Source organism: Adiantum capillus-veneris, chromosome 2, assembly GCF_014529385.1.
Source record: "Adiantum capillus-veneris isolate H3 chromosome 2, ASM1452938v2, whole genome shotgun sequence".
NCBI lineage: Eukaryota > Viridiplantae > Streptophyta > Polypodiopsida > Polypodiales > Pteridaceae > Adiantum > Adiantum capillus-veneris.
This window is the reverse complement of record NC_140932.1, coordinates 69862272-69934360: the sequence shown is the minus strand read 5'-3', so window position 1 is coordinate 69934360 and position 72089 is coordinate 69862272. Positions and strand designations below refer to the sequence as shown.

General features: G+C 41.4%; 1 protein-coding gene across 1 annotated transcript; it reads left to right on the top strand.

The window, feature by feature from the left end:
- The first annotated feature begins 34866 nt into the window (after positions 1 to 34866).
- Positions 34867 to 38331, top strand: LOC147462940 (zinc finger CCCH domain-containing protein 19-like). The gene is made up of 4 exons (XM_086486179.1): positions 34867 to 35024; positions 35760 to 35870; positions 36067 to 37704; positions 37859 to 38331. The coding sequence occupies exons 1-3, from the start codon at positions 34953 to 34955 to the stop codon at positions 37699 to 37701; spliced, it is 1818 nt and encodes a 605-aa protein (XP_086342305.1). The 5' UTR covers positions 34867 to 34952; the 3' UTR covers positions 37702 to 37704; positions 37859 to 38331.
- The last annotated feature ends 33758 nt before the right edge of the window (positions 38332 to 72089 follow it).

Here is a 72089-nt window from a genome sequence, read left to right as displayed (position 1 = left end):
ATTCATTTATGTGCTTAATTGTACTCAAATTCACTTATGTCGCCTCACAACCGAAAGTGACAAGCTGATTGGATTTCGATGATTAGGGCCATGACATATGAGCAATTAAATTTGCAATGATTAAAAATTGGGTTTGAATCGGCTAAGGACAATTAGGTCACTTGTTTGTGCCAATTGGGTTTGAGCGTTTGAGTGATAGCGTGCATGAAATTTGATCTATTATCAAAGATGTGTACCATTGAATTGCATGATTGATTGAGCATGATTTTGTGCTAGTAAAAAGGAGATGATAACTTTTGAAGGAGTACTTCACCTTGCATGTGCACTAGTGGAAGTTATACAATGCAAAGGAATTTAAAATCCAAGATGTGCTATGGCTAAAAAGTGTTAAAATTCAAGCTTTCTCAAATTGAATCATGGGAGGCCGTGGGGCATGCTTGAAAGAATTGAACATGCAATTGACAGCTCTTGATCAATGAAAATTGGAAATATTTGACACTTCAACGCTTTTCAATTCGTTCTAAGATTGATGTTTGACACAAATGCATCAATATTTGACAATTTACCGGTCTTAAAAACCATCCCATATGTTCCTCACTGCCTCTGGAAATGACCCCTTAGAGGATTTAAAATAAAAAACAAGCGCTCTATTTTTGGGGCCTATGATGCCTGCTTTGCTCGTATGGCCTACCCTCAAAATCGACTGCATGTCCAGGGCGTGACTCGTTCTCTGCATAGTCGCATCTGGCGTGCCATGCGCCAAGCTATAAATGTCTCCCCTGGCTCGTAGCTCCCAAACATACACACACACCCTTTTTCAACTAAAAGCCAAACCAAGGTCGGCTACCAAATGCAGTACAAGACAAACACACACACACACACACATACATTCTCTCACTTGCCTTGGGCGCATACTGTGATGCTCAGTGCTCAATCCCGGATTCCCGCCCACTTTTAGCCAGTGCTAACACACACACACATGTGCAACCTCAACATCCACGACCCCGCACCTGCCTGGCTTGGCTCTCACAACACACACACGCGCCTCATGCCGTTTCGCACCAACACACACACGCACTGACTATTTCGCCAAAGCAGGCATCACGATTGTAATTTGTAATGGAACTCACCAAAGCAAAAAACGGCTCGAGTCTCCCCCATGCACGTTCACAGCCCGAGTCTCCGCCATGCTACAATACCACTGTCCACAGCCCGAGTCTCCGCCATGCTACAGTGCCACTGTCCACAGCCCGAGTCTCCGCCATGCACGTTCGGCTGCAGCTCAACACACAGGCACGCAGACGATCCACAGCTCATTCTCTCCTAGCTCGGGATACCCAATTTTGGCTATGGCAGAGGTTTCATCCACCGGCATCATCTGCACCAACAAAAGCTCATCATCAAAACCTTCACACGCACCGCGTGCTTGGAATATTACCCAAGACGCAGGATCTGTATCAGCACATTTAGCAGGGATTGGATGCATGGTGCAACACAACCGAACCTCTCTGTCTTTTGTCTGCAAGTGGCCAAGCCAAGCATAAAACAATATCTCCTCATTATTTTATTAGGAGCGGTTCTCATTCATGCTTTCATCTCAGGCCTAATAAGAAAAAAGGGGGGTTTTGAATTTGTTCATGCTGGCGGCTGACTATCAAAAATAAAACTAAAAATATTCAGCTTATCATTGAGCCAAAAGAGACATTTGGGGATGCTCAATAGCACAATTCACCAACAAAGATAATATGTACATGATTCAGATTTCTTTTGAGTTTGAATGCTTTAAGACAATTAGTGATGATCAATTTTGAAGCGGCGAGGTTGAGTTTTTTGGAGCGAAGGAAAGACATAACGTTAGGCTATGCAAAGTCTGCCATTATCTTATCTAGTAACGGTTAGAGTTGGTCGTCCTAGAAATTATGCATGTTAGCATCGAATGACCATTCGTTAGATGATAAATTTGAGGATGACACAGTTATGGATGCTAGATAAGCTACATGAGAGATTGAGCTACCATTTTTACATTTACCATATTTCTTTGCATGGAATAAACTTGCTACTGTGGTGCATCTAATGTGCCATGAGTACGTTGCATTAGACTTCCTATGCTTGTGGTTGAACATGAAAGTTTTAGTGCTTGTATTAAATGACCAATGCTTAAAAGCACTAACAATTGTGCATTGTTTTGAAGGGAAATTGGCCAATGACTCGACATTGGGTTGTGCTTAACCAATTAAGAGACTTCGAAATTTGCTTCATCCTAAACTCTCTCTTTCTTTTGATATGTATGCCAAATATGCTAAAGTGAGCATGATTTTGGGAGAATGGTCATAGAATAGCAGTAAAATTTTGGGCTTGTGATTAAGCATGATTTTAGTGCTTGTATTGGATGTTCAAATGCTTAAGAGCACTAATGATTTGAATTTTTTTGAAGGGTTGTGAGAACATACGAACTTTCATTGATCCAAGGAGGGTCGGCATTGTATCATAGTACAATATTTGACTACCTAGAGCCATTCCAATTCTTTTGACTAAAAATTGCTGTCATCTCTAGCTCATAGATTGCTCTTAAATCGAAAATTACATGTGAGCTAGTTGTTAGCCAACTTTTTGGAAAGCTTTAAAATGTAAAATTCGGCTTTCGAGAGCCATTCATTTTCATTAAAGTTGCATTATTTTAGCTCTTGGCTTGTTTTAAATTCCCTACTTCAAGTGAGCTAGAAACTAATCAACTTTTGAATCAGGCATGAGAGGTTTTTTAACATTGCAAAATTTGCTTATGTAGAAGCATTTTATCTCTCATTGTTGTTATGTATGCATAAATTTGCTATCAAAGAGCATAAATGTGCATAACCAAAGGCATTTTTTTCCCTGCGGTTTTTCCCTTTGGAAAATTCAGGTATGCAAGACCCTAGCTTTAGGTTTTCATTAATGTTTTTTGTGTGCTTTTTGCTTTCAATAAAAGGCCTTTTGAGCTTGTGTTTACTCTTAGCTTCAAAAAGATTGGATTGTGATAAAAAGATCAAGAGACTTCTCTACACAAAGGGGATGCTTGCTCAACGATGCACAAAGAGCATGAATAGGTGTAATTCTTCCATGATTTTTGCTCTTTTTGTTCATCTCTCCATTATCTATTCTTGGCTTAAGTAATTTTTGCTTCTAAGCTATGGTTCTCATGTTCAAAAGCTAAGCACACTAAAGTTTCAACACCTTGCTTTGTGAAAATTAACTCATCAAAAAATTAGGTTTTATGTGTGCTAATCATAGGTAATTGGCCTTGACCTTAGATTAATGTAGGTTCATTTCTCATTAGTCCTAGACTCTTAGTGATAGTCTTAATACTCCATTCAGTTTTACCATGACCTAGGGCTATGATTAGGCTTTACTCCTTTAGTCCATTTGCCATAAGCATCTCATGTTGGAAGAAACAAAAAAGTGCTTAAAAAATGAATCAACAAAGCAAAAAAAAAGTGTCAAGAAAAATTAGCAAAAATGCTACTAGACACATGAAAAGCAAATTTATATGTTATGTTGTATCCATGTGAGGCCTAGCGCCTTATTGGCACTTGTCAGGCGAGGAAAATCACCTTGGTTTGCTTGGTCAAGGCCCTGAACCGATGCCCTGGGCTGATAGGGGTTAGCCGTCACCTTGGTAGGCTAGTAGGCTTTTGGAGCACCTTCTTGAGGGTTCAAGGAGCCGAAAGTCGCACCTAGACTTACCTTGCGGTAGTAGCCTTGTGATGTGTTTTATTTTTGAGCTTCAAAAAGCTTTGACATTGTACTAATAGATTAGGAGTTTTTTAATAGCCCATAGACATGATAGACTTGAATGATTTATTAATATTGGTCACATAGTTTTTAGGCTAGTAAGTTCATGAGCTTGCATTAGACTAGGGTCATAATTGATTGCTTGTGTTTCATGCATAAAACTCTGAAATTTCAAGTGGTTTAATGTTCATGATAGTATAGGTGTCTTTTTTGCTTTATGTTGTTTAGTTTTTGACTATGATTCACCCATCTTTTAGAAGCAAAAAATTAACTTTGCATGATTGTTCATTGTACTTCATGCTTTTATCATTGGTGGCTTTTGATGTTCATTACTTGTTTTTATGTTTTCCAACCAAACATTTTTTCATGGACTTGCTTTCTACCATGTCACTATGTCTTGCTTCACCGGCACACGAGGACGTGTACCAAATTAGGAAGGGGGGAATGTTAGCAACGGCTAACACATGCTACATCGAATATGCATCAAGCGGGAGATATGCTATGGTTGTGCATAATATTTCCCACTCACCTTGTATAATTCTTGAGCTCACTTGGAGTTCCAAAGTTGTATGTGCTAGTTAGAGGGCTCAAGCTTAAACCCATAGTAGAAGGGACTGTGGTGAAAGCCTTTAAAAGGAAGCCTTTATGCAAGGAGGCTTCATTCTTGAGTATCCACTCTTGAGGATCCACTTTTGAGAGCTCCCTCTCTCTTGAGTGTTCACTCTATGGCCTAGCCTTGAGCTTCATGTTTATGCTTAAGAGGCTAGTGCTAATTCGATTGTAATTAGAGTAAGCTCTTCTTACTTAATTTAATTCATATTTTCTCATTAGTCTACTTCTTCTCTACATTTCATCATGTCATGGAGTAGTATTACACTCTCATTATTCTAGATTTGAGAGAAGCATGTACTTCTTGCTATTAACCACTCATATTCTTCTCTAAGCATTCGATTTGTGATATTTAGCATTACTAATTAGGTTGATTAAGTTGGGTCTTAATCTTGTAATTTGTGTGTGTGTCCTACTGTTTCCTTGTGTGTAGATAGGTTTTATGAAACTCTAGCACCATTCACCTCGTGTGTGTAGCTATTGATGAAGTGCCGTGATTGACAGGTGGTAATTAGTGTGTGCTTATCATTAGTGTGCTTGGGGTTTCTAGTCTATGGTAAGTCGGACTTCGGTGGACTTGATGTGTGTAGGAGTTGATTGATTAGTTATTAGAGTAGGTTTAGAGTGGCTAATCTCTACTTGCATTGGAGAGGTGATCTCTTGAATCCTCTATTTCTATTCATCCGATGCTTGTGCTTCCATGCCCTAGCCGGGTTGCCAATGCACGGATTTGATAGTTTGTGTGGGTTGCGATTAAGTCGTGCTACAACGCCTCCCAACAAGGTTTTTATCGTATATTTGTTTAAAATTATGCACAAATTGGTGTTCCTATGATGGGTCGACCCATTGAAAGCTGAGGGCAAAGCATTATATTGGGGAGAAGCTCAACATCAAAGTTTTTGATGCACTTAAGGCCACTCTAGTTACTGCACCCAGCTTAGCTATTATGGATCCAGTGAAACCTTTTGTGCTTGAGATGAATGCTAGTAATTGAGCTATTAGAGCAGTTATTCTTCAAGAGGAAAGGCCAATTGCTTTTGAAATCAACAAACTTGATTCTACACAAATTATTCTGCTTATAAAAGAGAGCTATATACAATAGTGTATGTTGTGAAAAAGTCACAAAATTATTTATATGGTGCTCAGTTTGAAATAGTGTTTGACCATGAAAGTATCAAATGATTTGAAGGGTCAAAAGGCAAGGTGGGTTGAGATTCTTCAATAGTATGTCGCCAGTATCATAAGGAACAATGCAATGTGGTAGCTGATGGTCTTAGTCGAATACCTGCAACGATAAACTCTCTTTTGTTCATGGAACTTAAAAGCAAGTTTTTGGAGTATTTTAAGGGTAAATGTGAGCATGATGATGCGTAATCCAAGGTGTGGGGTCATATCAAAAAGAGGGATCCTTCTCACTCCAATGCTAGTAGTGTGTCTATTCTTCCACACCCGATTCTCCTCTTTCGAGCGATGAGCTGACTAGATGGAATGCTTTTTCCATTGATAATGGGTACCTACTCCATAAGGGGAGAGTTTCTGTATGACAGACACATACATTTGGTTCCAAATTCTTTATGAATGTCATGAAAATCCAAGTGCATGGCACCCATGCATAACTAATACTTATGCAATCGTACGACGGTAGTTTTACTGGCATGGCTTACATGGGTATGTTCAAAACTACGACTTGCATTGCCAAAAATGTCAAGTTAATAAGGCAAAGCACCTGAAGGCAATAGGTCTCGTACATACTTTGGAGATTTCCAGAGAGTATATCTATGGATTTTATTATGGGTCAACCAACCACAATACAAGGTAATGACTCGGTATGGGTGATCATAGATAGGTTGACTAAACTTTGTAAGTTTATTGTTAAAAACTCCAGAGTTAGCCAAGTTTTTTGTTGACAATGTTTATAGATTATATGGATTGCCTAGCATGATCCCAAGTTTAACAGTCACTTCTAGAGGACTGTTTTTAAATGGTAGGGAACACAATTCAATCTCAGTATTGTGGATCATCTAGAGATAGATAGGTAGATTGAATGAGTTAACCAAGTGCTATGAGTGCACAGTCGTAATAAGTAATTCGATTGGAAATATTATCTCCTTATTTTGGAGCTTGCTTATAATAGTGCAAAGCATTTTACTAGTCCCTTCATGCTTATGTACAATTTTCAACCTAGGTCGTGAGTTACGGTGGGTTTGGCTACTAAGAAAATTCAACAAGTCAAGGATTGTATCCAAGACCATATAGATATGCTAAAAATTGCTCGTCAAATGTTTGCCAAGCACACAAGAGATACAAGAAGTATGCTGATGAGAAACGTCAGCAAGTCAATTTCAAAGAACATGAAGAGGCATTATTACGTGCTTGAGAGCATTCAAAAAGTCTGCAAAATGGTCCTCCGCCTAAGTTATCTCCTACATATTCCGTCACTTTCAAAATACTCAAGCAAGTTGGAGATATTTCCTACAAACTTTCTTTACCTTCACACTTTTGCATTCATCTAATTTTTCATGTAAGTTGTTTACGTAAACACTTGCATAAGGATGTCAATGTAATTGATTACCAGGTTTTCGTCGATTTTATTGAACCTTCCACCCAACCGCATGAACTTGAGTGCATTCTTGACTATCATGATTTATGTACTCATCATCATGTGCATCGCCAAGCATCAGTTAAGTGAAAAGATAGGCCTTAAGAAGGTGCCACTTGAGAAAGAACAAATATCCCACTTTTGTTTGTGACAAAAACACTTCTTTAAGGGGGGAGTAATGTGAGGCCAATGGCCAGTGGGAAACCAACTAGGGCCGTGCTTATAAGTAAAGGCAGGGATGGCTGGGTGGAGCATGGGTTTCCCCTCCCTTGAGACTCTCACTAGTATGAGGCCAAGGGCCAGTGTAAAACCGACATTGAGGCCTATCGTTAAGTGGGTAGAGCATGGGGTTCCAATCCCTTGAGCCTCTCATGGAGTGTGGAGATATCAAGCTCAACACATGGTTGTTGGACGGATACGCCGCGACGGACGTCAGCATAGCGAGAACTCACCTAACATATAATGTAAACTGAGGACGAAGCTCGACCCACAGGCGCGTGGAAGCAAGCAAAGGGTGTCAATCTCTACTCGACCGACTAATGACTACTTCCTACAGAGATATCAACTCTACATGCCATCGGTTCTGTTAATGTGAGAGTCTCATATGATGCTACCATAAGCCAAAAGCCCATTAGACGTTCTCGAAACGTTACGAAACTTGAGGGATATCCTATCAACACCAATAGGCCACTCTCCCTAAGGTCCGTGACCAAAAAAACCTACTCAATATCCTCCGTGCAGAAAACGCGTAGGATGTCTGGCCGGTTTTTGCAGGTCGACGTTTCCGAAAACTAAAGTGCCTAATGTGTAGCTCTACTCGCTCTGATCGCGTGGATATGCTGAAATGCAAAAACGGACAATAGTTACTCACCGAAACTCCAAAAGTAGCTCGCGGGTGAATCTGCCAAAACACAGACGAACGCGCGTGATGTAAGCATCAACGCGTAGCTCTCCTTGTGGGCAACACACTGCTGCTCTCCGTTTGCAATTCCGACCACCGTGGCTCCTGTAGCGCGCACACACACTCTCTCACTCTCTCGCAGTCTCCCAACGACACAGAAGATCTGATTTATTAGAAGTCTCTTTACAAAGCTTTAGGTTTTGGTTTATATACTAAGCCTTAGAAAACCTAATGTCTGACCAAAATGACCTTATTTGTCCCTAGGCTTCTATAGAGCTTAATTACAACACCGTGAGCTGGCTTTGCTCATCCAACAAGCATCTGTGGCCTTAATACAATTGTTGACGCAAAATATGAAGTTCCCGTAAACCTTACAAAAGTGGCCGTAATGGCTCAAAATAATAATAACGGGATATTCGATGATGTCCATGAGCTTGTATCTTCACATTACAGCATCCATCTTCGTCTTCATCACTTCATCAGCATCTTTATTTGGAATCTTTAGAGAATCTTTGAGGAATATTTATGGAATCTTTGTGGAAGCGTTGTTGAAAGGTTGACCTTTCAACACTCTCCCCCTCCTAAGTCTGGTCGTCCCCGACAAGACCCTATGTCTGCAGTGGCCTTGACGAGTGCTTCATGTTTTGGTGTTGGTTGAAGCTTTTGTTGTTGCAGTTGCTTCTACCAGATGCTTTGTATGTTGTAGAGGTACCTTTTTCTTGTACATGTAGTATAGTTGAAGCCATAGCTCTCCCCCTCCGATTGGTTGTTGTAGCATGAATAGGTTGAGTGAGGTTTGTTGTTGCAGCAAGTCTTTATCTTGGCAGCTCTGTATTGTTTGTTCTTTGGGTGTCATCCTGCATGTGTATCTGTAATCTTGAAGCCTTTTTGAATTGTTTCTGGGCCGCTCCCCTTGGATCCTATAGTTGATGAGCATGTAGTGGTTTGGGGATGTCGTTGGTCTGCTTTTCTGTGTTTTTATAAGAAAAATAAAATGTGGCGTATATTACAAAATGAAGGTCTTGGATACCTGTATAGGACTAAAGGAAAAAACCCAGTGGGAAAAAAATGCCTTTAGTCACCATTAAATGTGAGGCTATATATGTACTTATGTTTGATGTAACCGAGTTTTGTTGAGTTAAAGTACTTATGGCCGTATGGCTACTATTACTGGATATACAGTGGATAAGTCTTAGTAGCTTGAAGTCAGAGTCATTGCTATTGAGCAAATGCTTATGAAACCTGTTACCACTTCGTCATCGTCATTTTGTTGTGTAAGTGCATGGGTGGAACACAATCGTGTCAAATGCAAATGTCCAATGATGGGACATTATATATGCTTGCACAGATAGATGCATGGGAAACAATATGCGGTGCGAGAGGAGTTTGAATGGGTGCTTCCTGGAGTGAACGTGGCTAGAGAAGCAAAAAGATATTTGACTTCAAGAGCTGCCGTCACTCGCAAGAAGGGTTTTTGTCGACGAGGTTTTTTTCACTCTCCTCACTGTGTTCATGTGCGTGAGTGTTTTCTAGACTACTCCGCCACTCCACCATTTAAAATAGTAGACTTTGACTCTTATGCTCACCTCTTCCAGCATGAGTGACATGACTTTATGTATGCTCAACTCTCCAGCTTGAGCTTTAATCTAAATATCTAGACTCATAGACCACAAAAAATATTAAGACATGAAGCTTGGGTCTAATGCTTGCTCATTTAGTGGCTCAGCTGCCCGACTCTAGACTCTTATGCCATTATTTTTATGGCGACTTGTCTTACTCTCGAGAGCTTTTGACCAAGAATAGGTTTTGAAATTCAAAACTCCCATCCTCGAAGAGAGGATTTGTAAAGGACCATACTGACAATATTGGTTTCTTTTGCCATACCTGGGTGACCTTGGTTGTCAAAATTTCTTTTTGTTGTTGTTGGTCCCTTGGTTGAGAAGATTGGCTCGCTCCATTCCCCGTAACACTTTGTCTATCATGTCTTGACATTTCTTGAGAGCTAGAGATGACTTCAATCTTCTTCAGTATGTGTTTTTCTTTTGGCACCCATTTGTATCTGCATCGTGTGATTAGCGTGTCTTTGCAGATATCCTTTGCCTTGAGTGTGACATTGTCCTTGATTTTGCCTTCCGTGAAATTGCGATTATTTTCAAGCTGAAGTCGTTTGCTTGAAGAATGTTTACCTGGAATCTTTGGTAGCCAGATTCTTCGATTTCCTTGATAGTAACCTTGTGCTTGAAGAATTGTAGATGGCACTTCCCATGATGTTTTTGATGTCGTATTGAGATGTACAAGAGTGCCATTTTTGGTATTATTTATCGATGAAGTCCTATGTTGGTATGAAGGCCAGTTGGATTTGAAATTTCCTGCATCCCTTTGGCGAGCCTTGTTGGCTGGTCTCCTTTGGCGATATAAATATGATCTTTGTTGCTTTTGGGGATGCTTTTTGAAACCTTGATCCACCACATAAGCCGAGATCTGTGGTTTTGGTAACCAAAGTTTCTTTTGACCCTCATAATAGCCTTGCTCTGCTAAGCTGTAGTGGGAGGCTATCCATCCCATGTGTTTACCTTTCGTCAATCGGCTAGGCTCATTTACCCATATTGGGTCCTTGACCTTGATTTCTTCAACTTTGATGTAGACCTTTGAAGATTTTTGTCAACGATGATCTCGAAGTGTAGGGTATTTTGGTTGAAAGATTTTCTTTGGAGTCTGTATTTCATGTGGAAGCATGTGGTCAGTTGATGTCAAAGCTCTGTCTTGAACTTTTCGGGGCTGGATTGAAGCTCTGATTTAAGGGGTTGCTTCTGTTGGTAGGACATTTGTGGGTTCACTTTGGCTTTGCCTTTGTCGGTAGCCAATAATCTTGGAGCAGTAGTAGGCTGGATTTCTTGAGAGCTAGTCGTGATGACCATTGTTGAAAATCCAGGTTCTTCTACCAATGTTTTTGCCCAGTGCTTGGACAAAATCAAATGTGTATTCATTTTCGATGAATCCACCACTAGGAATTTGTCTTTGATTACCTTTGACCGTAGTTTAAGGGAAGCTTCTGCAATCCCTAAACTTGTGATGGCTATTCCATGTGATATAGGAACTTGTACCTGAATTTCATACAGTTCTGGCTTACCTAGAAGTAACCATAGCCCATAAGACATGAAATTAATCGTGGCAGTGCAATCTATCTCTGCTATAAAGTTGAATTTCAGTTTCTCATACACATCCAATGAGAATTTAATCTTCTTGTTGGCTGCCAAGTAACTGATGTCCTCTTTGCTTTTGGTACTTGTCTTGGACTTTTGTGCCTTGGAAGCTTTGTCATCCTCTTGTATGTTGAACTTCTTTGTCATTTGACTGGTTGTAGCATGTCCCAAGTGCTTACTATCTTCTGTTGTAGCTGCTTGTTGGTGTTCATTGCTAGTTTCTGACTGTGACACCTTGATTCTTTATTTTAGAAGCTCTCTATCACTATTTACTTCTTCTAGCACTTGAAGGTCATTAAAATGGTGACTTTTCTTCTTGGAAATGTTTTGAAGCTTGTGTAGAAGGATGTTGAGGTTTACTCTCTTCTTCTGATGCAATGGTCGCCGTGGCCATTGGTTTCCATTGTTCCATGGGTTTTTGTAGAGTCTCTTCTCGAAAATATTCATTCATATCCTGTATTGCTTGTCCTTGGTAGTCAATCTTGGACTCAGTCATTTTCTGTTCTTCTGTGCATTGTATGTCTTCAGTTACATCTTCTTTTAGCTTCTCATACTCTTTGATTTGTTCAATCACCAATGAAGAGTCCACAATAGAAAATTTATTTGGTAGACTTTCAGCTTCATCCATTGACTCTATTTGCATGTCTTCCACTTGTGATGTGGCACTAAGATTTTTTGTTACCTCTGCCACCTCTTCTTGCGTTGGCTCACTATCGTCAGAATCTTGGCTTCTTTTGCTCTCGAACCTTGAACTACGAGCTTCATCTTCATCACCTTGTGGATGCTCTGACTTGTCCCCACTGAGGTTCCTTAAACGATGTTGAATCAGCTGATTCAATTGATCTTTTTTGAAAGCCTGATTCTCTATGATAATGTCGTTGGCACCCTTGACTTCAAGCAACTGTGTCTTGAGCCTATCTTTTGTGCTCTGCGACAAGATCTGCTTCTTTTTCGGAGATCTTGTTGGGGATTCCTTCTTCTGTTCCCTTGTTGTCACTATCTGAACTTTGCTTTTGGCTTGTTGCTTCTTCTTTTCCATGTAGAGCTTTGCTAGGCAGTCCTTCACTAAATGACCAATGGCACATTGGTCGCAATATGTTGTTATCTCAACATGTGCACCCTTTGGACGAGGCAACTTTCCATAATACTGCTGATAATGGTTTCACGTGGTATCTAGATACAGATATGACCTCTTCTTTGCATGCATGAACCTATAGATTACGACTGACTTAGGTGTATCCACTGGCTTTGTCTCTTTATCCTTCATCGTCTTGTCCTTAAGAAGCTAAAAATAGCTTCCATTATTGCTTGCATACAAGATCAAATCACTATCCATGCTTTCTAGCAGTTGTGATGCTAATTCTTCCATCAGTATATGGTCTTTGACGTGGGGTTTCTGCATAGCCTTAGGGCTATGTTTCCGAGTTGATTTTGGCGAGTTCTGCACCGAGGGTGAAGATTGAACCGAATCTTTGTTTTTCGTTTCCCTTGATGGTGCTTTTGGACGGGGTCCAAGTATGTGACGTACAGGTTGCCCACAATTGCTAAACTCGTCCATATTTTTCACATCGGCTATTTCATAGTGCCTATCGTATTTGTCGACCACGATGACATCTTGACCTGACCTTTTACATTGGGCATTGTGAATTTCCATTGGTCTCTCCTCCGGCTCGGCATCTTCCAATGCTTCTTGAAATTCCACTTGGACTCCTGAAAAGGACACTGCTTCTTGTAAAGATGGACTTCTTAATCCCACTCTTGAAGATATAGGGTCTCTTTGTTGAGTTTGAACTCCCCCCATCCAAGAGTGTTCCATATCTGATGTTGGCATCTGTTGAATGCCTGGTGACATGACTTCTTGTGCTTTGTTAAGTAGCTCTTGAGACCAAGCTAGTTCTTTTTGAAGTTGGGCTATCTTCATATTTGGTACCTCTTGTGCTGGTGTGCACGAGACTTGTGTTGTGTCTTTCCATGTTGTGCCTTGTGTTGTGCCACCCATTTGTGTAGTGACAGATGTAGTTGTTAACTCTTCCAAGTGCGTAGTTAGAGGTAAACCCATGACAAGATGGTATACATTACCACCTTTAGACATGTAGTCTTCTCCTCTTGAGCCAAACGCTTCTGCTGTAAAGTAATGATTGTTTTCTACAGGAACTTCATGACTTGTGATAGCCCTGTAGTATCGACCGTCTTTGTCTCCATAGAGGGTACCAAACTTTTGTTTTCCATCTTGTGCTTTGTATAGAAAAATACTTGGAGGATATGCATAGAGTTCTGTAAGTTGATCCTTGTACAACATTTCTATCTCATTGTCGATGTATTTTCCGTGCCTCATGTAAATTGATCCCAGACAGTCTTCCATGAAATTTGGATGTGGGTGTAGTACATTCTTCGCTGTTTCAACTTCCACATATTGAGATGTCCGAGTTTCCTCTGTATCTTTCTTTGTCTTGATGTACAAATTCCGATTGACATCCTCATAGCATGGCAGTCCTTTGTAGTATCCAATCAGATAGATCCGAATTTGCTCTCTTGTAATATCTGTGGATTTACTTGAAGCTTCTTCCTAACTGGTCTGATTCCTTTGAGACGCCATTGCTTTCGTCTTGACTCCCTTGTTGTACCTGTTCAGTGATAGCTCTAATTGCTTGCCTCGATGCTAATAAAAACTATTAGCACCCTTGTGTCGGTCTTTTTCGCTTGAGGTTCTTCAGCTTTTGTGGATGCCTTAATCTCTGAGTTTTCTGAATTGGGCTTTGCTTGAACTTCTCAGCTCCCTTGCTTGCAAGACTGATATTGTCTTGTCTGGCTGCTTGCTTTTCCTAGAGCTTTTTAGCAGGCCTCGATCTAGTGGAAGCACTGTGATAAGTTATGCAACTTACCATTATACTGCAACGACTGCTCCCTTTGTAGCGATTCTTGAGTCGAGCTAACCTGTGTTCACTTTAGCACACAATCTACAAAATTCTATTTAGCTGGCTAACTTTTTCACAATGAATGCAAAAATCCTTGATGTACCTTTGACGGCCACACTTTTTCCTTGAGCACCTTCCAGCAGGTGACCAATGGTTTTCCCAAAAGATAATTTCAATCTGCTAACTTAGCAGTCTTCAAAAACCGTGACCGTTTTCTCACAATTCTTTCGAACTGTCGGTTTTAGACACTCCTGACTTCCGAATGCATTTCGAGGCTTTAAACGACATTTTTTTCAAAGTCGAACAAAACGGTTGCCGTTGGCTTACATTTAGTTCAAGTTCTACTCTAAGATCTGTAGAGCCGCTCTCAGGCTACGTTTTGATATAAAAACTTTTCCAATCCGATACCGTTTGTGAAAGTTATGGCCAAAACAGTGAATTGCAGATTTGAATGGTCAAAATGAGTCCAAATTCAATTTTGAAAAAAGATTTGGGATCTCTGTGACACTGTGAACACTCTTGTATGGTCAAAGTTACAGTTGGACCCTTAAACTAGCCTAGAGGCATCCTACGCGTAGGATGTCTATATGCTCAGAATTGAACAAAATTTGGTCCAGAGACTCCCCTTGAGTCCAGCAACACAATGGTATGCTCAGAATTTCATTTGGACCTAAGAATGGCCTTAAGACATCCTACGTGTAGGATGTCTTTTTGCTCAGAATGACTTGAAATTTTCACCCCAGATTCTCCTTGATGTGTTGATCACAATGGTGTGCTCATAGGTTGGTTTGGAGTCCTAAATCAAGCTAGAGACATCCTACGCGTAGGATGTCTAACTGCTCAGAACTTGCACTGTAGCTTCCCCTTGATGTGCTTAACTCACAGCTATTTTTACTTTTTGATTCTGACACCTATAGGTTGGTCAAATGATCAAGAATCTGCTTTAGAAGCCTGATGTCTGTTCTGATGAATTCACTAGTCAAATCAACTCCAAATTGGACCAAATTTGCCTAGGAGGCTTGCTTAAGGCTATACAACACCCTACTATGTCCAAAGTTTGAATTTGGCCTCTAAATCATGCCTTAGACATCCTACGCGTAGAATGTCTAACTGCTCAGAATTGCCCCAAATTTGAACCACAGACTCTCCTTAAGGTGCTGATCACTGTGGTATGCTCAGAATTTATTTTAGAGTCCAAAATCACATAGAAGATATCCTACGCGTAGGATGTCTTTTATGCCTGTTTGACCCCAGACTTGTCCCACAGCTTCCCCTTGATGTCAGCAACCCAGTGCTATGCTCAGATTTTGGTTTGGAGTTAAAAAGATCCCAATTTTAGCTGTTCTAGTCTTTTTCAGTCAAAAGTGCTAAAGTCTGCTTAGGACCCCCTTTTCTCCCCCAAATGAGATGAAATTGATCACATGCACTCAATACAACATGTAGATCATGCTCCTGCAGCCATCCTATGGTTTTGGTCTTGGAATAATGCCTTGGCACAATTTGGGTAGGATGTCTAGCAATTTCAGTCTATCTGGCCTTATCCTGTCAAGATATGGTCAAGTTCCCCCTTCCAAGTGAAAATAGGGTAAAACCTACGTTTTGAACACACTGGTCAACTCAGAATTTCAAAATTTCCACCAGATCACCCTGTAGACATACTACGCGTAGGATTTCTTTTTTTCTCAGAATGGACTTTTGTTTCTACCCAAGGTGCTTCTTGATGCATATAACAAGATTATGTGATCACAACAAATTTTGGATGTCAAAATTGCTTAGAATCACCACTTTTGGGAAAATATTTCTCTGAAAGAGTAACATCCCCTTAACTCTTAGTCTATATGTCCAAATGACATGATCTTTGGTGTGTGTGTCCAACACAACATGCAGAATATGGGTATGATGCCAAAACTTGATTTTTGCTTCCAGAATCACTCTCTAGACATCCTACGCGTAGGATGTCTACTGATGAAATTTGTGGTTGGCAGAATTCATCCACAGGCATCCCCAAGTCTTGAGCACTACTTTTCAAGCATTCCTACCAGTTTTTATGCAAAATTGTGCTCAGAATCTTAAGTTTCTTGTTTTTACGTTTTTGACACTCCGTCTTTGGTCTTTTGGGTGTCAAGAGTTGGTCAAAACTTTAGTTTCAATGTAAACTTAGGGTAAACCCCCCCTTCTGAACACACTGGTAACCTTAGTTTTCCCAAATTCCCTACCAAAAGTGCCCTGGAGACATCCTACGCATAGGATGTCTACTGTCTTAAAATGCAATTTTTTTCTGGCAGTAGTATTCTCTATGCTCTCTAGAGCTCTCAGCAATAATCACAGAAACTTTTGCACTTCAAATCAGCTTCCAAACACAACCTGCGCTCTTTCCTACTTAGTGTTTTCCACTTCTCTGATGAGCCTAACAACAAATAAGACATACATAAAGTACTCTAGATCAACAATCAAGATATCCTACTTACCCTACTCCTACTCATCAATGTGAGATGGTGATTTTGATGTCTTGGTTGCTTCCTGGCCTCACACAGACTCTCAAGTCAACCTACCACCACATCTACCACTCCAACTCCTACTCTCTACACCACAACCTACTACTACCTAATACCACCTAAGACGAAGGATCTAGGCCAGACACATGCTCCCTAAACTCCCTCTAAGACCAAAAGAGTCCACCACTCTCCGATCCTATCTAAAAGAATGAATATACTCTGGCAAGCCAGAGGGACCTCTATCCTGCAGGACTAGTCTCGGTCACCTACTTAGGGCCCTCGTCCCCGGCAGCGGCGCCAATGTTGGACGGATACGCCGCGACGGACGTCAGCATATCGAGAACTCACCTAACATATAATGTCAACTGATGACGAAGCTCGACCCGAAGGCGCGTGGAAGCAAGCAAAGGGTGTCAATCTCTACTCGACCGACTAATGACTACTTCCTACAGAGATATCAACTCTACATGCCATCGGTTCTGTGAATGTGAGAGTCTCATATGATGCTACCGCAAGCCAAAAGCCCATTAGACGTTCTCGAAACGTTACGAAACTTGAGGGATATCCTATCAACACCAATAGGCCACTCTCCCTAAGGTCCGTGACCAAAAAAACCTACTCAATATCCTCCGTGCAGAAAACGCGTAGGATGTCTGGCCGGTTTTTGCAGGTCGACGTTTCCGAAAACTAAAGTGCCTAATGTGTAGCTCTACTCGCTCTGATCGCGTGGATATGCTGAAATGCAAAAATGGACAACAGTTACTCACCGAAACTCCAAAAGTAGCTCGCGAATGAATCTACCAAAACACAGACGAACGCGCGTGATGTAAGCATCAACGCGTAGCTCTCCTCGTGGGCAACACACTGCTGCTCTCCGTTTGCAATTCCGACCACCGTAGCTCCTGTAGCACGCACACACACTCTCTCACTCTCTCGCAGTCTCCCGACAACACAGAAGATCCGATTTATTAGAAGTCTCTTTACAAAGCTTTAGGTTTTGGCTTATATACTAAGCCTTAGAAAACCTAATGTCCGACCAAAATGACCTTATTTGTCCCTAGGCTTCTATAGAGCTTAATTACAACACCGTGAGCTGGCTTTGCTCATCCAACAAGCATCTGTGGCCTTAATACAATTGTTGACTTAAAATATGAAGTTCCCGTAAACCTTACAAAAGTGGCCGTAATGGCTCAAAATAATAATAACGGGATATTCGATGATGTCCATGAGCTTGTACCTTCACATTACAACATCCATCTTCGTCTTCATCACTTCATCAGCATCTTTATTTGGAATCTTTAGAGAATCTTTGAGGAATATTTATGGAATCTTTGTGGAAGCGTTGTTAAAAGGTTGACCTTTCAACAATGGTTCACCCAGATGACTTATCCCCTGCATTATCAATAGCATGAGGTAGTGGACACAAAGTTTATTGGTACTACAACTAGACTTCATCGACATGGTCTACCTATTGAGAGTGTTGGGCCTTATCTTGCCATGCCAATTACTAGTAATTTCACATTGACCACTGCACATGCTATGTTTCTATGCCACTCTTAAGGTCAATCCTACTGAAGTAGGTAGAGCCTTGTCGCTTATCAAACAGATCTTCTACCCGAGGTACGGGAAATCTGTTTTTGATAGTGATATGGTTTAGTGCTCGATATTCCACACACATACGATATGTACCATCTTTCTTTTGCACTAAAAGGACTGGAGAACAAAAGGGAGAGGAACTAGGCCTCACCATCCCTTTGTCTACCAGCTCTTGTACTTGCCTCATGATCTCCTCTTGTTGAGCTTGTGAGACTCGATAAGGAGGCTTGTTAGGTGGTGAGCTTCCAGGAAGGAGCTCAATGCGATGGTCACCATCCCCTCGTTTTGGAGGTAAGTCCATAGGGATATCATCGATGAACACATCTTGGAATCCTTTTAGAAAATTAGACAAGTCAAACTCTTCTTGATTCCTACCATTTACATTTGATGAAACATTAGTATCTTTTAGAGACTCTTTGACAAAAATCATGTACGCAGAAACTGAGCTCTTCATTGACTTATCAAAAGCAAGAGGATTTACAAGTGGAATAGTGCGACCACGCTCACTAGCATCTATATACATGTTCTTTCCCCTGTAGGTGAAGTAGATTCTCCTTTCAGGGAACTTCATGTTGGCAGCCATGCGATCAAACAATGGTGCCCCTAGGATAACATCCTCATGTTGGACAGGAGAGATGAAGAAGTCTTCTTTGTCGACATAGCTTTGGACATGAAGCCTCAACTTCCCAATCAAGGGAGTAATGGAGGCTTGTTGTCCCTTGAAAGCTTCATCAGCCACTACTATATCTCCCATCTCAAAAGCTTGAATGCCCAACTTGGTGGCCAACTCCGTTGATATGAAGTTGAGAGTAGAGCCAGGGTCAAACAAGATGAAGGCATCATGCTCTCTTACCTTTCCCCAAGCATAGGAAAGTGATGATCCTTTGCAATGAGCATCCTCTTTTGGAGCTTTGATGGTGGAAGCCCTAGGAGTCTCATTGCGAGTATTCTTCTTGGGGCAAGAACGATAGCCATGTCCTTGCTCCCCACACTTGAAACACTTATGGTCCTTGCGAAAAGCTTCAAGCTCTTCAGGAGAGAGTTTGTTTTTACCTTTGTAAACTCCCTTCTCCTTGGACCGATTGTTGTTGCTGTTGGAATTGGCTTGGGAAGTATTTTGAACATTGGTTTTCCCCTTTGCATCATTTTTGTCTTTGTTTTCCATGGGCTTGACATTACGTCTAGCCCCTTGATGGAAATTGATGCATGAAGCAACCATGGTGTAATGGATTACTTCGCTAATAGTACCAGGCCGTTGAGAGTTGATGTATTCGACCATCTCTTCAGGTAATCCCGCACAGAATTGCTGACTTTGCTCGGCAAAGTCTATCTTTTGAAAGACAATAGCCTTGAGATGTAAATCCCAAAACTTGTCTACATATTTGTGGATAGACTCATGGGAGAGGAGCTTCAAGCTGCGCCACTCGGTAAGCACTTTGTCCTTTGCATCGCTTGCAAGGAATTGCTTCATGATGGAAACTCATAGAGTTTTCCATGTCTTTGGGGCTTCACCATTTCCACGAAGGCTAGCCCACCATTGACGAGCTGATTTTTGGAAGTGCATAGCTACATGGTGTAGCTTGGAGGACTCTGTGAAGCCGTCATCTCCAAAGGCCGCATCAAATTGCTGGATGAAGGCCAACACTTTGTTGGTAGCACCGAAGGTGCCATCATAGGTGAGAAAAGAGATACTCTTTCCTCCCTCCTTGAACTTCTTTAGCTTTTGTGACCTTCACCATGCAGGAAATGATTTGCGATGTCCTCCCCTCTTGTATTCTCTAGGAGAATAGCCATAACTTTCGTCGGAAGAGGAGGAAGGTGAAGAAGAAGGAGAAGAGGGTGACCTCTTTCTAGCCCTTTTCTTCCTTTGTTTCCTCTCTTGCCTTTCAGAGTGATGAGGAGAAGGACTATGTGTTGATCTTTTCCTCTTGGGAGGAGTGGGCGATCGTCTAGACCGCCGTCTTCGCGGAGCCACATCTTCAGAGGAACTTAAACTTTCATTGCTTTCTTGCTCTTTGGATTCCTCCTCTCGAATGGGAGAGAGTCTTCTTTTGGGGATCTCTTCAAGAGGCCTCCTAAGCTCTCTCTCCTCTTAGAGAGGAAGGGAAATTCCATAAGCACGAAGTTGTTGAGTAACTTCGGCTTGCAAAGCAGGGTTGCCCATAGCTTGCTGCAACCTAGTAACGAGATAATTCACAAACATGGGAGCATCATCATTAGCACCTTCATGTGCAAAATCAAAGCTATCAATGTTCATTCTACTCTCTTGATTATTGTCAGCCATGTTAACAAAATTTATGTATGTACTTAGTGTATGCTTTGGCAATTCAAAACCTTAGTTGCCACTCCTCTTAGCCTTTGAAAATCGGCTCTTAAGTATCTACACCCACGGCTCAAAGTGGTTAATTATAGAGAGTAGAGGAGTAGGTCTAACATAGCAGAGTTGCCGAGGGCTAGCTCCTTTCAGACTTCTTATGGCTCAATAATGGTAAAGTTGTAGTCAAGTCTAAAAAGACTCCATTATTAATTCCAAAGCTCCTAAGGTGTGCACCATCCCCCACACAGTGGGCTCAACAAAACCGATAATAGATCCCAGTTCCACTTACCCTAATATAATTAACCTCATCAACCATTTATAGGCTACTTAAGGACGTCTCTTCTTAAGCAAGAAAAGAGAAACCAAATGCTCTGATACCAATGTAATGGAATTGGCCTATGTAATTTGAGAGTAGCAGAAATTAATGAGAGTACTTTTGAGAAATGACTTTGTGAGCATAGCGGGTGAACATAATTGAAGATAGCAACATAATCATAGCAATTAGTTAACTTGGCATGAACAATACTTTTACAAGAGAGAGAATTTAGAGAACATGACAACAGTTGAGGACCGGATTTATGTGGAGCCAGTCCCCCCTCCAATAGGCATTTGTATTATGATTTCTCCCATTAAGAGAGACTTGTTACAATACAATCTTTGTGTTCCTTGTGACCTAGGTGATGCAATGAAGATGGAAAGCTTCATGCATCACCATCATAGCATAACCTAAACTTGAAGAAAGCTTTAACTATCCCAAGCCTCAGTCCCAAGACCTCAAACACCTTCGAAGGTGGAGAGAGCTAGCAGGGAATGAGGGTAGGGAAGAGGAAGAAGAAACATTTCGTAGGAGAAAGAATTAGTTCCTCACTTATCATAACTCTTGTTGCTAGCATACATAATAGCATAGTAATGAAGAAGAAAGAGATGGCAAGCTTAACCATTGAAGCATGGCTCTTGGTTGGATTTGCACTCCATATCCAAGAGTGTTGGTGTAGGCTCTCAACCTCTACTTGCTTGGAGAAGGAGAGGGAGCTCTTGCACTTTGCATAGCACACAATGAGAGTGGTTGTGAGTGTGTGTGGGTGAGTATACCCCCTAAGCAACCCCCTAGCTTTCTTGGGTCGACCCCCCCTTGTAGCTCATGCTTGAAGCTCATTGGACCCCTCCAGGCCTAGCCAATGACAAGCAGGAGGCATTACAAGCAGCAAGGGTAGCCTTGAGACAAGTGTCCCCCTTTCCCCTTTGAGACAGAGGGCTAGATAAATGCAAAATCATTTAATTAAATCTCCTAAATTATTATTGGACCCCTTGGGTGGCCAACCAATAGGCTTCAGGCACACCATGAGGGCAACATGAGAAGGAACTTGACAAGTGTCCCTTTTGCTTTATTTGTACCATGCATGCCTTGTGTGAGTGTGTGGGTGTTCTCTCTCATCCCCCCTCATGTAGGGCTCGCCCCCTCCTTGTAGGGATTGAATCTTTGACTTTTTGACACCTCAAGCCCCTCATGCATAGGCCCCTCAAACCTCCCACCACAAGCTTGGCTCATAAGCGCTTTAAGCTTGGGCTAGGTTCTCACCTCAAGTGCAACCTTAGCATCTCAAGCATGTCAATCACCTCAAGCATCTCAATAATTAACCACCTCAAGCATCTCAAGCACCTCAATCATCAAGCACCTCAAGCACCTTAGTCATCAAGCATGACAAGCAGGACAAGCACCTCGAGCTAGGTCGGGTTCCCGCGCCTCAAGCTCAGCCCTAGCTTACCTAAGGTCAAAGGACTTTTACACACATTATTGGAGGTCTTCAATGAAGCTAACCCTAAGGTCTTATGCTCCATTGGTTAGCCTTGCTCTTTGATAGACCATCTCTCATTTGGGCGCCTTTACCATTTGCCCCATGTTGAGATAGATCTATAAGCACATGTCTATATCTTAACCCTTGTTCCCGTTTATTCTCCCACATTAAGTGATCAGTTTAATATGAGAGAATCATTTGGGTTGGTTAGATATTAGATATTATATTTTATGACAATCCACTTGTTATTGATGTCAATAGCTTGGACTATAGTCTGGGTAGCTCGTGCTGGAGAAGTAAGAGCCAAATAGTATATCTTCCAACAGTAAACTCGGTGGATTCCATACAGACGCTTTTAAATAACATAAGATAGGTGGGGCCATTTCTTGCAAGCTTCAGTTGTGGTGGTAGTTTTTTTGCTTAAGGAGTGGGGTGATGGGGGTGAGAATGAAGACCCCAGCATGCAAGTAGTGGGGGAAACTCACTCATGTGGTTTTGTCGGCTCGTACCACTGAACTTTGATCCTATAATAACCCCAAGAATAAACCATCTTTATTCATGATGAGATGCCTTTTGGTTTTAAACCAAGGCTTACACGTGTTTTCCTTTAAAAAAATTTAAGGTGTTTCATCCCAAAATTCTCACACTACTATATGTGAAAATTTTCCTCCATCCTTCCCACATTAGGTATAAGATAGGAGGTACCTAAGGGGCCACCCTTAGGGACCTAGTGCCCACCATTGAGCATGGATAATATAGCTAGAATATCATGAAACTCTGAGTGATAATTATGTAGATACCCTTTTATCAATATCCATAGCCTGATCCTTTCAAATCCATTGTTACAAACATCTTGTACCAACCTTTTTATGTCTTGGGTCGCATGTCAATATGAGGAATTGGAAAAAAGGATAGGCTTTATCTATGATAGTATGACCTTATGTGCCCATCATGAGGGGCGATTGCTACCTCTGTGAATGTACTTGAAGATCTAATTTGAGACTGTTTTCTCTTTGTCTAGCTTCTTTCTAATGATGTTTCCATCCTCTATCTCAAGTTGCATACTAAATAATGTTGTCTTTTTTCCTACCCCATTCTAGAAGGTTGTGACATTGTGGTCAATTGTTAGACAAGGGGGATAGATTGGAAATTGTTGAAGATAGAAATGGTCATTATTGTTGACCCATAGCCTATCATGTAATGGAATTGATATTTTGATGATATTTGTGAAATATTTGATATTTTGATGAAGTATTGCAATGTTGATTTGAATTGTGGAATATGATCACTTGTTGGGTGTTGTGTGAGCAGATCAGTGATATTGGCACATGCTGGACAATAAGGCGATAGCAGTTATTCGGAATAAAACTGCCACCATTGGATTTTCTGTGGCAAGCCTTAGTATTTATGGTTTAGTTATAAGTTGAGATGTAGACAGCTATTAATTGTTACATTGAGCTCTTTATGAGCCAGGACCATTTTATGCCCAAGTGTGAACTGGATGTAACTCATTTTTGAGCATGAACTTTTATATAAATTAAATACGTGCAAGAGGGACATGCTCACTCTTGCACGGGGGGAGATTGCACCCAGTGTTTGTGTATTCTTCTCTCCTCTCTTCTCTCTCGTCATGCTCGCGTAGCACTCCGCTCTAGGAGGTGCGCGTGCACGTGCTCTCCCTCACCCTCTTCCGCTCTCCGTCTCTTGCTGTTCGCGTATAGCTTCGATTACGAGTTCGTGGATGTGCCAGGGCTACCGCGCCTCCGTTTGTAGCAGTGGTATCAAAGCCAAGGAAGATATCCTCGAAAGTCACAAAATCCTACGAGATCCGCATAGGTTTATGGACAAAAGGGGATTAGCATGACTTAAGCTAAGTTATTTTTTTTAATCAATTCAGTTATTTTTGCCAAATAGTGTCGACTTGTGTAAATGCATGGTGACTTGAACCGATTATGAGTAAGGCGAGCTTCCCTTCTCTTTTGGCATCACGAGCCTACCGCCTACGGGGAAACACCCCTAATAAGAGCATTGTTTTAAGTTTTGAAAGGTAAACGCCTGATAAGAGAATCAAAGCATTGTTTAAGTTTGAAAAGCAAAGCCTTAACTTTTATATATCTATATGTTCTCCTTTAGAGTGTATTTCTTTGGTGGAGCAACAGAAAACGCTCAGGCTTATCAAGATACTAATCGACCTTCATCCTTCATCGCTTACGGATTTGAGCCAATGGGCTATGACCCCCACACATGGGGAGACAGTCGAGTTTCATCTACTTGAGAATCTGCGTCCGCCTCAGCCGCTACCCACCCTTCGACTGTGGCTGCACCTACTTCCGGCTACCCTCCAAATTGGCACTACTGTCGAGCACAAACCCATCGCCAATAATATCCCTCATGTCAAGACTCGCACCAACCGAGACCCCTGCATGGACCAAGCCTTACGATGCTTTTCACCACCACTTTTCTTATCGGCTCCGAGTAACCAACAACTAATAAGCGTTCTTTTTTTCCTCCAACAACAACAGCCTCAACTTTTTTTTAACCACCAAGTAGTCTCCGAACTTTACCACCACTAAATAGTTTCCCTTTTATTGATCGGCACAGTTCAACCTCTTTTTTTCTTTTTTTTCCCTTAAGGCTATTACCTTGCTACTGTCACTTTTCTTTTACTTTTACTCTCCTTCACATCACCTTCCCTATTATTCGGTACGCCCCATCACATCATCTCTCACACCCCCCCCCGCCCCCAATGTTTTCTTTTTTCGGATACCTACAAGAAGAAAACACACACACACATTCAAAAAAAAAAAATGGGAAAGAGAAGCTTAGAATACCATAACACAGAGATATTTTTTATCTCTCTCTTCACCATCTCTAAGGAAGAGCATGCACACACTCACACACACTCCACGAAGACGACAGTAATTTCATTCACATAACCCTCAACGCTGAATCGCGATTTTGAGCTGATCACTCTACGTCTTAATTCTCTCCCTCGTGATGGAGACAAACGGCGCCAGTAACCCTTCTGATTGGACCACCGATTCACCTCTCCCGGCATCGACCTTGGAGCAACAAGTATTCTTGTTGGAATTAGACATTGTGAATCAACGCCTTGCAGCAAATGATCAGAAACGAGCACACGAAGACGACAACGAAGATGAACGTATGATTTTGAAGGCTGCATTCGAAGCTCAACAATCCAGCAAAGAGGCAAAGATAAGTCAAAAATCTTTCACGTTTTTCAAGTTTGATGGTCGCAAAATTGGTAAAACAGTGCTATCTTGGTTAACTCAATTCGACGATTATTTTGTTGGCGAATCTTTCACTGAAAAAGATAAAATTAAATGTGCTACTAATCACCTTTCTGGTCAAGCTTCACTCTGGTGGAGCGTGCTTCGCAAAACAGCAGAACGATCATCAACTTGGGACAGTTTTCAACAGCGGGTTAAAGATTCCTTCCTACCTCCTCAGTTTGGTCTTGACGCTCGTTGTGCTTGGGCCAAATTCTCTTGGATGCAAGAAGACACCATCTCTCGTTACACTGACCGCTTCTGGGAACGTCTTCTACTCCTCCGTATGGTAGAAGAAGTGCCTGCAGAGTCTCTCTAATGCAAATATGAAGACGGTCTTCCCAATGGTATTCAGTCAAAACTCAATTCTCTTAAACCGGCGTCTCTTTATGAAGCTATATCCTTCGCCTATGATGCTGAGAAAGAAATCAACTCTATCGTCCATGAAGTGCGCAACACGCGTAACCCCAACCGTCCCAATTTTCAACCTCGCAATCAGTGGAGTAACAACAACCGCAACCGCAACCGCAATCGCAACGGTAATAATTTCAACAGGTATACTTCAAACCCTCGCACAAATAATTACACACAAAACCGTCCACCCCCCTTTCCCCGTAGTCACCAAAATAATCATCGCCCACAACACAATTTTGCCACTCCACCCACACACACTGCACCTCAAATTTCAAACACACATCCCAACCCCCTTGCACGTCGTAATGGTGTTCGGTGCTTCAAATGCCGCCAATACGGCCATGTTGACGCCAACTGCACCAACAATCGTCCACCCGGACCTCACCAACCCACAGCTCGCATACACAACATCGAAGATGAATCAAAACGCCTAGACGACGCCATGGCTGATTGGACAGCCGCAACACCACCTCACGTCCCAGGTACGCCAATTTCAATTCATGCTCTGCTCCGTCAGAAAGGCAAAATTCAAAATTCAAGTGCGTCTATTTTACATGATGATGGTAGTTCACACGATTTTATTTCTGAAAAATTGGTACGAAATTGAATTTAATCACCACACCATCTGCATACAAAGTTAAATGTGTTTTTCAAGGTACTAGGTACAATGGCACACGTGAAATTAAATCTCTCACACTTACTATTAGTGATTACACAGAACAGCGTGATTTTTTAATTGCACCATTGCAATCCACCGATATCATTTTGGGCATGCCTTTTCGACACCAACATAATCCACACATTGACTATCGCACACACACAATGAATTTCACTTTCCATGGCAAATCTATTTCACTTTCTGCTGATGCATCACTTGCTATGTTTCCCTTGATATCACACACACAAGCAAAACGTGCACTACGAAAGGATGACAAAGCATACATGATATTTGTTACTGAAGTGGAGCACACACAATCATCTCTCTATCACACACATAATGATTTCCTCTCACAATATAATGATTGCTTTGTGGATGATTACCCCCCTCACCTCCCACCCTCTCGTGGTGACTTAGATCATAAAATTGAAATTTTTCCAGGCTCACAACCTCCACACAGAGCACCATATAGACATAGTCCCTTGCACCAACAAGAAATCCAAAAACAAATCACCGAACTCCTAGATAAGGGCCTCATCCATCCTAGTGCATCCCCTTTTGGTGTCCCAGTTCTCCTAGTCCAAAAGAAAAACAAAACTTTTCGCATGTGCATCGACTACCGTGCATTAAACAAGGTTACTGTCAAAAACCGCTATCCCATCCCACGTATAGACGACCTCCTAGATCACTTACGCGGAGCGAAACTGTTCAGCAAAATTGACTTGAAATCAGGATACCATCAAATTCGTATGCACCCTAACGATATTTTTAAAACTACATTTCGTACCCAGTCTGGTCATTATGAGTTTATTGTCTTATCGTTTGGTCTCACAAATGCACCTGCCACATTTGCTAGGATGATGAACAAAATTTTTCTTGATTATCAAGACTTTGTTATTGTGTTCTTTGATGACATTTTGATTTTTAGTCGTGATGAGCACGAACAAAAAAATCACCTGCATATTGTCTTTGAGTTATTGCGTGACCACCAGTTGTTTGCAAACCCAGACAAAAGTACATTTTTTCAAACACACATTGACCATTTAGGCCACATAGTCTTAGAAAAAGGTATATCTGTTGACCCTCAAAAGATTGACACTATCAAAACATGGCCTACCCCCAAATCCATGCATGACATAAAATCCTTTTTAGGTTTAAGAGGCTTTTATCGAAAATTTGTCAAAAACTTCTCACACATTGCATCACCAATGACCACTCTACTTCGTCAAAAAGTACCATTCAATTGGGGCCCCACACGACAAAAATCATTTGACACTCTCAAGTATCTCCTTACAAATACCCCCATCCTACAATTACCCGACTTCACACAACCTTCTTTGTAGTTGTCACAGACGCGAGTGGCTCAGGCATAGGCGCAGTCTTAATCCAAAATGATCACCCACTTGCCTACGAAAGTCGAAAACTCAAACCATATGAAACCAAATACAGCACATACGATAAAGAATTGCTAGCCGTGGTCCACGCTCTGGACACGTGGAAACACTATCTTATGGGCTCCGAAGTTCTAATCAAGACTGACCAACAGGCCATTAAACATCTTCTGACTCAATCCACCATTTCTGACCGTCATATCCAATGGGCCGGTTTCATTCAAAATTTCCATCCTATGATACAATACCAACCAGGAAAAGCGAATGTAGTAGTAGACGCATTAAGTAGAAAACCTGAAGTAAATGTACTCTTTGTTACTCGTTCATGTGTCTTCTATAAAATCAAGCATGTTTATTTGAATCACATTTCTGTGAGTGATGTGCAATCTTTTCATTCTATGCCTAACACATATGCTCACGATCCACATTTTTCACGTGCTTGGTTTGAAATAACTCACAATAATGGTTTTCGCTATGAACACTACACATTGGCAAATGGTTATCTTTATTTTCAGCAAAAGCTATTCATCACAACACCCTTCAAGGAACTAGCAATGACTGAAATGCATGCACCACCATATATGGATCACCGAGGAGTTCAATCCACAGTCGCTGCATGTCAAGATCATTTTTTTTGGCCTTGAATGAAGCACGATATCACAAAATTTGTTTCAGAATGTTTGATATGTCAAAGAGTTAAACGTCATCATGGTAAGTCTTATGGTCTTTTAATGCCTCTCCCTATCCCTGCTGGCCCTTGGGAACAAATCTCCATGGATTTTATCACAGGACTTCCCACCACATCCTCACACAATGATATGATATGGACCATAGTTGACCGTTTTAGCAAACAAGCATACTTTGTACCCTGCAAAAAGACATTGTCTGCACCACAGGCTGCAAACCTTTTCCTCAAAACCATCTTTCCCTACCATGGCTTCCCCAAAGTCATTCTCTCTGACCGTGATGGACGCTTTTGCAATCATTTTTGGGTCGCCCTAGCCAAGAACTTAGGCTCTAAAATGGATTTCACATCTGCATTTCACCCTGAAAGTAATGGTCAAACAGAAGCCACAAACAGTACTATTATGGACCTTCTTCAATATTATACCACTGAAAATACTGCAAACTGGGACCAACACCTCCCTATGCTTCAATTTTCTTACAATAACACCCCTCACTCCTCCACAAACCATGCACCCTTTGAAATTGTCTATGGCAAGAAACTCCCTGTCCCTGTATCCACTATTAACACTGATGTCCCTGCGGGCTGACACTTTAGCAAGAGATCACACACACATTTTACAAGAAGCCACAGCTTGCATTAAACAAGCACAAGAACGATACACTGCACAAGCCAATAAGAAACGAAGACTTGCACCTTTTAAAGAAAACGACCTTGTCTGGCTTAGAATAGAAAAACGACGCTTAAAAAGTAGAAAAACATCCTAAAGTGAAATTGGCCCCTAGATTTTATGGCCCATTCAAAATTCTTCATAAAATAAATGAAAATGCGTTCCGCTTGGGCATTCCCTCACATTGGAAAATACACAACTCCTTCCATGTCAGTTTGTTGAGACCACACAAGGGACCTATTCCCGACACCCCTACCACAGCTGACCCCCCCTTCATTGAGGACGATGAAGAAATTCTGACTCCCGAAATAATTTTAGATCATGACATGACCACTACCCGAAGAGGAAACCAGTACAGAAGATATTTGGTAAAATACAAAAACCATTCTTTGGAAGAGTGTCAATGGATTTCTGAACAATCGCTAAGTCCGCACTACCATCACTTGATACTTGCATACCACACACCTAGAGACACAGATTCGCTGATTTAGGCAGTGCCTCTCTTCTAGTGTAGATTCGCCGATTTAGGCAACACGAATTTTAAAAGTGCAGATCCGCCGATTTAAGCAGCACTAGTGTAGACTCGCTGATTTAGGCAACATGAATTCAAAATGCAGATCCGCTGATTTAGGCAGCATTAGTGCAGATCCGTCGATTTAGGCAGCACGACCATCGGTGTAGATCCGTCGATCTAGGCAACACCAAATTACTAGACCACTCTACCAGTGGTGGCTGGCCACCACTGTCGCTAGTTTGGTTTTGGTAGCAATTGAGGACAATTGCTTTTCAACCCCGGGGTATGTAATGGAATTGATATTTTGATGATATTTGTGAAATATTTGATATTTTGATGAAGTATTGCAATGTTAATTTGAATTGTGGAATATGATCACTTGTTGGGTGTTGTGTGAGAAGATCAGTGATTAGCACATGCTGGACAATAAGGCGATAACAGTTATTCGGAATAAAATTGCCACCACTGGATTTTCTGTGGCAAGCCTTAGTATTTATGGTTTAGTTATAAGTTGAGATGTAGACAGCTATTAATTGTTACATTGAGCTCTTTATGAGCCAGGACCATTTTATGCCCAAGTGTGAACTGGATGTAACTCATTTTTGAGCATGAACTTTTCTATAAATTAAATACGTTCAAGAGGGACATGCTCACTCTTGCACGGGGGGAGATTGCACCCAGTGTTTGTGTATTCTTCTCTCCTCTCTTCTCTCTCGTCATGCTCGCATAGCACTCCGCTCTAGAAGGTGCGCCTGCACGTGCTCTCCCTCACCCTCTTCCGCTCTCCGTCTCTTGCTGTTCGCGTATAGCTTCGATTACGAGTTCGTGGATGTGCCAGGGCTACCGCGCCTCCGTTTGTAGCATATCATCAAAAACCTAAATGTTGTTTGGAGTAGTGCTACCTTATGCCTAGTTGTGGGATCTTGCAGCCTTGAGGAGATGTAGTCAGATTCTAAAGAGTGAAGATATAGATTGCACAATATAGGTGATCATGCTAACCCCATTGGTATCCCATTAACCTATCTATATGTGTCTCCATTACATTGGGCAATCATGTTCTCTACAAGCCATGTGTTAATAAAAATAGCTTGCTCTTGAGAGATAGACAAGCCATTCTTATATCTCATATCAGACCAAGTTCCATTTACACAAGTAGCGGTGAAGGAGATATAATTCCCATGTGAATTATAACATGCATATGTGATGAGTTGGGATATTTTAAATTTCAATCCGAGTTCACCTTCATGGGGGATTCTTTCAGAGCATTTTTTCACATCTGTTGAGAAAATTGATGAAGCCTTGTGAGGAAGGTTGATAACTTGCCATTCTATGCAAGCATTGTCCATGTTACTTGCATCCAGCATAAACCAAAAACTTAATTAGTATTTAATTTATGGAATGTAGGTTTCTTTGAATGCACTTGTTATAGATGTCAACATAGCTTGGACTATAGGCTTTACGAAGACCTGATTAGCCATATCTAGGTAGCTCTTGCTAGAGAAGTAAGGGCCAAACAGTATATCTTCCAACCGTAAGCTCTATGCATTCCATACACACGCTTTTAAATAGCATAAGATAGATGGCTCCATTTCTTGCAAGCTTTAGTTGTGGTGGTAGTTGCTCTACTTAAGGAGTGGGGTGATGGGGGTAAGAATGAAGGAAGACCCCGCCATGCAATTAGCGGTGGGAAATCACTCATGTGGTTTTTTTAGCGCATACTACTTAACTTTGATCCTATAATAACCCTAAGAAAAAACCATCTTTATTCATGATGAGATGCCTTTTGGTTTTAAACCAAGTCCTACATGTTTTTCCTTTAAAAAATTCAAGGTGTTAGATCCCACAATGAGAATTTCTCATACTATTATGTGTGTGTGTGTGTGTGTGTGTGTGTGTGTGTGTTGTGTGCTTGCAAGATCTCACACTCGTTCCTTCTCTACCTCATTACAAAGGCTTGTTGCACATGACTATGTATAAGTTGAATCTTTAGCTAGTAAATGACATTAATTTGAGACTGAAGCTTTGTGCCTTTTTTGAAATTGAGATCTATAGACATGGCCTTTGAATTGATTGTATGTTGCATTGTGTACTTTTTGGGATGGCTATAATAATATTCAGTGTTTTTGGGTATTAAAAGATCCATATATTTTGTCCAAAACACAAGCTTGCCTAGAATGAAAAAAGCTCACTAGAAAATGATTTCTAAATAAAACCCCCCTCAAGATTGGGTTTTGTTGCAAATTATGTCTCAAGGAAGTGAAGTATAACTCACTGTGGTGTACACGTTATCTAGGAATGGTCAAGAAAGTTTCACAAATGTTGTCACATGTGTTATATGTAACAATTAATGCATTATGCTATGGCAGTTCAAAATCAAGAAATCCATCTGTTTATCCTTGCTCATGCAAGATTCTATGAACCAAACTGATCAGACATGTAGATTTTGTTCAATGAATATTACATGGAGTACCATGGATTGAGAGCAATCATGGTTGCACAATTTAGTTTTGCCACCAATAATTAATGCAAATGTGGTGATATTGTACATTGTAATTGTATAGATTAGTTAGTTGCACTAGGGAATTTGTCAAGGTCTTCTTTTGTTTTCGCACTTTTGGAAGTATAGGACACCAAATTTTTTGCAAAATGGTAGGATTTTTTTCTTTTTTTTCAATATTTTGCAATGCAACATACAATCACCTTTTCAAGTATTTTCCAAAAAATGCACGGTATGCTAAATGGATAATGCATGATTTGTGGAAAGTTTGTTAGCGTGCTCTTCTCTCCTTACACGCTACTTTCCAAAAGTCATTTTTGTAGATGATCTTTGAAGAATATTAGAGCCCATCGAACAATAATATGGATGGTTATATTTGAATTACAAGCATGGCTTATAATTTTCTCTCCACGTGGACTTTTACAAGACTATTGACCATTTGCAAAGTTTTTTGGCTCAAATGTAGTTTATTACAAAATTTTCATATGAGGTTATGATGCAGTAAGTGGATCTAAGCTAAGATCGAATCTTATGTTTATGCATTCCACAATGGCATGTTAACTGTAGTACAATGGTTCTATATACAAAAAGAATTGTCTTGACTTCCTCAATCAAACAAGTTGTGTAGCATGATAAAGAGTATTGAGCATAAGCAAGGCTTGACAATAGCAAGGGCAATGAGTCTTTTGATATCTAGGGCATGACATTGCAATATTCTATAAGATAATATAATTTAGTAACTTTTGGCTATAGATATACAAAATTGTGTTACGAGTTAGATTAATGCAAGCATCCAGACTTATTTTTTGACATACTCTACATGTGGGGAGTGTGAGAGTTCCTTGAGATTTGACACGTGCCGCCACAATTTTTGTGTCAAATGGCACAAAGTGGTGGTCATTCTCTTTGAGAGAACTCTACATGCAATATGATGGCAATTCTAAAGTTTGGATTAAAGTGACAAATGTGTATGGTACTTCACATGGACTTTATCGACTGTAGGTAGCAAGCAAGATGTCACCCTACACACTTAGTTCTTTAACATGAGCAATGAGCTAAGCTATGGCTCACTACTTGTTGTTGATCATGATCCTAAGGTAGTCATTATGATTTTGGGAGCAATATTCTAGGAAGAATACTAGGATCAACCACTATTATGGTATAGCTAGGTGAGTGTACTAGACTCGTGGGGTCTATTACTCAGCTCAACTACATACACCTGAGTCCATCTATGTTAAAACATATTTGGTTGTTTTTTATAGATGTTTCGTTTAATTTCTTCTTTGAATACAACATGTACAAGGAGTATCCTTAGTTCAAGAGCCTTTAGAGATTGAATCTTGGATTGAATGTATGCCATAATGCCTGCAACTAAGACGTTGTTGGCAAATAGTGCTTTCAATGAACCCAAAACCTTGTAAAGTGTGGAAAGCTAGGTGAGATCTTTCACTCTTGTTTTTTAAAATAAAAAATCTTCTTTAAAGGGGGAGTAATGTTAGGACAAGGGTCCTACTATAATGGAGCTAGCAATCAAGGGGTTGTATATAGGGAAGGCTATCTATAGGATGGTTGGGTGGAGATTTGCTAGATTCTAGCCTATGGATTTAGGAATGAAGGCTCGAAGAAGTTTTTTAGAGGTCCTGGCTCAAGGACTAGGAGGAGCCCAAACACATTTATGCTTGAAATAAAGCTTTGGGAGATATCTTTGGAGATGCAATGCCTTGTCACTTGAGAAGTAACGTTCCAACTACTCTCCTGATGTGCTGTTGGTTTTGAATCAATGGCTTCAAATGCTATTGTATTGAAAATTTTCCATAAGATTAAAAAAAGGTTGTGAGAGTAGCAAGTTGTTTTTTGTGGCTCAAAGTTTTTGTTGTAGGCCCACACCTCATAGGAGACACATTTTATTTAAAGATGTCAACTCTCAGTTTTGGCTCTAATGTGAACATTGTGGATCAAACAAATGCATCAAGAGATGGTGACCTCAACCACTCCTAGGTTCACTTGGATCACGTCCATCATATAGAGGGAAGGGTGGCACACGACCGATGCACATGTCAATGACCACTAGTAATTGCTTCCTTGGTTTATCACTTGTCTTGAATGTCCCCAAAGGATGGTCTTCTTTGTATGGCTTGTAACCTCCCTGGTGAAACGGTCTCCAACATAAGCAAACTCTTGACAATCGCAACATACAAATTTAGATAAGAGGATGAGGTTGCACAAACCATGTTCTAAAAGAACCTTAAGGATAAAATCAATTCATGTTCAAATAATATAATTGGAGGACTTAGCTCTTCTTGGAGCAGTGAACTTGCCTGGCCTTCTTGGATCAATTGGGACACTCTCCTTGGGATCCGATCCATTGTTTGTTAGCTCTTCTTGGATCAATTGAGACACTCTCCTCTAGGCACTTGCCTGGTCCAAGAGCTCATAGCCCCCAAACGCCCTTAACACTCTTTCATCTAGAGCGAGCTCACAGCCCATCATGAAAGTCGTAAATGCAACTTCATGTTGGTAGTAATAAATAGAGTACATAAAACCAGATTGAAGGTTTTGAAGTGCAGCCGATCTAAGCCTTACTCATAAAAGACGTCCTCCATGGTATAAGGAGGAGAGGGCAAAGCTGCGACCATGGGCGACGAGGCCCAGAAACGTAACACAGACTGCGTTTACTTCTTGGCTTCTCCGTTAACCTGCAAGAAGGTAAGGCCGCACCATTTTCTTCTTCTTTCTCTTTCATGTCTGCGGCGTTTGAAGAGATCACACAGAAGTTATTTCACCCAGATTGCCTTCTTGAGGGCTAGAGGGCTTTCGCTCTCTCGTGGTTGTGGCTTGCTGGTTTTGGGTACACGCAGAATTTTCAGCTCTGGACATATCAGAAAGAAGTACCTTTGTTTTTAGGGCTGAAGACAAAGCTCCATGACTGTAAAAATCAATTCTACTGACATCTGCTATCTATAGGTGTATTGTCAATTTCTTTATCTCAAGAGGAAAAGCTCAGGACATGCATACCTTATTTCCATTTAGTCTGTTTCAATCATTTGAAGAGTGTTTAGTTGGTGCTTTTGTTTTGAATGCAATACTATGAACCATTGTTTGGACTTGCTTGAATTTCTTAGTACTCGGTGCCCAGGGTCTCTGATTAAAGCTGAGACCTCGCTCACAATCAGACAGAGTTTTTCTAGCCTATCTTTTAGTTTGGGGTTTTCATTCTGTTGACCAGCTGCTCTTGTTTTATGTGTCTAGGCATAGATTGGACCATGAAATGCCTTAAGTACTCTTTTTGTTGTGTCTTGTGCTGAAAAGGAATGTTCTAAGAAAGAAAAGCTATAGCCGAGACATGTTGAAGTGAATCATGCGCTTTTAACTCAGTATAGATTTAAATTGTATTTTTAATCATTTTAAGGTATGCATATAACCCTCTGCTCCTTGTGTCAGGGTGCTGACTGTGAGTACAGGCATAGTGAAGCTGCACGAGTGAATCCACGGGATTGTTGGTATTGGCTTTCGGGAAATTGTTTGAATGCCAGTTGTTCATTTAGACATCCGGTATGTTTGCTGACTCTACATGGGCATTTACTTCTCAAATCTGTAAGGTGCCTTTGTGTGATATTACATAGCGTTAGTGGGTAAGCCATTGCTACATTCAGGATAGGGGTTACTTTGCGAGGCTTATCGTGGAAACTGCTGGCTGGGTAGCAACCTTTGAGACTGTTGTCACTAATGTTAAGGTTATCTGATGCAGCCACTTGATGGAAGGCCGGGTGTTTCAGCATCAAACACTTCACAAGTGGCAGGGGGACCCTCCTCTGCTGCAACATCTACAACAGCAACAATAGCTGCGGTTCCTAGTATACCGTCAACGCAGACTACTGTCTCTGCACCATCTACGGCAAGCAAGTCCACTGTACCATGTTTTTTTTTCTCACAAGGCTATTGTGCAAAGGGTGCAAAGTGTACTTTTTCACATGGTCCACCTAATCAATATAGAAAAGAAGCTTTAACTTATCAAAGGCCTCAGGTAAGTGAGCAACCAGCAAATGGGGAAGGCAATGGAGTTTCACATGCAAAGCAACAAAGTCAAGACCGCAAACCTGCCACTCAAATAAAGGCTCCTGTCAAAGCTGCTTTTCCTTCACAAGAAGCAGGATATGTCCCGAGCAATGTTTACAAGCTTTCTGCCTCAGGAGTTCCTCCACCTTCAAGCAAACGTTTCGCAGGCAATGCAGGAGAGAAAGTAGAGCAAATCTCTCAGGTAGGCAGGTTAAAGCCAGCACACAATGCAGATGACACGACAAGACATGCCCAAATAGTGGAAAGTAGGATATCTCAAGCTCATTTTTCCAATGAGTGCATAGACCAGTTTGCTGTGGGTGAAAAGGGCTCCATGAAAGGTCAGCTTTTGCACCTTGGGACAACCAAGCAAGGTCGACAATCTAGTGCGACTTACGCTGCTAGAGCCAGTGATACAATCCTTAGTTCGGAGATGCAAGATCCATTTTATGAGCCAGAAGGGCTGCATAGTGCCCGTGAGCTTCATGCTGATGACCTTCGCAACCACTTGAAGCGCAAAAAGAACGATACTGTTTGCCCTAGCCAGCTAAGGGATTTTCATGCAAAGGAGTTCCCAAAGGATCGATTAGTAGGCGGCCGCTTGGCTTCTAGAGCAGTTCCAGTAGCAGAGTCGAAGGATTTTGTACCAGTAAACAGCAAGAGGGCCAAGCAAGAAAAGGAAAGTTCAACATTTTCTGGACCAAAATCTTTAGCTCAAATTAAGGCTGAAAAGTCGAAAGGTGCTACAGAAGGTAGTTCAAAAGCTGCAGATTCTATTGATGATTGCAAAAGTGTTGAAACAGATCCTGGGGAAGTGAAAGAGGTGGTGGAATCAGCATCGGAGCTTCGTGTCAGCCTGCTGCCTGAGACCGGCACAGGATTTGTAGCTGATCACTATGGGAACTTAGACGAGGAGACTAAGTGTGAACTCAAGAAAGCTATTTGTAGTGTCGACTCAATGCATGAAGGAACAAGTCAGAATTCAAGACATGGTGTTGGCATCAACGATAGCAATGGTCTATCGTCAGACTTAGCGCCTCCCAGGGTTTCCAAGCAAGTAGAGACAGCTGTTAAGAATTCTTCTGAAATGGATGTCGCGTCCATCTCAAAAGGGAGGCACAGCTTGAGGAAAGAGGCAACCATAGGAGGCAATAAGCATGCTCATCATGCTATAGAGGGAAATCGCTCAGAGACAGATTGTGTTTCAGCAGATGAATTGATGGAAGATGGTTCAGAAGCTCTTGAGAATGCTGCGGATGCAGACTATTCTTTTGATTATGATGAAGAGGATGATTTTCACAGAAAGCTTGGCAGTTTTCTTTCTTGACTGGTAAGAATGTTACTAGGACGTTTGATCTCTGCTTTCTTGCCCTTGTTAATAAAAGAAAAGAAGTCCGTGTGTGTAAATAATGTTATACGGGCATGTATGCAACATAGTTGTCGCACTGTCGATTGATTTTAGTTCTTTTTCTCTCTTTTGACAGATGTTGATGACCGGTTCTCGTGTATGTGAGCAAAGCAGCTTATATTGTAATAAATTTTGTTCCGTGGGCAAGGCTGTTTGGACTTTTGAGTTCAAAAGGATCAGATTGCTGATTACTTCGTTCAAGCGACTTTGCCTGTGATGTAATTTCATCAATTTGAAGCTCTTTTTTTTTCACGAGCTACAAGGAGGTGCGTGTTTCCTCATTAGATGGCATGCTCCTTATGGTCACATACTAAGCAGGTCGGTCTTGATTTTGTGAGGCTTCCCATATAAGACACAGTTCACTTGGCTTCTCTTAATATTCATGGTTTCAAGCAGTGAAAAGACTTGAACAAGCTTTGAAAGGCTTTGTGTTCCAAGCCATGAACGGCGGGATTGTTGGATACTCAATGAGATAGTCTCATTCCTGTATTTGAGACTGTTAGTGAATGATATCATCCTGGAGTCGTAGCAGATGCTTCAATTTTGCAATGGTTGTGTTGTTGTGGCTGGCACTGGATTGTGCTTAGCAAATAGTTTTTCTTGAATCTGTGTGTGAGTTGTGAGACATGCAAACAAGGATGCATTTGAAAGAACATTTTTCTTTTGCCTGTCAATTGTTTGTTTTAGAACAGAGCTTCAAAACCATGCATACAGCTTGCTATGCAGCACGCATACTTTTGGGTACTTGTCTTTAGTTTCATTTGCTAGTGGTCTACTAAATGGAGTTTTGGTCGAAGGGAGACGGGGAGCTGTAAATTGGTAGTTTCTGCTTTATATATTGCTCTGCGAAGATTGTGCTCTCCTTGTGTCTGTGCTCAGCTCCTTGCAATGATTGGATGTGCTATTTGTCTTGGCACTAAAACTTAGCTTATAGTGCATTTGATTCATCAAGTACGTACATGTTGCTTGCTCGATAATTGCTGTAGTAGTTCCTTTGACATTTGCATGCATAGATCTCGAGAGCCTGTGCTTATGTTTCTACCCAATACAAAGGCTTCAGGATGTTTCTACCCAATACAAAGACTTCAGGATGGAAGGACATTCAAAGACTTCAGGATGATGGCTTCTTGAATCACCTTGAATTCCGCTTGTTTATTTTTGTGACTTGCTCCCCCAGCTCTTTCTCAGTTTGGATCACGAAGTTAGGAGGGAATGATTGTGATCTTAGCTGTTCTGCTTCGGGTATTTACGCCTACAGTTCTAGTTTAGCGTTTCTTATGCCCTTGCATATGGACTTTCTGTTTGGATGAGATGGAGATCCCATGTTGAGAGACTCTGGGGTGTGAGAGGTGTACAGAGGTTTTCTCATGTTGATGTTTGGGCGCTCTTGAGCTACCTGGGCTGAAATTCCACAGGTCCAACCCATGTTTGCCTTCCCACCAAAAAATCAGCTATTTTTATTTGAAAGATGAGTCCTTTGAATGGGGCTTTGCTGCGAAAAGTGGCGAGGGAGGTGAGTGGAAAAGGCATGCCCAAGATCCTAAGGAGAGAGGGCTATTGTTGTCTGAAGGATTTGTGAGGGCATGAGAATGGTTGTTGATGGCTCAACATCATGTCAAAAGCCTATAGAAATCCACTTGGCTTAACTTTTGTTCTGTGGAAATGGCAGTGGGACAGAGGCCTGAATGTATCCACGGATATAGGTGTAGAAACAGAAACTCTCGTGCGGACCTGAGCACCATAGATCTGCTGCAGCTTTTTGCTGTCTGTTGCTGCCATAGCTATGCTGTTGCTGGGCTGTCAACGGAGGGTGGGAAAGGAAGCGGAGACTGCCGTTGCGCAGTCTGAACCCACCCTTAGTAGAATTTCAAAATTAGGGAGATGCATGTGTTGTTGGATGCACTTTTTTTTGTCTTTTTGGTAGGTGGAAGTAGCAGCTGATTTGAAGGCAGATCTATTGTCGAGCTATAACTTCTGCCTACACTTAAAAATAGAAATCAAGTCTTTAAAGGGAACTATAACTTCTGCCTACACTGGGGTCTGGACTAACCCTTAAGACTCAAATTTTGGTCAAGTATGAACTCATGACCTCTCTTCGGTGGTCTGTTTAGGGCATTTGACGTCAGCACCAGTGCACATGTGAAGGAATATTTGTATGTGCAAGGTTATAAAGATTGATAGCTCATAGAAGAAGACTGATTGTGCATGGTGTCCTTAAATTAAAAGTTCTTATATAAGCGTCAACCAGCTCTTTGAGCAATCATGTACAGGTCAACCTCTCTCTCTCTCTTCCACACACACATTGTATGTTACTTATTTTATTTCCCAAATAAACTTGTATTTTGACATGTTGTAGAGATGGTATATTATGAAGGGAGTAATAGATATATGGCAAAAGGTGACCAATAGGTCAAGTTGTTTCAAATGTAAACATGGAGAAGTTACTTGTTGATTAAATTTGGCCAAACTTGGAAGTTTAATTTGCTTCTTTTTGAGATAAATGTTGTAGTAAACTATGTAAAGAAACCAATGTGATTATTTCAATATATGTTGGGATTTTAGATTTATATCAACATTTGAATGACATTGAAGTATAATCAAATGACATTGATTGTTACATTATATTAACATTTCTAAAGGAACGATAGGCTTAAGTATTTTTGTGTGAAACTTTATGTTAATAATAATAATATTTTATGAAGATTTTATGATCCAAAACAACTTGACATAAATGGGATTCATATCCTAGTTGTCAAATTGGTAAAAGAGGTCCTTGCATTCCTGCTACAAACCTCATTAAGCCAAGATTGTAGCAACGATCTATGCTAGAGTACTCCACAAGTAGCAACAATAGTCGATCATTACACATATGATCACAAAGGATCTTATTGTCATAATAGGTCAAGACCCAACATGTCCCTACCAAATTTGGGCAAAGGTCAAAATCTATTAGACTTACATCACTTTGCTGCTTCACTCGGGTCTAGGGCATACACGTACCGCTAGTGTGCCTCCGAGCTAGCCACCCTTTGTATATGCATTTAGATTGCAATGTCTAGCCACCCACTTCTGGGCCGATCGCCTCTCTTTTGTCCATGTGCCCTATATTTCTTTTTTATGCTGGGTCATGGGGCTTTCATTGGCGTTGCCCGAACTGCCCTTTGGCATCTATATATGTGAGGCCAGAGGGTACTCACATATTATCTCAGTTGTATGCGACTTCTTGTTATAGTAGTCATGGGGGGTGATTGCCCCCTCCTCCCTACTCCAGCGTTTTGGTGTTGTGTTCTCTCTCTCTCTCTCTCTCTCTCTCTCTCTCTCATGCTTCAGCACACACGTACTCTCACATGGTATCAGAGCACAGACTCTTTGTCCAAGGTGCACCTTCAACAACATCTTCTCCTCCCAAGATCAGATAAGCCAGCGTTTCTGTAACCACCTAGCGATCTTTGCAAGAGGGGGTGGCGCCATCTTCTGGACAACATTTCTCATGACGGAATGCTCATGCCACCTGCGTTTTTGCAAGAACCCTGAAAATCTGTATCCTTCAGTGGACATTGCAGCAACCATCTTCATCATTTGCCTCACATCTTCGGCTTCACGTGGTTTGTTCAACATCGATGCTGAGACTTACACCACTCTGCTGCTTCACTCATGTCTATGGCTTACATGTATGGTTAGTGTGCCTTCGGGTTGGCCACCCTTTGCATATGCATTTAGACTGCATTGTCCAACCGCCCACTTTTGGGCCGGCCGCCTCTCTTTTGTCCAAACGCCCTATATTTATTTTTTATGATGGGTCCTAGGGCTTTCATTGGCATTGCTCGACTCCCCTTTGGCATCTATATATGTGAGGCCACGGGGGTACTCACATATTATCTCAGTTGTACGGGTCTTCTTATTCTGGTAGTCATGGGGGGACTAATCGCCCCCTCTTCCCTACTCCAACATTTTGGTGTTGTGTTCTCTGTCTCTCTCTCTCTCTCTCTCCTCTCCTCTCCTCTCTCACGCTTCTGCACACGTGCACTCTCACAAAACTGCATAAAAGTAGCCATTTTTAAAGGTGTAAATCATATACAATCCTATAGGTTGTTAGTGTATCACATAAAAGGTTAGCAAAGGAGTCCCAAGCAAGTACACAGATATGAAGGAAGAATTCTAATGAATTACTATTTTTTAAAAGACCCTTATCTTAAGAAAAGCAAGAATTCATGGCAAGTTGGACAAGAAAAAACTTATTTTCAAAAGTAGTTATCCAAAACTCATTGCAAAAGTCCAATAGTCAACCCAAACAGCTGATAGAAACAGAGACTGCATGTATCCATTACGTGCAATAACAAAGTCTTATGGTAACAAGCAGTTCCTTCATAGATGAAATGTAATTTATCAATATTGAGAATGTCTAAACCTAATCCCTAATGATGATACATGTTACACTAAAGTAACAAGGTAACATTTGCATATTAAAATCAAAAGTTGAAAAAAAATCATTAGTTGTGAATAATTTTTTTCATTTAAAGACAATTTACAATTTTTTGTTAAAAAATTAATAGTTTTTTTATATAATTTACTGTTCTTTCATTCCTAGTTGTAATTTATTTTATTTAAGGACAATTTACAATTTTTTAGTTGTAAATTGTCTTCAAATGAAAGAAAATTTTACAATTAAAGAAGTATGTTTTAAATAAAAAATTTGAAAAGAAACTCATTAGGTCTTAACTTAAATGGAGGGACCCATTTACAAAGTAAACAAAGATTATTAAAAAAAAGGAAGTCACGTGAGCATTAAGTGAAGGGCCAAGTTCCAATGATGGAAAGACCCATTTACATTACAAACAAAAGATATAATCTTGGGAAAATTACCAAAATACCTCTCTAATTAGTGGAAATTCCCAAAATACCCCCAATATTTTGTCATAAATTCCCAAAATACTCTTCAATTTTCCCAAAATTCCCATGGTTGTGAAATTAAATTTCTCCAAAGATTAAAAAATTTTGTCGCTTTTTATAAGATGAATAATTTATTATGAATACAAGGTGCTAAATCTAGAATTTGAGTTGATAATGTAGGCATTGGAGATGAATTGCTTCATTATCTTTAGACATAATTGCCTTTTTTGCAAGGTAATTAGTGACAAATTACATGCTAAGCATGCAAAAACGGATCTCAATTGTCAAAAAGGAGTAAAGATTAGAAAATCTTGAACAATCCAACCAAAATAGATACAAGGGTATTTTAAGAATTTTTAAAATTTGAGAGGTATTTTGGGACTTTCCCCAAATTAGAGGGGTATTTTGGTAATTGCCCTATAATCTTTATAAAACCTTCCTTTTCAATCAAAGAGGATGCTTGTACACCATCAACACAACTCTGTATCAACGACTCAAAAGCTGCACATTTCTCAACCTTCCCCTATGGCCTTCTGCAGGCCAAAAAATAACTTTACTTAGAAAAGGCATGCAAGCTTTGGATACAAACAAATCTATGTTTACTTCACTTACGTATACACACATCTATATTTACTGCACTTACAAACACCTTTGTGGAGCTTGGGAAAATGTTGAGACTTAAGGCATTCACGTGTCATCTTAAAGGTGACTCCATTATTTTTCCTTTTGAAGGCCATAAAAAAACTCCCCTTTTCTTTCTACATCTATACATATGCAAGGAAGCCATAGCCCATTTATTGTAATCGGAGATGTAAATCTCCAAAGCTGCAGCTGTAGGTACGAAAGGCTACCATGTCAGCACCGATGATCCATTCACATTGTCTCTTGCGCCCATGAACGCCTATGTCTATCATTTTGAACGGGGGGGGGGGGGGGGGGGGGGGGGGGGGGAGGGGGGGTCACCACAGCAGGGTAAGACACAAGGCATTCAATGTGCAAAAAAAAAAGGGTGGACCATCTAACCTCTTTTTGGTCGAACGTCCTGTTAGACGAGTGCATGTTACCACAAGACTTTGTTATTGCACGTAATGGATACCTGCAGTCTCTGTTTCTATTAGCTGTTTGGGTTGACTATTGGACTTTTGCAATGAGTTTGGATTACTACTTTAGAAAATAACTTTTTTCTTGTTCACTTGCCATGGATTCTTGCTTTTCTTAAGATAAGGGTAACCAAGAAAGCACTGGGACCTCTTTGCTTGGAACATCCATAAAGCAATCAAAACCTCGGGCCCCCGAATCAAGAAAGTTAGGGAGGTACACCTTCTACATCTTACAACAGAGGTACAATTGCTTACCTCCAAAAAGCCAATGGGCTTGCTATTGAGGATGAGCACAAACAATGGCTCGAAGCCAAACTAACCTTGTTAATGAACAGTTAGAAGATATCAGAAAGGCAAGGCTTCTCTCCAAGGAGACTTTCCTTCAACCTGAAGCCTCTAATCAAGCTAAGTTTTTTAGGGTTTTAAAAATCAAGAAGAGCCGGGGCCACGTCCGCTCACTCTATGATGAGAAAGGAACAGCAGTTCATAACCAGGATGAGATGGCTGGTTTGATGTTGAGCTATCTTAGTCAAATCATTGGACGTAAAGAGATCCAGTCCCAAGAAGTGGAAGAAGCCAGAGGGACCTTACTTCAAAGTGTCAAGAAGAAGACTCCCCACTCAGAAGCTAATAGCTTGGAAAGGGCATTTTCCGAAGACGAATGTTCACTAGCATTGCAAGCCCTTGGCAAGGAAAAGTCCCCTTGTTGGGATGGGATGACGGTGGAATTCTATAGAGAATTTTGGGATGATCTCAAGGTCCCAATCACAAGGTTGTCCAATAAAGCCATTGTCAAAGGGTCGTTGGAGATAAGTGTGAAGAGAGGGCATATCAAACCCATCCCAAAACAGATTTGTTGTTCTCAACTGAAACATTGGTGCCCTATAACGATGATGTCAGTGGCCTACAAAATTATTGCTAAAGCTATAGCCCTCAGACTAGCCCCCTTACTAACCAAGATCATCTCTTCCCATCAACATGGGTTCATCAAAGGAAGGTCCATTTACGATAACATCTTGGCAGCAATGGTGGCATCGAATATGCAATTGTCACAAAGAAAGAGTGCATTCTGTTGTAGTTGGACCTGGATAAGGCTTATGACTAAATAACATGGACATATATAGAAGCCGTCATGGAAGCCTTGGGCTTTGGGCCTTGCCTATGTCGTCTGGTACGTGTACTAGGGGCTGGAAGCCAGTCAGAGCTCCTATTCAATGATAGAATTGTGGGCTCTTTTGAGGTCAAAAGGTCTATTAAGCAGGGATGCCCTCTGCCCCCCCTGCTTTTCGCCATAGGATCCCATCCTTTAATCACGACGCTCGAAGCTAGTGCGGAACGAGGGGAGTTGCAAGGCCTAGCTTTACCAAGAAATAGCCAACTCCTAGCAAAACTGTTTGCAGACGATTCTCTCCTCTTCTTGAAGGCGTGCCCCCAGGTCATCAAGAAAGCTATGGAGATTGTACAAATATTCTTAGTAGCTTCAAGGTCCCAGTGTAATATAAAGAAGTCAAGGCTGATCTCCCTAGCGAAAAATGACTCATTTGACCCTTCTGACTGGTTGGGGGAGATTATCACAAAAGGGAATATCTTCAGACATCTGGGAGCCCCCTTGGGGGTGGACGTAACTCACAAGCAAATATTTGAGTGGGTGCTTGAAAAAATCAAAACAAAAATGAGTAGGTGGGAGTATGCTCTTCTCCCATTCCCAAGTCGGATAAAAGTTATAAATGCCTTTACGATTCCTTATATTGCCTTCACTAGCCCGCTTCTCAAGATGGCTAAGTGTCATTGGTAAGAGTTCTTAAAATTAGTAAAAAGGTTTTTATGGAAAAACAACACAAAATCCTCCAGGCCATGGCAATGGGCCCGTTGGGAATCAGTTGCTCGGCCAGTGAATCAAGGAGGCCTCGGAATTCTCAACCTTGTGACCCATGCAGAAGCTTGTTGCACCAAATTTGTTGTTTCCTTGGCTAAACAGGATCAAGTTTGGGTTGTCATGATCAAACATATGATAGAAGCAGCTAAACTTGGCTCGAAAGGTGGAAAGTGGAGAGGGGTGGAGGTTCAAGACAAATTGCTAGCCCCAATGTGGTCTACCCTAAGACTGGGGGGCAGCTCACGAGAATTGGTAAGAAAATGCAATAGAGCATCAAGAGTCTTAAAGTGGGGGGAACAAACCAGGTACTTCAAGAACTCCATTTTGCATTGGTCCCCCTAGATTTCCAAAGTTGTAGATCTGCCACAAATTCCCTTTTGAATAGAGACAGCCAGGAAGCTGAATAATAAGGGTCTAAATCGACTTGGGCACTTCTGGGGACAGTGACAACAAGAGTTGGAAAACCATTGACCTTATGATTACCCAGTACCAACTTAAAAGCTTGGAGGTCTTGCTTGTCCACAAAGTGATGAAAGAGCTTGAAAATATAGTGATTCCAATCTGTGATTCGGAGTTTGATTAGAATGCCTGGAAATGACCCGGAAGCGGTCTCTTATGGAAACCCCATCCTAAAGACATTTAGCGTACAATGATGCATAAGAAGAATTGGTCTAGCCCCCTTAACAAGATATGGAAAATCCAATGGCCGGAGGAAAGGTGGGAGAAAGTAATGGAGAAAATCTGAAAGCCAAAGGTTCCACAGCACATGAAGGTATTTTTATGGAAGGTAATTTGGGGTGCTCTACCGACGGGGGTGAAGATTCAGGAGAGAGGGATTGGGTCAGATCGATGCTTGGGGTGCAGGTTGGCTAGTGAAGATCTGACACCTCTTCACGGATTGCCCAAATATCAAAGGCCTCGTAGAGAAAATATTCAAGTGGGTCCAAAGAACATGGAAAATTGGTTTTTTCAAGACTAATCTGTTCCTAGGAGAGAAGAATTCAGGTAGTCTTGCCCTCCTCATTAGCACTCAAATCTTCAGGTACTTCTTCTTACATAATGTATGGTAGACAAGGAGCCGCTGTGTGTTTGAGGAGGTTTTGAGGTGGCAAGCTTCACAGAAATTATACAAGAAAGCAAAGTGCTAATATGGACGCTCGGGCACAAGCAACACTCAAAGGATTGGTCTAGGACTACTTGTGCCTTGTTGTCAGCAGATGGCATGCCTAGGACGGAGGAAAATCTTGGCCATCGGCAATTAAAAGATCTCAGGAGAACATGATAATGGACCTTGTGTATCAAGGATAAGGGGGCGGGTGGTAGGTGTGGTTTCCCTGATAGCCGATGTAATTATGATCCCTGGATGATGTCATGGCTCAATGCGAGCATGGCAAGACCTTGTAATTTTTTGGGTTGTTCAATATAATTCACTCACAATTGTGACCTCTGCAAAAAAAAAAGGGTCTTTAAAAAAATAGTAATTCATTAGAATTCTTCCTTCATATTCATGTACTTGCTTGGGACTCCTTTGCTAACCTTTTATGTGATACACTAACAACCTATAGAATTGTATATGATTTACACCTTTAAAAATGGCTACTTTTATGCAGTTTGATTGCTAGTATCAATTTTGTGAGAGTGCACGTGTGCAGAAGCATGAGAGAGGAGAGGAGAGAGAGAGAGAGAGAGAGAGAGAGAGAGAGAGAGAGAGAGAGAGAGAGAGAGAGAGAGAGAGAGAGAGAGAGAGAGAGAGAGAGAGAGAGAGAGAGAGAGAGAGAGAGAGAGAGAGAGAGAGAGAGAGAGGGAGCCAGAGAACACGACACCAAAACGTTGGAGTAGGGAAGAGGGGGCTATTAGCCCCCCATGACTACCAGAACAAGAAGACCCGTACAACTGAGATAATATGTGAGTACCCCCGTGGCCTCACATATATAGATGCCATAGGGGAGTTCGGGCAATGCCAATGAAAGCCCCACGACCCATCATAAAAAAGAAATATAGGGCGCCTGGACAAAGAGAGGCGGCCGGCTCAGAAGTGGGTGGTTGGACAATGCAGTCTAAATGCATATGCAAAGGGTGGCCAGCCCGAAGGCACACTAACCATACATGTAAGCCATAGACATGACTGAAGCAGCAGAATGGTGTAAGTCTCAGCATCAGATGTTGAACAGACCGCGTGAAGCCGAAGATGTGAGGCAAATGATGAAGATGGTTGCTGCGATGTCCACTGAAGGATACTCCATGAGTGTAGCAGTAGTCTGGGGTGTCCCAACCTCCAAGAGATCTCCATGGTAAAGTGTCGTCACGAGCAATGTAGAAAATTGATGTACTCCACCATACAGGGTGAAGATACTGCATGGTCCAAAATTGAGTGTGAAAACAACTCCTTGTTGTGAAAGGAGTGCCAATAGACCTACAAGTGTCTTGCCCAATAGGATCCGTGGTGTATGTAGTCAAACCATCTGGAGAAAATGGGGAAGCCTAGGAACCTTCATGACAATGATCGGAAGCCTATCAATGCATGAACCTGCAACCCAGTGTGGCCAGGTGGCTAAGCTATGTTTAACTCCCAACTGTAGCAATCTGCATCATAAATTTCCTCCAAAATCAGGAATGTCAGTCTAAGCAGTATGCACTGTAGAAGCTATCGTAAGCTGCACCAGTCATCAATAGATCGCACCGACCACCACCGGATGGTGTCCTGTCCGTAGGTAGGGTAATACAAGATGAGGGAAATCCAGACTCAATAATCTGCGCTGTGAAGAGCCTTTGAGAAGAGGTGTGGTCAGACCAAGCTGTCTGCACTGTAATCATCCTGTAGAAGTAGGGAAGTCAAACTGAGAATTCTACGCTATGAAGATCCTCTGAGAAGAGGAAAGGCCAGAAAAATTTGTTTGCACCGTCTTGCCTGTATCTCTTGCCTCCAATCCTTCGGTGTCAACCAAAACAGAATCCGCGCCAACAATGCCACCAAACCGCATCTCGGTGTGGCTCTCAATGTAAATGAGTTGGGAGTGGTCTACTGCCAGGTCGGGGGATAAGTATGTCGTAAGGTTACCAAGGGTGAGTGTAAGCAACTTTGAAGGTAACAAATTAAATGATCAATCAGGAGTGTACAAGAGAAACTGCACTACCATCCAAGCCAAGCTTCGGGTGACTCTCAATGTAGTTGCATGATGCTTGATCCCCCGTATCTTGCGGGTAAACTCTTCAAGAGAGTCCAAAGCACTGAAGTCCCACTACAGTCTCTAGATCCAAGCAATGAACTTGTCCAAGGAGAGATCCAAGATCCTCTCCTAAGGCCATGGAAGTGCTCCTGTGTAAGTAAGTGATCTGATGTGTCGAGGTCAAGTGGTAAGTGTCTGTCGGCCCAAGATGGTGGTGTCTTCTTTGGGAATTTCGGAATCCCATATGCCATGAGCATGGCCATATCTCATGTGAACTCCTATGATGAGTGCATAGGTGTGTCCATAGCAAACCACAAGTCACCACCCCCTCTGGAGTGCGCAACCGACGAATGTATGGCTGAAACGAATGGATCTCCCAAGGATCATACGCCAATAGATGATCAAGCTGATGATGTGCTACGGCAGTCATTGAGAGACTGCATGGACCACCATCGGATGGTGTCCTAGCAGGAGCTAACTTCATCCTCTATGAAAAACTCAAACCAAGAGGCTGTTGTCCACCCAAAAATGCAACTACGAGGTGACGAAAACGTTGTGGTTCAACATGCTTGTATGCTCCCGGTATGGTTCGAAGCGGTGCAAGAAGTCTGGGGGGGTGGGGAATCAATGTCATAACCCCAAGTGGGCTGAAAACAGAGAAAACAACATTGGATGCTGATTGAAAGTTGTAGCAAATAAAGAGGAATAGGGCCCGCAAGGCACCGGATGTCAAGCCAGGTAGGTAGGAGGCAAGATCTGGATGGGTGTGGCTAGTAGTCCCCCTCTTCTGCAAAACACTACCCTGTTGTCTTGAAAATGCGAATCAGGTTGAAAACGCAGGTGGTATAGGAGGGTTTTCTGATGGGAAAATAGATCCCATACCCTAGCGCTAGTGGAGAAAACAGCAGATCTTCAAGGTTCTTGCAAAAACGCAAGTGGCATGAGCATTCTGTCATGAAAAATGTTGTCCAAAATATGGCACCACCCCCTCTTACAAAGATTGCTAGCTGGTTGCAAAAACAGTAGCTTATCTGATCTTGCGAGGAAAAGAACATGTTGCTGAAGGTGTGCCTTGGACATGAAGATCCTATGCTCTGATATCATGTGCGAGTACAGGTGTGTTGAAGCATGAGAGAGAGAGAGAGAGAGAGAGAGAGAGAGAACACAACACCAAAACATTGGAGTAGGGAGGAGGGGGCGATCAGGCCCCCATGACTACCAGAACAAGAAGACCCATACAACTGAGATATATGTGAGTACCCCCTGGCCTCACATATATAGATGCCAAAGGGGAGGTCGGGCAACACCAATGAAAGCCCCATGACCCATCATAAAAAATAAATATAGGGCGCATGGACAAAAGAGGTAATCAGCCCACAAGTGGGCAGCCAGACATTGCAGTCTAAATGCATATTTGGCTAGCCCGGAGGCACACTCGCCGTACATGTATGCCCTAGACCTGAGTGAAGTTGCAGAGTGATGTAAGTCTAACAGATTTTGACCTTTGCCCAAATTTGGTAGGGACATCTTGGGTCTTGACCTATTCTGACAATAAGATCCTCTGTGATCATATATCTAGTGATCGTTTATTGTTGCCACTTGTTGGGTATGCTAGCATAGATTGTTGCTACAATCTTGGCTTAATGAGGTTTGTAGCTGGAATGCAAGGACCTCTATTACTAATTTGACAACTAGGATATGAATCCCATTCATGTCAGGTTGTTTTGTATCAGATAGGGTATCCTCCTTTTGAAGGAGAGGAGCTGAGGGCACCGCAGAAGAGGAAGAGGAATACGCACACACACTCACGCACACACACACACACACACACCACCATAGCCACACACACAGGTTGGAGGGAGAGAGCTGACACACACTGTGTGCCCCCTTTTTTTCTTCTCTATCTTATGCCCTTAGACACAATACACACTCTACTTAGTGTTACGGTTCGCACACGTGTATAGCTGTACACTTAGGGTTAGTAGCAGTTAGTGATGGGCGGTCGGCCACATGGCCATTAAACCTAACATTATCCCGCTTGACGGCCAATGTGGGGAGAAGCACTCTTCACCTAATGCCCATCAACTCACAACAGTGTTGAAACTGATGGCTGGGGAGACTTTTAGTGAGTGCATCCGCTGTGTTCTCTCATGTAGGAATCTTCACTAAATCAAGGCTCTTTTTTGCCAGGCATTCACACGACTGAAGTGATAACGCACATCATGTGTTTTGTTTTGGAATGAAACACTCGATTGTTAGCCAAGTCAATAGCACTTTGACTGTCACAATGAAGGGCTGGTGTACACTGCTTCAATCTAAGATCTTTCACTAGGCGAGCAAGCCATATAGCTTCTTTGCATGCCTCACTCAATGCAACATACTATGGATCTGTGGTAGAAATGGATGTACAGCCTTGAAGAACAAATCTCCACGAAATAACAAAACTAGCAAATGTGTAAATCCAACATGTTGTTGATTTACGACTGTCAACACAGCCTGCATAATCACTGCCTACAAATCCCTGAATGGATGACTCTCCATGACCATAGCATAACTGTCTCTCTGCGGTGCCACTCAAGTATCTGAGAATCCACTTGACAACATCCCAATGTTTTTTACCAAGGTTAGACATAAATTTGCTGACAAGTCCCACTGCATGTGCAATGTGAGGTCTTGTAGCCACCATGGTATACATGAGACTACCACAAGCTGAAGCATAAGGAACCTTTTTTCCTCGGCAGATTTGGGATAGTTGTTCTTGCTAAGTTTCAAATATGTAGGCAATAGAGTACTCAAAGCCTTCCCCTTCTACATATTGAGACGATCAAGAACCTTGTGCACATACTCTTTTTGAGAAAGGTACAACAACCTCTTCTAACAGTCACGAGTAATGCGCATACCCAAAATGTGATTGGCTTCACCCAAATCTTTTATGTGTCAAATTGACTTTTCAGCTTGGTTTTCAAGTCAGCAATGTCCTTCTTGGAATGACCAACAATAAGCATGTCATCTACATAAAGGATAAGCATAATAAGTTGTCCATTGGGTTGTCTTTTCACGTAAAGACATGGATCCTCATTACTACGCTTATAGCCTAGGGAATGCATAAATTCATCCAAATTTTGATACCATTGTCTAGATAATTGCTTCAAGCCATAGAGAATTTTCAGAAGCTTAGAGACAAAATGTTCCTTGCCCTTTAGCACAAACCCTTTAGGTTGCTACATATAAATCTCTTCCTCGAGATCACCATGTAAGAAAGTTGTAATGACATCCCTTTGATCAAGCTCCATATCTTCAGTGGCAACCAAAGCAAGCAACATTCTCAGTGTGGTCATCTTGCCCACTGGAGAAAAGATTTCTTGAAAATCGACACCATATTCTTGCTTGAAACCTTTGGCCACTAAACGAGCTTTGTAATTTTCAATCTTCTTCTTGTACACCCATTTACAAGGCAATGCTTTCCTACCTTTTGGCAATGGAACAAGTTCCCATGTTTTGTTCTTTGCAATACTAAACAGCTCCCTCTTCATAGCATGTTCCCACTGAACCGTATCATTGGCTAGCATAGCCTCTTTGTAGCAAGAAGGCTCACCACTATCTGTTAGAAAAACAAAATCCACGCCTGGAACAAAACATTCTGGCGGATGTGAGACTCTTTGAGATCTTCGCGGATAATCAGAACTCATACTAGCTTGTGCAGTAATTAGCTCGGGAACTGTCTGGACAGGAGGTGATACATCAAAAACGTCACTTTTTGGAATTCAACCTTTTTCACTAGTTGTCTATGCATGTTAGACTCAGTAAGACAACATCACTGCTACAGATCACTGATCGACTTTCCAGATCCCATAAATAATAGCCAAATTGACCATCTACACCATAGCCAATGACGATGCATTTCCTGGACTTAGGATCTAGCTTAGCAAGCAACTCCTTGGGTACATGTCCATAAGCTTCACAGCCAAATGTACAAAGTTTTTCATAAGACAATTTATGTATGACCATAACTCCAAAGGTACACAAAATTGTAATGAAGCATGTGGTGATCTGTTGATCAAGTACACGAATGTGTATAATGCTTCAGCCCAAAACGCTTGTGGTAAATTAGCATGTGATAGCATAGACATAATCCACTCTTGGATGGTCCTATTCATTCGTTCTGCAACACCATTTTTTGCAGGGGTATAAGGAGCTGGAAACTCACGCTTAATTCTTCTACTTGAACAGAAATCTGTAAACTCTTTGGAGACATATTCTCCACCATTGTCTGAGCGGAAAGCTTTCAACTTATGTTTAGACTGAGTTTCAACACTAAATAATAACTTCTTGAAGCAAGAAAAGGTCTCATCTTTAAACTTCATGGCGTAAACCCAAACATGCCGTGTTGTATCATCAATGAATGTAACATAATAGGACGCACCACCATGGTGTTTAGAAGGCATAGGCCCACATAAATCACTCTGCACAAGCTCTAAGGGTTTTCTTTTTTTGTCAAAACAATATGTACGATGTGTCCATGTTTGCTTTTCATATTGCCAGTGCTCACAAAAGGGAAAATCAAAAAAAGACAAAGACGGTAAGTAGCCCAAACGAGAGAGTGTATCCATTCCCTTCTTTGACATATGTCCTAACTAGCTATGCCACAAAGCAACGGTTGGCAGCTCGGTTACAAAAAGAACACTATTTTTATCAGATACATAAATAGGATAAAGTGAACCAACTTTAGAACCATGGTCTAAAATAATATGACCCTTCACAACACGCCAAGACTGCTGATGAAAAGTGACTTTGTAATCCAAGTCATCAAGACGTCCAATCGAAATCAGATTGTGTGTCAAGACTGGAACATGACATACATTATGGATGATAAATTTCACCCCATTTGCCATAACCATGGCAATATCACCTACGCCAACAATGTCACAAGAGTAAATGTCACCAAGTGTAACAAAGCCAATGGTTTCCTCATATGTAGTAAATCAATGCCTATGAGGTGTGACATGCAACAAAGCACCCGAATCAAGAATCCATGTATGGGATACTTCACCACTATCAACTGGCATAGAACTCTGCAAAGATAGAGTTTCTTGTGCATCATAAAAGACATCATTATTTTCAATCAACATATTAATGTCTTGTGCATCACTGTCATCCTGAACTATGTTCAGTTCTTCTATTTTAACCGAACTCTTTGGTTTCTCCGCTTTATCATCATGATCTTTGCATTTACCTTTGCCCTTCTTTTTGTCACGCTTCCAAGCATAGAAATCCTTCTTATGTGACGAAACTTATCACAATAATGGCATTGAACTTTGCGGCGACAACGAGATTTTGATCTACACTTTGATGAATCTCTATTGCCCTCTTTCTTGGACTCACATTGCGAAGAACAACCCTTACGTTGCTATACCCTTTGCACATAATGAGCTTCGCCATAATGCGAGCTAGTCATGGTCTTCCGACGCATCTCCTCTGACAAAAGTGCACTAGTAACATCATCCTATTTTAGCGTACCATTAGGAGAAAATTTACTAATAGCTATGCAAAAGATATCCCAAGAGGGTGGCAATAACGAACAAAGAAAAAATATTGTTTTCATCTCATCATCAATGGTCATGCACTGTGCACGATCTGGGCAAAAGAAAATCAAAATCATTGATATGACTGGCAACTCTAGCTGATTCCTTCATACGAAGGTTGAAAAGTTTTTGCATCATGAAAACCTTATTGCTAGTCGTATCCTTTTCGTAAGTGTCGCATAATTTCTGTCATAAAGCATGAGCAGTCTCGCATTCTAACACTGAAAAGTACACCGACTCACCAAGGTACAGTATAATTGTAGACCTGCATAGCTCATCAAGCTCCTCCCACTGAAACTGAGTCATGTGCATATCTTCAGTTCTAGCCGCATAGGCAATAAGCAACTTTTTCTTGTTTTGGACAAGCACATCATGCATTTGGTTCTTCCAAAGCTGTGCCATCAAACTTCTTTATGTCATAAATGTCACGATCTTTGCTAGTAGACATGGTGAAAAAACTACCAAAAGATTCTCGGAAAATTTTGGCAGAGTCTCCTTTATATTTGGGACTATGTCAACCAAAATATGACACAAAATGAACAAGTATGTCACTCACAAATCATAAAAGAGGAAAATGCCTCCCAAGAGCACAATGTATAGAGACCAACTGAGGCGAATAAATTGTCAAACTGACCATAGACCACCAACTCGATGTCAAAAGCATATATTCCACTCTATACATGTCATATGGCGAGGCCTCGTAAGGGATGCTTCAGCTATGTGTATCATCGAAAGTATCTCCACATTTGAGAATACCCCACCTCAATGAAAACATCATGCTATCAATCCTCAATAATGTAGGTTATGCAGCAAACCGTATAGCCAAGTCTAAGAAATGGCTATCATCCAGACCAAGTCTGAGAAATGGCCGAGACAACCGTACTAGCCAAATGATGGTTCTAATGGAATTGGACTATTTAATTTCAGAGTAGTGGAAATTAATGAGAGTACTTTTGAGAAATGACTTTGTGAGCATAGCGGGTGAACATAATTGAAGATAGCAACATAATCATAGCAATTAGTTAACTTGGCATGAACAATACTTTTGCAAGAGAGAGAATTTAGAGAACATGACAACACTTGAGGACCGGATTTATGTGGAGCTGGTCCCCCCTCCAATAGGCATTTGTATTATGATTTCTCCCATTAAGAGAGACTTGTTACAATACAATCTTTGTGTTCCTTGTAGCATAGGTGATGCAATGAAGATGGAAAGCTTCATGCATCACAAGCATAACATAAACTGGAAGAAAGCTTTAACTATCCCAAGCCTCAGTCCCAAGACCTCAAACACCTTCGAAGGTGGAGAGAGCTAGCAAGGAATGAGGGTAGGGAAGAGGAAGAAGAAACATTTCATAGGAGAAAGAATTAGTTCCTCACTTTTCATAACTCTTCTTGCTAGCATACATAATAGCATAGTAATGAAGAAGAAGGAGATGGCAAGCGTAAGCATTGAAGCATGGCTCTTGATTGGATTTGCACTCCATAGCCAAGAGTGTTGGTGTAGGCTCTCAACCTCTACTTGCTTGGAGAAGGAGAGGGAGCTCGCACTTTGCATAGCACACAATGAGAGTGTTTGTGAGTGTGTGTGGGTGAGTATACCCCCTAAGCAACCCCATAGCTTTCTTGGGTCGACCCCCCCTTGTAGCTCACGCTTGAAGCTCATTGGACCCCTCCAGGCCTAGCCAATCACAAGCAGGAGGCATTACAAGCAGCAAGGGTAGTCTTGGGACAAGTGTCCCCCTTTCTCCTTTGAGAGAGAGGTTGGACACCATGAGGCTTCAGGCACACCATGAGGCCAACCAATAGGCTTCAGGCACACCATGAGGGCAACATGAGGAGGAACTTGACAAGTGTCCCTTCTGTTTCCTTTGTACCATGCATGCCTAGTGTGAGTGTGTGGGTGTTCTCACTCATCCCCCCTCATGTAGGGCTCGCCCCCTCTTTGTAGGGATTGAATATTTGACTTTTTGATACCTCAAGCCTCTCATGCATAGGCCCAGTTCCAACCACAAGCTTGGCCCTTAAGCACTTTAAGCTTGGGCTGGGTTCTCACCTCAAGTACAACCCTAGCATCTCAAGCATGTCAAGCACCTCAAGCATCTCAATCATCAAGCACCTCAAGCATCTCAATCACCTCAATCATCAAGCACCTCAATCACCTTAGTCATTAGGCATGACAAGCACCTCGAGCTAGGTCGGGTTCCCGCCTCAAGCTCAGCCCTAGCTTACCTAAGGTCAAAGGAATTTTAGACACATTATTGGAGGTCTTCAATGAAGCTAACCCTAAGGTCTTATGCTCCATTGGTTAGCCTTGCTCTTTGATAGACCATCTCTCATTTGGACCCCTTTTCTATTGGCCCCATGTTGAGATAGATCTATAAGCACATCTCATATCTTAACCCTTGTTCCTGTTTATTCTCCCACATTAAGTGATCAGTTTAATATGAGAAAATCATTTGGGTTGGTTAGATATTAGTTTTTATGACATTACCTCTCTCTTGAAATCATAATCGTCCTCGACTATGAGGTAGAAGATACAAAGCCTTAGTCATTAGTCAATTTTACTTAGCAGGTAGAGGATCCCTTTTTACCCTACGACATCTTTCCGAGATGGATGACTAATCAATTTGGTGCTTGAGAGACATAGCTACCGCAAGCATGTCTGCTCTTAGGTCCATTTCATTCTCCCAAAGTAGAGTGACAAATTCTACTTGGTGTTTGAGAGACGTCGTCATCACAAACATGATTCTAAGCATGTATACTAGTTAAATTTGTGCACAATGAAAAAGAGGACTAGGACTAGTCTCATAAGACAAAAACATCAGTCAATTAAAAGATTTTTGTACATTTGCTTACTCTAATGTAGCATTGTAAGCATTGACAAGGTTCATACTATTCTTAAGTTGTATTCCTTGCATCCATCTAGCATCTTCAAAAGGATAATTTTTGAACTTAATAAGATACCATCGGATAATCTTACCATGTTGTAGTACGTTGTCTTCATGCTGAAGGATAGCTTCAGGTTGTAGCACCTCTTCTCGGTCTTCAACTTCGGGAGGGTCTTCAATAATTGGTTCACTTGGTGGCTCTCCTTTGTAGGGCTTAAGTAGGCTTACATGAAAGGCATTGTGTATGAGCCAATGGTTGGGCAACTTGAGTTGATAAGCCGTCTCATTGATGGGATTCAAGATTTGGAAAGGACCATAGTATCTTTTTGCTAGTTTAGCATAATACTTTTGATGGCCGGTAGGATTTTTGCCCGCCGTTTTCCTTAATCGAACCTTAGGAAACTTGCGTAAGACCCAATCATTTTCTTTGAACATTAAGGCCCTTCTGTGCTTATCAGCAACATCTTTTTGCCTTTATTGAGAGATGGATATAGCCTCTTAATCTTTTGGAAATATTCTTGTAGGTCACGGCTATACTCATCGGCCGGTGAAGATCTTCCCATGTACTTTGAGTAGCAAGGGACTTTTAGGTCTTCCCTCAATGATCTCAAAAGGTGCTTTTCCCGTAGAAGTATGTACAATATTATTGTAGGCATACTCTACAAGAGGTAATTACTTTTCCCATTGTGAACATTGATCTACTTCGGTAACATAAGTCTTGAGTAGATCGAGTATCGTAAGATTAGCTATCTCACTTTGGCCATCCATTTGTGGGTGATAGGCCGAAGAGAAATTCAATATTGTTCCTAGATTTTCAAAGAGACCTTTCCAAAAATTACTAGTCATTCCAGGATCTCCATCTGACAAGATGGATGTGGGTAATCCATGGTGCTTGAAAATCTGAGATATGAAGAGAGTTTCCATTTGATGTGCCTTAATAGTATCTTTGAGAGGAATAAAATGTGCTTGCTTGCTAAACCTGTCGACTATTGTCCATATTCCCGTATTCCCATGGATAGACTTGGGTAATCCAAAGATGAAATCCATGGATATACTCTCCCATGGTGAATTTGGGATAGGCAATGGCTAGAGTAATCCAGGTTGCTTCCCTCTATCATACTTGGTCTTTTGGCATATGTAACATTTAATGGCCTAGTAACTTGTGTGTAGCAGAAAATAGCATGAACATAGTGAGCATTTCATTAGAATAGATTCCTAATGATAATAACAAAAGTGCTTGGGTGGGGAGAGCAACAAAAAGTATAACACCTAGTTAGATAGCATGAACAATACTTCAAAAGAGAGAGAAATTAAGCAATTGACAACAATTGAGGTCCGGATTTGCATGGAGCCGGTCCCCCCTCCAAAAGTCTTTGTATTATGGTTTCTCCCATCAAGAGAGACATTTTACAATACAATCCTTTGTGTTCCTTCAATACTAGCTAGTGCAATGAAGATGGAAACTTCAAGCACTAAGAAAAACACTTATCAAACACAACATCAATTCCCCCACGGTCTCAGACCCAAGACCTCACACACCTTCGAAGATGGTGAGAGCTAGCGGGGTATGAGAGTAGATTGAGAGGAAGAAGGAGTATTCTTATGAGAAAGATGTACATCTCCTCACATAATCATTCATATTAGCATAGCTCAGCTTAGTAATTAGCATGATAGAGAAGATGAGCATGCACTGAAGCTTGGCTGTTGGTTGGATTTGCATCACAAAGCCAAGAGTTGTTGGTGTAGGCCTCCCTTCTCACAAGCTTGGAGTAGGTGGTAAGCTTTCCATTAAAGCTCGAGAAGGAGAGAGAGTCTTCTTTGCTTCACACATGAGATTGTGTAAGTGTGTGTGTGATAATGCCTTGCAAAAATCAACCCCCTCTCTCTCTTGGTCGACCTCCCTTGCTAATTACTCATGCTACAGCCCTATTGGACCTCCCCAGCCTCAACCAATGGAAATTAAGAAGCATAAGTGATACCTTCTAACATGTGTCCCCCTTTACCCTTTTGTGAGAGATTTAGGTAATTAATTAATGCAACTAAACTCTCATTGGACCCCTTTGCCTCCTGACCAATAGGAATCAGGCAAGCCATTGGGCTGTTGAATGCTCATTGGTCCCCTTGGGAGACTGTCCAATAGTCTTCTAGAGAGCTTAATTCTTATTGGTTCTTTTATTAAGTGTTTTTAAATTAATTAAACTAGATTTACTCTAGCCTAATTCTCATTGGTCCACCTCCATGGCCATCCAATAGGATTTGAGTACACCTTGTGTGCATCTCGCCTAGGAAGCTGACATGTGTCCCTCTTTCCCCTTGTGTACAAATGAAGCTTGTGAGTGTGTGTGGGTGTTTCTCTCTCATCCCCTACTTCTTGGGCTCGCCCCCTCCTATGTAGCGCTTGACAAAGACTTTTTGGGACACACTCAAAGCATCCAATTCCCCTAATGTTTGACCTTTGGACACAGCCTTTAAATTTTGGAACCTTAGCATTTTGGAAGTCTTGATGGGCTGAACCTTAGGGTCTTTTGAGCCCATTGTTGCACATAGCTCTTTTGCAGATGACCCCCCCTTTGGATCCCTATTTTCCCTCCTTTGGATCCCTATTGTGGCCGGTCTGCTAGCTTAACCAAAATTCTAGCTTTTTCTCCCCTGGCACTTCCCCATATTTAATGATCAGTTTAACATGAGAAAATCATTTAGAAGAATTAGATATTGATTATTATGACAGCATACTACACATTTCGAAACATACTCTTGTATGTCCACTTTCATGGTAGGCCAATAGAAGTATGTGTCTACTCCTCGGAGAGTAGGTTGAATACCTCTATGCCCTGCATATGGAGGAGCATGGGGTTCATACATAATTTTCTCACGAAGCACATAGCCTATTTTCGTAGAGAAGATAACCATCGTGCAAGGTGAATGGTTCCTCTTTCTTCCCCAACGCAAGGGCTAACATTATGTCAGCATACTCATCTATCATAGAAGATAGATCATTGTGAGTAGCTATAGACACCGCATTAACTTTTGGTTGTCGTGAAAGTGCATCAGCCACTTGATTGTGCTTACCAACAATGTGAGCAATATGAAAATTAAATTGCAAAAGAAAATTTTTCCACCTCATTTGTTTGTCAGAAAGCTTGGTTTGCGTCATGAAATACTTGAGACTTTGGTGATCGGTTCGTAGAATGAATGGAGTCCCCAATAAGTAGTGCTTCCATGTGTCTAGTGCATGTAGAACAGCTAAAAGATCTTTCTCATAAATTCCCAAGACTCGTTCATCAGTTTTGAGCCTTCGGCTCTCATATGCTATGGCATGCCCTTCTTGAAGCAAAACTGCTCCAAGGCAATCACCACAAGCATCACATTGGACCTCAAATGGCTTTGAGAGATCCGGAAGTATGAGGACTCGTTGGGAAGTAAGCTTCTCTTTGAGCTTATCAAAAGCATTTTGCTCCTTAGCAGTCCATACATACTTAACGTTCTTCTTAGTTAAGTCGTGTAGTGGTCCTGCTACTTGAGATAATTTTGCTATGAAGCGTCTATAGTATGCACACATACCAATCAAGCTTCTTAGCTCATGTAGATTCCTTGGGTTAGGCCATGCTTTTATTACCTCTAACTTCGATGGATCCATACGGATACCATCTTGAGAGATAATATGACCTAAGTATTGAATCTCTTGAAGGAAAAATTCACTTTTCTTTTGGTTGAGAAAAAGCTTATTCTCTCTCAATGTTTGAAAAATCATTTGGAGATGTTGCGTATGTTCCTCCAAAGACTTGGAGTAGATGATGATATCATCAAAGAACACTCTAGTGAATTTACAATAAGGTCTAAAAATTTTCTCCATTAAACGATTGAACGTAGCTGGTGCATTAGTCAAGCCAAAAGGCATGACTAGATATTCATAAAGACCAAACGTTGTGCGAAATGCGGTCTTTAGGATATCTTCATCCACTATCCTTATTTGATGATAGCCACTCTTAAGGTCAATCCTACTAAAGTAGGTAGAGCCTTGTAGCTTATCAAACAGATCTTCTACCCGAAGCACGGGAAATCTATTTTTGATAGTGATATGATTTAGTGCTAGATAGTCCACACACATACGGTATGTACCATCTTTCTTTTGCACTAAAAGGACTGGAGAACAAAAGGGAGAGCAACTAGGCCTCACCATCCCTTTGTCTACCAATTCATGTACTTGCCTCATGATCGCCTCTTGTTGAGCTTGTGAGACTCGATAAGGAGGCTTGTTAGGCGGTGAGCTTCCTGGAAGGAGCTCAATGCGATGGTCATCATCCCCTCGTTTTGGAGGCAAGTCCATAGGGATATCATCGATGAACACATCTTGGAATCCTTTTAGAAAACTAGACAAGTCAAACTCTTCTTGATTCTTATCATTTACATTTGATGAAACATTAGGATCTTTTAGAGACTCTTTGAAAAAAATCATGTACGCAAAAATTGAGCTCTTCATTGACTTATCAAAAGCAAGAGGATTTACAAGTGGAATAGTGCGACCACACTCACTAGCATCTCTATATATGTTCTTTCCCCTGTAGGAGAAGTGGATTCTCCTTTTAGGGAACTTCATATTGGCAACCATGCGATCAAACCATGGCACCCCTAGGATGGCATCCTCATGTTGGAGAGGAGAGATGAAAAGTCTTCTTTGTCAACATAGCCAACATAGCTTTGGACATGAAGCCTCAACTTCCCAATCAAGGGAGTAATGGAGGCTTGTTGTCCCTTGAAAGCTGCATCAGCCACTACTATATCTCCCATCTCAAAAGCTTGAATGCCCAACTTGGTGGCCAACTTCGTTGATATGAAGTTGAGAGTAGAGCCAGGGTCAAACAAGATGAAGGCATCATGCTCTCTTACCTTTCCCCAAGCATAGGAAAGTGATGATCCTTTGCAATGAGCATCCTCTTTTGGAGCTTCGATGGTGAAAGCCCTAGGAGTCTCATTGTGAGTACTCTTCTTGGGGCAAGAACGATAGCCATGTCCTTGCTCCCCACACTTGAAACACTTATGGTCCTTGCGAAAAGCTTCAAGCTCTTCAAGAGAGAGTTTGTTTTTGCCTTTGTAAACTCCCTTCTCCTTGTTGTTGGTAGTGCCTTGGGAAGAATTTTGAACATTGGTTTCCCCCTTTGCATCATTTTTGTCTTTGTTTTCCATGGGCTTGACATTACGTCTAGCCCCTTGATGGAAATTGATGTGTGAAGCAACCATGGTGTGATGGATTACTTCGCTAATAGTACCATGCCGTTGAGAGTTGATGTATTCGGTCATCTCTTCAGTTAATCCCGCACAAAATTGCTGCCTTTGCTCGACAAAGTCCATCTTTTGAAAGACAGGAGCCTTGAGATGTAAATCCCAAAACTTGTCTACATACTTGTGGATAGACTCATGAGAGAGAAGCTTCAAGCTATACCATTCGGTAAGCACTTTGTCCTTTGTATCGCTTGCAAGGAATTGCTTCATGATAGAAACTCATAGAGTTTTCCATGTCTTTGGGGCTTCGCCATTGCCAGGAAGGCTAGCCCACCATTGACGAGCTGATTTTTGGAAGTGCATAGCTACATGGCGTAGCTTGGAGGACTCTGTGAAGCCCTCATCTCCAAAGGCCGCATCAAAATGCTGGATGAAGGCCAACACTTTGTCCGTAGCACCAAAGGTGCTATCATAGGTGAGAAAAGAGATACTCTTTCCTCCCTCCTTGAAATTCTTTAGCTTTTGTGACCTTCACCATGCAGGAAATGATTTGTGATGTCCTCCCCTCTTGTATTCTCTAGAAGAATAGCCATAGCTTTCGTCAAAAGAGGAGGAAGGTGAAGAAAAAGGAGAAGAGGGTTCCCTCTTCCTAGCCCTTTTCTTCCTTTGTTTCCTCTCTTCCCTTTCGGAGTGACGAGGAGAAGGACTATGTGTTGATCCTTTCCTCTTGGAAGGAGTGGGAAATCATCTAAACCGCCATCTTCGTGGAGCCGCATCTTTAGAGGAACTTAAACTTTCATTGCTCTCTTGCTCTTTGGATTTCTCCTCTCAAATGGGAGAGAGTCTTCTTTTGGGGGTCTCCTCAAGAGGCCTCCTAGGATCTCTCTCCTCTTAGAGAGGAAGGGAAATTCCATAAGCACGAAGTTGTTGAGTAACTTCGGCTTGCAAAGCAGGGTTACCCATAGCTTGCTGCAACCTAGATAATTCACAAACATGGGAGCATCATCATTAGCACCTTCATGTGCAAAATTAAAGCTATCTATATTCATTCTACTCTCTTGATTAGTCAGCCATGTTAACAAAATTTATGTATGTACTTAGTGTATGCTTTGGCAATTCAAAACCTTAGTTGCCAGTCCTCTTAGCCTTTGAAAATCGGCTGTTAAGTATCTACACCCACGGCTCGAAGTGGTTAATTATAGAGTAGAGGAGTAGGTCTAACATAGCAGAGTTGTTGAGGGCTAGCTCCTTTTGGACTTATTATGGCTCAATAATGGTAAATCCGTAGGCAAGTCTAAAAAGACTCCATTATTAAGTCCAAAGATCCCAACGTGTGCACCATATCCCAAATAATGGGCTCAACAAAACCGATAATAGATCCCAGTTCCACTTACCCTAATATAATTAACAACATCAACCATTTATAGGCTACTTAAGGACCTCTCTTTTTAAGCAAGAAAAGAGAACCAAAGTGCTCTGATACCAATGTAATGGAATTGGCCTATTTAACTTGAGAGTAGCAGAAATTAATGAGAGTACTTTTGAGAACTGACTTTGTGAGCATAGCGGGTGAACATAATTGAAGATAGCAATATAATCATAGGAATTAGCTAACTTGGCATAACAATACTTTTGCAAGAGAGAGAATTTAGAGAACATGACAATAGTTGAGGACCGGATTTATGTGGAGTCGGTCCCCCCTGCAATAGGCATTTGTATTATGATTTCTCCCATTAAGAGAGACTTGTTACAATACAATCTGTGTGCTCCTTGTAACCTAGGTGATGCAATGAAGATGGAAAGCTTCATGCATCACAAGCATAACATAAACTTGAAGAAAGCTTTAACTATCCCAAGACCTCAAACACCTTCGAAGGTGGAGAGAGCTAGCAGGGAATGAGGGTAGGGAAGAGGAAGAAGAAACATTTCATAGGGGAAAGAATTAGTTCCTCACTTATCATACCTCTTCTTGCTAGCATACATAATATCATAGTAATGAAGAAGAAGGAGATGGCAAGCTTAAGCATTGAAGGATGGCTCTTGGTTGGATTTGCACTCCATAGCCAAGAGTGTTGGTGTAGGCTCTCAACCTCTACTTGCTTGGAGAAGGAGAGGGAGCTCTTGCACTTTGCATAGCACACAATGAGTGTGTTTGTGAGTGTGTGTGGGTGAGTATACCCCCTAAGAAACCCCATAGCTTGCTTGGTTCGACCCCCCCTTGTAGCTCACGCTTGAAGCTCATTGGACCCCTCTAGGCCTAGCCAATCACAAGCAGAGGCATTACAAGCAGCAAGGGTAGCCTTGGGACAAGTGTCCCCCTTTCCCCTTTGAGAGAGAGGACTTGATAAATGCAAAATCAATTAATTAAATCTCCTAAATTATCATTGGACCCCTTGGGTGGCCAACCAATAGGCTTCAGGCACACCATGAGGGCAACATGAGGAGGAACTTGACAAGTGTCCCTTCTGCTTTCTTTGTACCATGCATGCCTAGTGTGAGTGTGTGGGTGTTCTCACTCATCCCCCCTCATGTAGGGCTCGCCCCCTCCTTGTAGGGATTGAATATTTGAATTTTTGACACCTCAAGCCCCTCATGCATAGGCCCAGTTCCAACCACAAGCTTGGCCCTTAAGCACTTTAAGCTTGGGCTGGGTTCTCACATCAAGTACAACCCTAGCATCTCAAGCATGCCAAGCATGTCAAGCACCTCAAGCATCTCAGTCATCAAGCACCTCAATCATCAAGCACCTCAATCACCTTAGTCATTAAGCATGACAAGCACCTCGAGCTAAGTTGGGTTCTCGCCTCAAGCTCAACCCTAGCTTACCTAAGGTCAAAGGACTTTTACACACATTATTGGAGGTCTTCAATGAAGCTAACCCTAAGGTCTTATGCTCCATTGGTTAGCCTTGATCTTTGATAGACCATCTCTCATTTGGGCCCCTTTTCTATTGGCCCCGTGTTGACATAGATCTATAAGCACATCTCACTATCTTAACCCTTGTTCCTATTTATTCTCCCACATTAAGTGATCAGTTTAATATGAGAAAATCATTTGGGTTGGTTAGATGTTAGTTTTTATGACAATGGCTCCACAAAAGCGTACAATGGCAGTATCCACAAAGAGGTACAAGTCTCTCACGACGCTCAAACAAGCACCAAAAACACGTGCATGGCAAAGAAATATCCATGATGGGAGTCAAACCGCTTTCAAATGAGCTCAAACACTGTCAAAAGTGCCAACATATGCATGTAGCATAAAAAATTGCTCCCACTGGAACCAGAGTATCCTAAGCATTGAATCCTCTAGCCTATGAGTCAATGCCGATGCCATAGCCAAAGCCAAAATCAAGGCCGACAATCACAGAGGAAGCTAACCAAGCTGCTCTATGTACGTGTACCCATACCTGTATCTGTACCTGTAGTCAAAGAAGACAATGCCGTCAAACTACTACTCTATGTGTGGGTATGAGGCCACTCCAAAAGAGGCTACACACTCCTGAATGAGCCGTGGACTCTCGTAGATGGAAGAGACTACAACAATGATACATGTAATGGCTATGGAAGCTCTGCAACACAAACTACCAAAAGAGAGCTGAAAAATGTAGCTCCTAAATTGTAGCTCGAATGAGGTTTCTGATGGCACGACTGGCTCCAAAAGGGGGGTAAAAACCATGGTCGCCTAAAAGAAACACTGTCGAGATGTTGAATTTGCCGATGCCGAAGTCAGAACCCTATTTGCACTCTTGAAAGTGCAGGCACGTGTGAAAGCAATTTCGAGAATGAAACAGCTCTGATACCAGATCAAGGGTGGAGCCGAGGGGAGCACAGCGGAAGAGGAAGAGGAATACGCACACACACTCACACACACACCACCATAGCCACACACACAGGTCGGAGGGGGAGAGCCGACACACATCGTGTGCCCCCATTTTTTCTTCTCTATCTTATGCACAATACACACTCTACTTAGTGTTAGTGGCTCACACAAGTGTATAGCTGTACACTTAGGGTTAGTAGCAGCTAATGATGGGCAGTCGACCACACGGCCAATAAACCAAACACCTTTGGTATGCGCTGACAAAATTAAAGCATTTTGGTTTCCATTTCCATTTGATATTGTGTTGATTTGTGGATGTCTTATTATGGGACACTTTGGTATAAGCATGGTGGGTACCTAGAGAGGTATCTCTCCATGATCAATTCTGACAAACTATTATTAGGTATCTTTTGTCCTCTAATTTCTTACTATTTGACTTGTTGATGCCATTTATGGGGTACTCTAGCATACAGTTTTGCAACAAGCTCATGCTTCATGAGGGTTGTCGGTGGAGTACCAAAATCTTTGCTACTAATTTGACTACTAGGATATGACTCCCATATATATATCCCTCTGTGTACATCACCCCACCATAAAAAGGCTATGTATGTTATAACCTCTATAAAGAGATCTTCTACAAAAAAGAGGACTAGACACTACCCAAAACCCTGGTAAGACCTTTCTCTCACTGCACACAAGAGGCACACCATTATGAGAGGAGAAAAGGGTGCAGACAAATTCATTGGCCAAGGCTTCCACACATGGAAATCCAAGACCAAGGGGTATTTGATAAAACAACAATTGTGGAATGTTGTCAAGCCATTTGGGAAGAGTGAAAGGATAGAGATACATCAAAGCCTTGCACAATTTCGTGTCAAAGACGAGCAAGCTTTGGGCATGATCCTCAAGTAACTTGATGACAACTTTGTGCACTATTTAAACACTTGCAGAGCTTCTTATGAAGCTTGGAACACCTTATAGAGGCATTTTAGAGCTGTTTCAAAGCACTCCAAAATAACCCTAAAGATGTAACTTTATGGCTTGGTTATGGAGTCGAGGGAGAATGTTGCTTCACTTGTAAACCAGCTCAAGAGCATTTGTACCCAACTTACTTACATTAAAAGTCTGGTAGAGAATGAAGATCAAGTAATTGTCTTGCTTAAAGCTATACATGATGAAGATTATGGATAGATAGTCACTATGATGAAGGAGAAAGAATCCATACCGAATCTTGAAGATGTGATTCTCTCTACAACATTACAAGAAGAAAATCAAAGGAGGCACAAGTGAATCCAGTGGAGCTTATGCAATGACATCAAGAAGCTTCAAAAATAGAAAAAAATTAATTGCACTCATTGTGGTAGAACCAATCATTTCTCCAAATATTGTTACAAAATAAACCCTTGTAAAACCTGTGGTCAAAATAATCATGCTACCAAATATTGTAGGCTCAATGACAGACAAGTCAAGTTTTTCAATAACAACGATAGAAGCAACTACAAAGAAAGCTACAAATATAACCAAGGGTTTGACATTACAGATTTTAACCAACGGATTGCAAGGGCAACACCCAGGGTTATCAGCGTAGTACTACTTGCTTTTCACTAATCTTTCAATTAGTGTTACTAGGCCTTTTTAGGTAGGAGAATGATTTTTTTCCAAGTAGGATATATAAGCTTCAATGCTTTCATCCACTTTGCTCTTCAGAGACATGACAAGGTCATGTAGGAGCAAAGAATTTTGGGATGTAGTGTCCTAAATACATTTCTGCATTATGCGGTTAAGGACCTACATGGTAAAGTTTTATTTGTCACATGTTGTCACACGAGGAGAAACATGGTCTGGGAACTCATGGAGTTCGGTTTAGCCAGTGTGGAGCAAAGATAACGAGGGTCCTTCTCACTCATGTTGTAGAGTATTTACAATTAGCTCCACACACAAGTACATTTCATACTTGAAGGATATTCTTCTTTTGGACATCCTTATTTGAGACATATTCCACACGTAGAGAATGAGTCTCTGGGACTGGCACAGATGCATGTTACTTCAATTATGTGTCACAACAGAGTCCTTAGGTGCTAGTCAAATCCGTTTATTAGACCATTTTGAGCACATTGTATCAGGAATAATTTTAGTGGCCAAAAATGGTCGGATACTTAGTAAAATTTGTTAAGATTACAAGTACTATTAAGCAACTTTAATGGATGGTTGTTTATACACATAGCCAAGTTCTCTTCTGTTCATGAACTAGTTCATTTGGTACCTAGATGTGATGGATTTTCACATTCTATTATGGTCCAAATATGTTTGCATGATTTTCACATCGAAAGTATTTACTTCTTTCCCCATGAGCTGTGAGCATAACATTACCCATAAACATTGGCAAGTACGGTTATGGATATGAAGGTTTGGATCTATCTTTGCTAAATGCATGTGCACTAGGTGTTATGGGCCCTGGTGTTTAGCAAAGGCCGATTTGGAACGGCATGCACATTCATGACAATAGTAGCTTCTAAAGCTTTTTTCACTATATGTGCAATATCTCTATGCAATTCATTGTAGATCTACCAATCACCAATAGAGGTCATGGCTTGGTTTGGGTGCTTGTAGATCAGCTCACTAAAGTTAACCAAGATGGTTATTCCTAAGATTGTTGATTACTTAGCACTTTCACAAGAAATTGTGATCAATCATTCTCACGGACTATCTGTAAACGATGGGGAAAGACACCTCACTATTGTCAGCTATCTAGAGAGGATAAGCAGATTGCAACTATTAATCTTGTGCTAAAGGATATGCTAAGCGCATATGTTAGCACCAAGCAATCCAATTGAAAAGGATATCTCTCTAGTTGGAGTTTGCTTATCATAAGACAAAGCATGTTTGGAACTAAGTCTAGTCCCTTCATGTTTAAGCCAGCTTCTCAACCTTGAATACTAGTTATGGTGGGGTTGTCTAATAATGAAGAATGCTAACAAGTTAAGGACTTATCCTTTATTGGTGAATTATGTTAGCCAGTTATTGAAGATATCACCTTTTTTGTTTTGAAGGACAAAAGCGCTTCTCCAAAGGGGGAGTAATGTCATGCTTAGGGTAGGACCGGCGGCAAGCCAAGGGCCAAGATAGACATGTGATCAAGGGATGCTATATTTGGACATCTACCAGCCTATATATAGAAAGATTGGGTGGAGAGTTGCATGGTTCGGTCCCCTCTATCTTAAAAACCTTTGGGTGAGAAAAGCAAAGAGATAGAGAGCCCAACTGAGGAGTTGCGGGATAGACCTGAGCCGGTTAATAACTCTACCCTTGCGACATGGACGCCCAGTGAATCTTGTCAACCTCAATCAGTGGCAGATGATGCTCAAGCCGTAAAACCAGACCTCGTCAACAATATTCCAGGTTAAGGACAATAAGACCAACACTAGCATTGTTAGCTTGCTTAAGTAGTAGAAGAAGAAAAGATGACTTTAGCAATTAGTTCCAAGTGCCCTGGCTTGGTGGTCAAGGGGTTTTCTATGGTAGGGCTTGCTCTTTGGTGGCTATCCCAAGATAGTCTTGGCTATAACTTACTACTTGCAGCTCAGGGTGGCTCCCTTTGTTAGTTGATGTATGGGATGGTGGTTTGGATGATTTGATGGGTAGAAGTCGTGGCTTGATCGGAGCATGGTTTTCATTATAACGTTTTTGCTTCTGTAAAATATATACACTCACTATTGTGAGTTTGCAAAAAAAAAAGGGTCTACGCATAACCCTTTGCTACTAATCTAGCTACATACATGCCCACTAAGCCATTTGCATTGTGTTTCACCGTGTAAGCATTTACACCCAATCCCATGCTTTCCTTTTGGCAATGGACGCAAATCCCATGTCTCATTAGCATCAAGGGAAACCATATCCTATCCAGATCTTGATCCGACTTTGGATCTCCCACAACTCCTCAAAACAAGTAGGCCACATAGATTCCTCACTCTCCCATGTCTATGTGGTCTAGCATCATGGCAAAGGCCCTATTTTACACTTGCATCCTTCTTGTGTCTAGAATCTTCATAGAGAGTACACCAAACTCCTTATTGAGACTTTGCTCTGGGCCACTTAAATCGTCAGCATCATGACTTGCAATCAGATTTGGCATCCTTGGGGCATCGCCAACCTTTTCTTTACCTTTTCTTGATACATTTTATGTATTTGCAAGACTTTCTCTCTTACACAATCTTCCACTCTATGGATTCTTGGTACGACTTCAACTAGGTGACCCTTGCAATCCACTCAAAACCTATGACTATGCACCTACATTCTACAGACACATTCTCAGCCCCAAGATTGTCTTTTACATGACATCAATAGATTCAAGGGATTTGCATGTGTCCTTAGTTTTCAAAAGAAAATCATTCACAAACACGCCCTTTTTTTGCATAGTGTTGAGATGTGTCTTCAATTGCATCTTCCTTGCCTTATTGTTGGTACTTGGTGGACTCTTGCCTAGGTAGTGATTCTAGTAGTCTAGGACATGTGGCAAACAGGGGGAGGGGTGGTTGAGAGGACATAGTGGCCAACTCATCGCTACCAAAGTTCGGACATAGGTGTAGCTGTGTTGTCATAGATGTTTGGGTTAGCCATTGGTTATGTTTTGTATATATGCTCAACTAGTTGGTATTGGGAGATTTATTACTCATTGGACTCGAGAGTCTTGTGTCCTTAGTCTAGCACTTGCACACCTACGCCCTCCATGCACAGTTGGAGCCTCAACACCCCCATTGTACCTGTGATCCGTGGGCTTTGAGCTGAGTATATTGCCAACCACAGTCTGTATCAGTTCTTTGAGCATAGTTGAGCTTCCAATTGGGTTTGGAGTTTTTTGTTGTGTCAATCTGAGTATAGTCTTGCTATCTCAATTCATTTAATATTGCTCTATAGTGTTTGATTTGTGTGTGTAGTGGGATTTCTTGCATACTGCATTAAGAAGCACCAAAAATAGAGAGCACGCCATAGATTTCTTGCTACAATGCTCTCAATTTTTGCCCATTCGTTGGGACCTCAAGTGAAGTCTCACTCCGTTTCTTCTTGTGATGCCAAATCTTTGCATGCCTTCTTAGGGAATATGCATCCTGTATATACAGAATCATGGTATCCTACACACTAATTGAAAACCAATACATGACTTTCTATGCTCCTTGGTTCCAATCTTTAAAGACATTTACCTATTGAGGAGTAGGATTCTCCTCGGGCAACGTTGGTACATCTTCATTGATTATCGTCACTCTATTCTCAACAGTCTTTTCCCACCCAAAAAATTGGTTGTTAGGGGTTGTGTGGACATGCTGGTAAGGGGCTCAAGACCATTATAAATGAAGATAAAACCACATTTGTGGGATTTTGGGCCATTTCTTTTGATCAAACGAGAAGAAAAAAGGGAGGAAGAGAATTTATTTTTTAGTGTACAATGATTGTGCAATAGAAGGTGTGTGCAAGAGAAGAAGGGACAAAGAAGAAGGATAAATTCATTGTGGGTAGAGTCCAACATCTTTGGTGTGCTCAAAGAGCTTGACATAGTCTTCTTCATCATTGGCATCAAGAAGTTCAACTCCCAACATTTTCTTGGGTTTTTGTGAGTAGAGAGGGAACTTCCCCTTCATCAAATCACATCAAAGCATCCTCATCTCATCATCTTGTTCATACAAACTAGAGATATATGGTAGAGGGTTTTGGTGTGATATCAACATCAACATCAAAAGTATAATAGGAAAGGTGCAAGGAAGGAATTC

Excerpts from the sequence above, each read along its gene's own strand:
- LOC147462940 (XM_086486179.1), top strand. The coding sequence starts at position 34,953 with ATGGGCGACGAGGCCCAGAAACGTAACACAGACTGCGTTTACTTCTTG. Across the intron at positions 35,025-35,759 it reads CTCCGTTAACCTGCAAGAAG|GGTGCTGACTGTGAGTACAG; the intron begins GTAAGGCCGCAC and ends TCCTTGTGTCAG. Across the intron at positions 35,871-36,066 it reads GTTGTTCATTTAGACATCCG|CCACTTGATGGAAGGCCGGG; the intron begins GTATGTTTGCTG and ends TATCTGATGCAG.